Source organism: Citrus clementina, unplaced genomic scaffold (genome assembly GCF_000493195.1).
Source record: "Citrus clementina cultivar Clemenules unplaced genomic scaffold, Citrus_clementina_v1.0 scaffold_8, whole genome shotgun sequence".
Taxonomy (NCBI): Eukaryota; Viridiplantae; Streptophyta; class Magnoliopsida; order Sapindales; family Rutaceae; genus Citrus; species Citrus x clementina.
Window position 1 is genome coordinate 1802605 of NW_006262022.1, and position 72089 is coordinate 1874693.

Sequence of the window (72089 nt, forward strand, 5' to 3'; positions counted from 1 at the left end):
TTACTTTCTCAGCCCTGGAGAGAAGATGCTTGTCATTTTGTATTGATCAATGTTAAGGAACTAAGAATCAAAACAAAATATTATTGTAAATTCATTTGAAACTTATGAATTTATTGTCAACTTGATGATTGAGACATTATTTGACATAAAATTTTAAGATACAATTTGAGATATTTAATATTATTCATAATAATAAAAATAAATTAAAAATTAAAACATCTAATATGATTTTATTATTAGATGTTTTAATTTTTCTTATTTTAGGAGAAGTTAGCCTGTGAAGCCAAGATTAGTTATAATCTGTTATGAACATGCTGAGGTGTCATATGTGCTGGCATAAGTGGGATTCAAGTCAAGAGTTGGTTAGTTAGTTAAATAACAGACTGACTCATTGCAAGTGAAAACACACGTGAGAAGCTTACTTATATAAGCTGTCTCTAAGCTAGAAAACATAGGGATTTTTACAGAGAGAAAAGATTCGATAGGTTTTAATCTGTAATCGGTGACTCATTTGTAAACGTTCTTCTTGTTGTTCAATAAAGCTTCTGCCCTTGCTGGTTTTACAGCCGTGGATGTAGGTTCCTTTGTGGAGCTGAACCACGTTAGATTCTTGGTGTGTTGAGTATCTTTGATTGCTTGTTACTTTGTTTGTTCATTTCTTAATCTTGTTTCTGTAAACTCTGGCTTAGTGGGTTGCTTAATTCTTGTCCAAGAAAGTGAATTAAACACGTTTGCCATAACAAACTGGTATCAGAGCCTGGTATCGATTGTGATCAGACTCAAAGATGGCAAGCACCAGAGTGGATCTTGAAAAATTCAATGGAGACAATGATTTCTATCTCTGAAGTTTGAAGATGAGAGCAATACTTATTCAACAAGGGCTTGACAGTGCCCTCGACGATGGAGAAGATCCGATGGCCAAGAAAGAGAAGGGAGAAGGCTCTTCAAGCTTTAGTGCAGATCAGAGGATCATAAACAATAAGGCCCATAGCACCATTATCTTGCACCTCTCTGATGAAGTCTTGAGAGAAGTATCAAAAGAAAGATCTGCAGCTGGTTTGTGGGCCAAGTTAGAAGAAATGTTTCTAAAGAAATCATTGGCAAAGAGACTGTATATGAAGAGGAGGTTATATGTTGAGTGTTAGAAAATGCATATTTATAAAGGAGAAAACCGTCATTTTACATTTCAAGTCTTACTAACAACCCTTACTTTTATGTATTTAACATTCTTATGATTTAATTACGTGTGTTTTATTTTAATTAAGTAATTTATGTATTTTAGGGGCATTATAGTCATTTCACAATAAAGGAGAGATCAGACGGCAAAACGGACATCACTTTTGAACTCAGGACAGTCGAAAACCTTAGGAGGAGCATAAAAGGAAAAATGGCACTATTCACATGTACGGTACTATTCACGTGTACGATACTGTATACGTTACTGTTCACGACACTGTTCACATAGACGGATGATGACGTGGCATTGACCGATGATGTGGCATTGACTGATGAGGTGTCACGATCCTGTTGGACTAAAATTCTTATGTACTGTTGATGGTGACGTGGCAGCATATCAGTGGACGAAAAATCTCGCGTACGGTGCATGCATCACACAGGATTATTTTCAACCAAACCGCGTTACTGTTCATCCGGGTCAAACCGCGTTACTGTTCAAAGTCGGGTCAAACCGTGTTACTGTTCATCCGCGTGGTCAAACCGTGGACTGTTGACTGATGACGTGGCGCAATCCTGAGCGTCCAAACTATTTTTAATCCGATGGCCATGATTTACTCCATGTATCTATAAAAAGGGGGCCTCCCCCCCTAATTTGGGATCTCTGAATCCATTTTTGGGATCCATTTTCTGTAATTCCTTCTCCATCTTGTATTTTCTTCGTATTTTAATAAATTCCCATTTTGCCCCTAGTTCAATTATGAGTGGCTAATTTTCTTTCAAGCTTGGGTTGAAGGTGAAGTCTCAACATGTGTCATGAGCTTAATTTGGTAAATTTACTTTCTCTTCCCCTCTAATTTTTGTGGATGTTTTGACTTCTCGTCGACAAATAATACTAATCTTGTCTAGTACCGCCTTGGTTACACCGGCTCTCTAGTATAAGGTTATTATTATTTGGCACGATAAGCCCTTAGCACCATATTGATTAGAGCGTGGTTCATGAGGTGTGGATTCCCCCCTCATGACTTAATTGGCATTAATACGGACTATTTAGCCCATGATGCATGTTGATACGGATCCAGATACCCAAGTACGTCATTTCAATAGAATTATCTTCAATTTATTCTCGCCATTTTAATTTAAGTTTTAGCATATACCAAATTATTTCCACCATAAATCCAACAACCCATTTACAACATTAATTCTACACAATTAAAATCCACCTCCTCGTGGGATCGACACTCGTCACCATAGATCTATACTACAATAGATTCGTGCGCTTGCGAGTACATTAAAATTTGCACAACATTATACACATTCTCGATGAAAGATGGAGTAACCATGAAAGATCATGTGGATGAGTTCAACAAACTCATTCTTGATCTCGAGAATGTCAACATAATTCTTGAAGATGAAGACAGGGCACTCATCCTCTTAAGTTCTCTTCCAGAATCTTATGAACATTTTGTAGATACCCTCCTCTATGGCAGACAAACCATCTCTTTGAAAGATGTCAAAGATGCTCTGGAATCCAAGGATTTGAAGAAAAGATCAGACATGAAAGATCAAAACAATGCAGAAGGTTTGGTTGTCAAAGGAAAGCCAGAAAAGAAACACAATAAGCAAACAAAGAACAACAGCAAGAAAGATAAAACTGAAAAGAAAAAGAAGAAGAGGAAGTGTTACTTCTGTTAGAAAGAGGGGCATTACATTAAAGATTGCTTCGAGAAAAGGAAATTAGAAGAACTGCAAAATAAATCAAATGGGAAGGCTGTTGTTGCCTCTGAAGATGAATGTGACTATGATGAAGCAGATGTCTTGGTGGCTGCAGAGAGGCACCCAACTGGTGAGTGGATTCTGGACTCTGGTTGCTCATTCCACATGTGTCCAAATAAAAAGTTCTTTAAGACCTTTGAAAGTATAAATGGTGGAAAGGTGTTGTTGGGAAATAACCTAGCTTGCAAGGTGGCTGGGATAGGAACCGTTAGCTTAAAATTGCATAATGGTATCACTAGAGACTTACACCAAGTGAGATTTGTCCCTGAACTGAAAAGAAACTTGATATCTCTAGGAATGGTTGACTAATCAGGGTGTACTATTAAAGCTGAAAAAGGAGAGATACAGGTCTTGGATCAGGGTAAAATTGTTATGAAAGGGGTTAGGAAAAATGGGCTGTACATACTAGTTGGATCCTCACCTGTGCAAGGGATCTCAGCAAGTGTGACCAGAGACAAAACCAAGCTCTGGCATATGAGACTAGCTCATATCAGTGAGAGAGGCCTCAAGGAGCTAAGCAATCAAGGTTTGCTTGGTGATGATAAAGTTACTTCCTTAGAATTCTGTGAGAAATGTGTGTTTGGGAAGGCCACAAGACTGAAATTCAGTTCAGGGAGAAAAGAAACCAAACAGACACTAGATTACATCCACTCAGACCTTTGGGGGCCATCACAAGTTCCATCTTTAGGTGGAGCTAGGTACTTTGTGTCCTTCATAGATGACTACTCTAGGAAGGTTTGGATCTATGTGTTGAAACACAAAAGTGAAGCACTAGGGAAGTTCAAAGAGTGGGATACTCTCATTGAAAACCAAACTGGTAAGAAAATAAAAAGGCTCAGAACAGACAATGGGCTAGAGTACTGCAGCAAAGAATTTGAAGATTTCTGCAAATATAAGGGCATTGCAAGGCATAGAACTGTCACCTACACTCCACAGCAAAATGGGCTGGCAGAAAGGATGAACAGAACCATAATAGAGAGGGTAAGATGCATGCTGCTGAATGCAAACCTATCCAAAGGTTTTTGGGCAGAAGTAGTCACCACAGCTGCTTACCTGATAAACAGAAGCCCATCCTCAGCTTTAGGTTTCAAGACACCTCAGGAGCTTTGGTCTGGAAAGCCACCAGACTTGAGAAATCTGAGGATCTTTGGGTGTCCAGCTTATACACACTTAAAGCAAGGTAAACTTGAACCAAGGGCTGTTAAAGGGTATTTCTTGGGCTATCCTGAGGGCATTAAGGGATACAAGATATGGACCCTTAATGGTAAACCATCTAGGATATTAATCAGCAGGGATGTCACCTTTGATGAAGAGCAAATGCTCCAGTCAAAGGTAGAAACTGAGATTGAAGCTGCTGAAACAAAGGAAGAAGAAAGTGCTGGACAGATGGTAAAGCATTCTGATAGTTATAAGCCTCCTGAACAACCATCAGACCAGACCAAGGAAAGAAAACAACCATCAGAACTGGAAACATATCAGCTTGCTAGGGACAGAGAGAGGAGAGCCATCAAAATGCCAAAGAAGTATGGCATAGCTGACCTCATTTTCTATGCAATGACAGTAGGTGATGAAGTAACTGGTGGAGAACCTTTGAGCTATAAAGAAGCTATGAGATGTGAGGATAAGCTGAAATGGTATGCTGCAATGCAGGATGAAATAGTCTCTTTAAAGAAAAATAATACTTGGATCTTAGTGGACAGACCATCTAACAAGAAACTAGTTGGTAGCAAGTGGATTTTCAAGTTGAAGGCTGGAGCTTCAGAAAATGAACCACCAAGACATAAAGCCAGACTTGTGGCAAAGGGATTCACACAGAGAGAGGGAGTTAACTTCAATGAAGTGTTCTCACCTGTAGTCAAATATAACTCAATTAGGTTGCTGTTGGCACTCTCAGCATATCATGATCTGGAGCTGGAACAGATGGATGTTAAAACTGCATTCCTACATGGCAGCCTTGATGAAGAAATTTTCATGGCACAGCCAGAAGGGTTCATTGAGAGAGGATCAGAAGACAAGGTGTGCTTATTGAAGAAGAGCTTGTATGGCCTCAAGCAATCTCCAAGGCAATGGTATTTAAAGTTTGATGAATTCATGCTAAGCCATGGATACTGTAGGAGCAGATTTGATAATTGTGTGTATTTTAAATTCCTGACAAATGGTAGTGGCATCTACTTACTTCTGTATGTGGATGACATGCTTATTGCATGTAAACAAAAGGAAGAAGTAAAGAAGCTTAAGGTGGAGCTCAGCACTGAATTTGAAATGAAGGATTTGGGTGCAGCTACAAAGATTCTGGGAATGCAAATAAAGAGAGATAGGGAGTCCAAAGTTTTGTATCTATCTCAGGAGGATTATGTGAAGATGGTGTTAACCAGGTTCAATATGGAAGATTCAAAGCCTGTTTCAACACCTCTGTCAGCTCACTTCCAGTTATCCAAGTCACTGGAATCTACCACTGATGATGATTTCAACTACATGAGGGAGATTCCTTACTTCAGTGCAGTTGGCAGCATCATGTATGCCATGGTGTGCACCAGACCTGACTTGGCTCATGGAGTTGGAGTCATCAGTAAGTTTATGGGGAATCCAGGGAAGGGTCACTGGAATGCAGTGAAATGGGTACTAAGGTATCTCAAAGGGTCTGCTGTCACTGCCATTATGTTTGGGAAATTAAGTGGAGCATCACCTGAAGTAGCTGGATTTGTGGACTCAAACTATGCAGCAGACAAAGATAGAAGAAGATCCATCACAGGTTTTGTGTTTACTATGTGTGGAGGTGCTATAAGTTGGAAGTCTTCCCTGCAATCAGTGGTTGCCCTCTCAACAACAGAAGCTGAATATATTGCACTTACAAAAGCTGTCAAAGAGGCAATATGGCTGAGAGGACTGGTCTCTGAGTTGGGGTTTAAACAAGAAGTTGTTGTAGTTGGCTGTGATAGCTTAAGTGCTATTCAACTAAGTAAAAATCCTAAGTATCATGAGAGAACTAAACATATTGATGTTAGAATGCACTTCATAAGGGATGAAATCAGCAAAGGAGTAGTAAATGTAGTTAAGGTGCCATCTGAGGTAAATCCAGCTAACATGTTAACCAAGCCTTTGCCATCAGTCAGGTTCAAGGGCTTACTGAGTCTGATTGGAAATGTTAGCTTGTGAAACAAGCTTTCTGATGCTGTGTTGCAGTGAAGGGAGAAGCATAATCAGATTAGAACTAAGGTGGAGATTTGTGAAGCCAAGATTAGTTATAATCTGTTATGAACATGCTGAGGTGTCATATGTGCTGGCATAAGTGGGATTCAAGTCAAGAGTTGGTTAGTTAGTTAAATAACAGACTGACTCATTGCAAGTGAAAACACACGTGAGAAGCTTACTTATATAAGCTGTCTCTAAGCTAGAAAACATAGGGATTTTTACAGAGAGAAAAGATTCGATAGGTTTTAATCTGTAATCGGTGACTCATTTGTAAACGTTCTTCTTGTTGTTCAATAAAGCTTCTGCCCTTGCTGGTTTTACAGCCGTGGATGTAGGTTCCTTTGTGGAGCTGAACCACGTTAGATTCTTGGTGTGTTGAGTATCTTTGATTGCTTGTTACTTTGTTTGTTCATTTCTTAATCTTGTTTCTGTAAACTCTGGCTTAGTGGGTTGCTTAATTCTTGTCCAAGAAAGTGAATTAAACACGTTTGCCATAACATAGCCAGTGATCATTAACTTTTTCAAGTCGAGGTTAAGTTAAGAAATTTAGTTCTCAAATAAAATTTCCTTAAATTAGTAAAAATTAGGCTACTTATCCTGTAGATGTGAACCCTCCTTATATTATAATATGGCTCTATAATTTTCAAATACAAGACAAGCATTTGGTCATCGGTCATCCCTGATCACGAAGAAACTCAACACACTATAAGCTCCAAAATTTCCTTTAGACTCCATTTTTTTTTTTTTTTTAGGTACAACTTTAGACTCCATTTTTAACACTTCATACTTCTTCTTTATATTAGTTATATATAAATACACCGTTCATCTCTCTTCAAATCAAAATTCAATTTGGAAGTTCTTGCATTCCCTATCTTTCCAACTAATTTGTGGTCTCTTTGGCAAAACAAAATAAATTTATAGGTGAAACCATGAGAAGCAAAGCAAACATGCAAAGCAAGTTCAAGCACTACATGGAAAAACCCGGAAAGATTTTACACAAGGCCAGAGACTTCTATGTGAAGAGCATGGAGGATTGTGCAAATATGATCAGTTACGGCGGCGTGATGGCCGGCCCCGGGATACAAGTATCGAATTTACAGAGGAGTTTTAGCGTCAATTACTCGAACTCAAGGAACAAGGAAACATTTAGAGAAGCTTCAGCTGCAGTGAATAATAAAATAAGAAATGATAAGGACTTGAATTATGTGAAGGAAAAAGAATTGGAACGGCAAAAGTTGGAGAATAGGTCAATGAAGAGAAGCTACACTAGTGCCGGATTGGGAAAAATTCGAACTATTGATGAGGACAAGCCTTGTTATTTTGAAGACGATATGATTTATGCTAGAAGCAGAAGTTGGGCTCTCAGGAGAAATTTTTAGTATTGCTGTCATACATTGGAAAATTGAGATTGATTGTGATTTTGAACAATATTTGAATGGATTCTCTAAATAAGAATTCATTAATTGGTTTAGTTACGTGTACAAGGTGTACGAGTGAATTTTAATTTTGAAGTCGAAGCCGAATTACGCAGTCCGATGAATTTTAATTCGCTTGTTATAGTGTAGCATTTGAGACCAAATTCTTAAGGCAAGGACCCAATAAGCCTCGACATATTTTGCCCCTGCTTCACATTTTGCTTTTGCTAACTACGAAAGGGAATATTGATAGCTACATTTCTAATGTATTAAAACATGGTTTTATTTGTCCCTATGATCAAACAAGTTAGCCCCCCTCTTCCCTATTAAATTGACCAACTTACCAATAGAGTATTGAATTTAAATTTTGATCATCACAATATATAGTAGAAAAATAGTATTTTGGTAATTTTTTTTTCAGTGTATTAAATAATTTGGTATCTGAAGACTACATTGGGTCTCAACTAATCCAGATTCGAGCCAAGTAGGACCACTAGGGCGGCAAAACTCTCCCAATAAATATTTAACGCAACTGCATTCCTAAGCCTCGAACCAAAGATCTTAATTAAGATAGAACAAACTCATGTCAGTTGATCTATGTGCTTGTTGGTAGTATTTCGGTAATTTAATATAGCAGTTGGAAGTCTATTTGATCAATCAAAAAATATATTCTTATATAATTACTTGAGAAATCATTATATATAAAAAAAAAACCCTCAATTAATTACAGTTCCAATGGACTAGTTGTTATGACAAAATATCCACCTCATTATCTATTATATCAAAAGCTCCTAAAAGTTAGTTAGATCGGTAGGAGTCGGGAACTGGCAATGAGACGGGATGAGGCAAACAGAGAATATCAAACAAAGATGAAAGATGAAGTCCAAAACACGAAGCTCCAAAGTTTCACTCATCGTAGCTTGAAAAAAATAAGTTAATAGTAATCCTCTCGTCGTCTCCTTGTTACCATCATAAGACCTGTTCAATGCTAACCATATGAAAACTAATAACTCTCATTTTCCTGGTGTCAGTTCTTTTGTTCTCGTGTTGTTTTTCATTTCTTAATTCAATTTTATAATGCTTTTAGACTTGTGTTCTTATAAGTTACTATAGCCTTCTTGCCGTCCAAAATTCCAGTCCAAATTTGCATTAGATGATACCGTTGCCCAAAATAAAATCAAAATAGAAGCCAGCGTATTATAAATTTACATAATCATTGATCTCGTAGGCCATGTATTGCTTCATACTTTTTAGAATCTAATTTCTTCAATCGTAAAATGTCCCAATTAATTAATTATTGACCATGAAAAGCAAGGAAGAAAAAAACCAAATTCATGCAAATCATGTCATCTCCTGTCATGCTTCTAAGCAATGCTAGGGATTCTTACGTCAACAGCTTCAATGGCGGTGCGGTGGTCTGTCCGCTTCGACATGTTACCCATGTGCCTAAGAATTTCAGTTATGGCAGCTCCAAGTCAAGGGATGATGAAAACTTAAAGAGATGTTAAAGTGTAAGCCTATTATTGGCCGAGAGGGGTGGCTGAATGTACGGCGCAGCCGGAGGTGATTGAGGCTGCTACTATGGGAAAGAGTTACAGTGTTGGCGCTGGGAAGATAAGGAGAATTGATGAAGATAAGCCTTGTTCCTTCGAGGAAAATTTGTTGTATCCAAGGAGCAAAAGCCATGCTGTTGGGAATATTTTGCGTCGTTATTAGTTAGTGAAACATCAGCTAGTACTACATTTAATATGCTAGTTAATACAATTGAGATTAAGGGTGAAATTGCTTCGTTGTTTGTGTATTAATAAATTATATATAAAAAGGTCACTCATTCGGTGATGCTCATAATGAATCTTTGACCTTTTCAATGTGAAAATAAGTTCCAAAATTCAGTGCGCTAACCTTATAAATCAACACAATTAGATCAATTGCCTCAATTGATTGTTGCAAATTTTATCAATCAATCGAGATTGGCAAATTTATGCTGATTGGACCATTTCTGTTTTATTTTCGATCACTTGATTAAATTAAGCCTTTCGATCATGGTGATCATCAACACTAGAAAACATAATATGTTATAGAATTCAAATATTTTCAACCCATAAGAACACTTGTGGAAGTTTATCAACTATTAATATTACTAACATTTAAATCAATTATTATTTAAAATTATTATCACTTATTATCGATGTTGATATATTATATAATAACTAATAGCACTCCCACAAATTAGTTTAGTCTCCCTTGTTATCATTTCTCGCAAACGTAGCATACTTTTCAATCATTTTAATGTACGTGGTAGATTTGGAGGCATGGATCACTCTTGTATGGCTCCATTCAAAAGGGTCCTGAAGTTAATTTTATTTCTTAAATTGTCACATACATACAATCTGAAATTTATTAGAAGCCTAAATATATATAATTTATAGTACAATTTAGAGGTTTGTCATAGTATTAGTTCAAAAATCTACTCCCGCAGATATAGTTGGAAATATGTACCCCAAATTTTAGAAAAATTAAGAGAAGTTCGAATCATATCCCTCAATAGTCAATATTGACTGATATGAGTTAACACCGGTCGCAAAAGCCTATTGGCCAAAAACAATTCGGGGGTTAATATATATTCTTTTTATCCAATCAATGTTATTAACGTGTGGGTTTTATTGTTGGAGAGAATCCTACTTAAGTGACTATTAAGCCTTCATGTAGTAGCATCTTTAAAAATGTTAAAATAAAATAAAAAAATCTCATTTAGGACTACTGCGTTGTACCTTGTTTGGCTGCCATAGCAGCAGTCCTAAACGGGCCAAAGAGGCTTGCATACAACTTGCCCATTTTGATCCTTGGATTCAGACAATCACGCTTTCATTATGAAATAGGTAAATTATCATTACACTACTTTTGTTTTACTTTATGTTCGTCAAATCACCACAAAATTCTAATATGTTCTCTACATTATATTTTTTTTTAAAATTTGTATCAATTAGTCACTTTTATACTAACACCGTTAAATAATTAAAACGAAATCATAATTTTACCACTAAATAAATTAAAAGCCTATTTTATTTTATAAAAACTTTAAAAAATAAAAAAAATAATTATAAAAATACCTCTAAATTTAATAAAAATAAATCCCAAAATTAGACTTTTTATTTTTTAATAAAAAATTATAATTATAAGAATAATTGCAAATTTTTGGGATTTATTTTTTTAATAAATAAATTCAGTTATTTTAATAAAATTTTGTAAAATTATAAATTTTTAATAAAAATAATTATTAAAATTTTGCAAAATCTAAATTTAATAAAAATCATCTAAGCACATCTATTTGTGATTTATTTTTTATTAAATTGAGGGGTATTTTTATAATTATAATTTTTTTAATTTTCAAAGCTTTTATAAGATAAAATAGTTTTTTAAATTTATTTATGGGTAAAATTGTCATTTTATTTAAATTATTTAACGATGTTAGTGCAAAAGTGGTTAATTGATACAAATTTAAAAAGAAATGTGTTGTAGAGAATATGTTAAAATTTTGTAGTGGTTGGATGAATATTATATAAAATAGAGATGGTGCAGTGATAATTTTCTTATGAAATATAATTACAAATCCAAACTTTCTTCGTTTATGGCTGTATACAGCCTATATTTAGCACTTTTTATTTTTATTTTCCTTCTTCAGCCTTCAACGACTACTTAATGGAGTGTACATATTAGCTCATCTCTAACTTTTTGAGATAATAAAATAATGGCTGATCGATGTTAACTCATCTCTTATCGTTCATGTTTCAAAACGCATCAAAATTTTTTACCTTAAAAGAAAATTATGTCGATTCCTGGCAACTACTTGCACAAGATCAGCAATAAATAATAAAAGAAAAAATGTTGAAAGTTAATAGTTTGGAACATTAGGGAAAATGATTAACACAAAGGGGTGAAATCATAGCCATTATAATAAATATAGCAAGAGATCAAGGTGTTAATTAATAACCCCCGAACATGTTACAAACAAACTCATATCATCGCTGATTAATCTTCGTTTGTAGAAAAGACATAGCAGATCTATCAATATTTCAAACTTCAAAGCAAGAATAAATGAAGAAAATTTATTAAGTGGACGTCATGGTTGGATTGGTAATATCTCTTATGTCAAAAATAAGAAGTATGCAGTTCGAAATCTACTCACATGAATGAGATAAGAGAATTGAGTTATTATTAGGCTAAACAAAAAATATATAACTGACTAATCTTACATATAACCTATCTTTTTAAATAGTTTAATTTTCACGTACTTCGAGATACGAAGATAATATGATTGCTATTTATTATTCATTAATTACATAGAATTCCTCTTAAGAAATCGGCTTCTTATTCCTGGATACAGGCAAATTAGCCTTCAGAGCAACTTCTGAAAGAACAAGGCTTGTCCTCCTCAATTCTCCCAATCTTTCCAACACTAAGACTGTAATTTGTAGCCATTCCATTCAGCTGCTCTTCGCCCTTCATAATTCTTGTTGATGCTGCACATAAGAGCTGCCTCAAATCCTCATTATCACATGCTCTGATAGAATTGACACTACAACTCTTCGGCAAGCAGAAAGCTGGTGCAGCCAAATTCTCCATGCCCTTTAAGTAAACCTCTCTAGCTTTCCTTAGAACTTTAATGGGGGCTTTGAAAATTTTCGTTAACATGGTTTGCATTTCAGATTTGCATCTCATTTTTGTATCTACATATGTATGTCGCTGAAAGAGAGATGTAGCGGTTTGGAAGAGAAACGGAACCAAACGATAAAAGACGTAATTGGATGATGAAATGAAGAAGGGAGTATACACACACATATACATATAAGAATGTTTCTCCAAAGTTAGCTTCGGATGTGTTTATAAAAATCACAGCCTCTACTTCTTACATGATGCATACATATAATATGGATAATGACGTCCGTTTGTTCTAAGAAATTATGTAATGAAATTTGTTTGTTATCTATATAGTTGAAAATTTACATCACCATAATTTAACAATTTTGCCGCTTATATACTTCTTTTTAAATTAATCAATGATAATAAAACAATAATGCTAGACATTCCAAATTCTATCCCAAAATTTCTTCTCAAATAATGTTGTATGCAACGTGTCATTCATCCAATTTCTTTTTTTATTAAATTTTTTTTTTTACTTACACATTCATTGAAACTCGAAGACGTGAGTCTTAGAAAGACGTATTTCTTACCACTAGAGCTAGACTTTCTTTTAGTCATTATCCTCTTGATGTTGATCACATATCATTTTGAGATATAGTTTTAGATATCTAACATTACTGTTGAAGTGCTCGATAAGGATGCAATGGTGTTTGTTAAAATGTCTAAGAGAACCTTATAACACTGATAAAGTGGCAGTGAACTAGAGTTACCAAACTGACATGGAGCATGAATCAGCATTGTCTCAAGAACAATCTAGAGTTAGCTAGAGATAAGGTAAAAGCAGAGGAAAAAGACCATAATCATGTGATATATGTACGGTACAATAGCACTAGCCGTTAGGTCAGTTGATTTACAACAATTAGATTAAGGTTCTATTTGTAATTGAGGTGCTTTACCTTTTAAATTATAATTATTATAGAAAAAAATCTATAACTATGAATTAAAAATTAATAATATATAGTAAATATAAATTTTAAATAATAATTTTGACAAAATTATTAAATATATAATAAATTTTCTATTATACAAATAAAAAATTATATTAACATATCTTTTAATGTACAACAGTTAGTGTTTACTAAACAATTTAAAATTGTAACTTTTAAACTATATCTGTTCAACCTCAATCTCAAATGCACTATAAATAACAGCTGTAACTAGGGCAACATAGGCTTGCTATCCAGGTATGCACTGACGTATAAATAAAAAAGAAAGTGAATGAAAACAACTTCTTGTGTTCAGTCAATTATTCTCCTTGCGTCTGCCATCTGTCATCACAACTTAAGCTAGTTAAAAATTTGACTATTACTCGTAGAAACAATAAAAATGATAAATTGATAATAATAGGGAAAATTTGAAACATGTGGTGTGATTTTATTGGATGATCTTGTTGGGACCATTCTATCGAAGCTTTTGACATTTTGAAAATTTTCATAATCAAGTTGTTGATTTTGAAAGAAATTCAAATGGAATGGCAAGCGGCTTGGGGATGGACACATGTCAACACAGTAGAACTTTTAATTAAAAAAAAAACGTTTTTTAACAAATAAATTAAAATGAGAAAAACTTCAAAATTGAGAGCATTGGTACTTAATTTCTTAGCCCAAGAGAGAAGATGCTTGTCATTTTGAGTTGGTCAAGGTTAGGGAACGGAGAATCAAAACAAAATACAATTGTAAATTCATCTGAAACTTGTGAATTTATTGTGAACTTGATGAGTTAGATATTAGTTTTAACTTTATTTGAGATAAAATTTAAAGATATTTAACATCACTCATAATGATAAAAATAAATTAATTAATTAAAACATCTAATATGATTTTATTGAATAATATAATTACAACCATTCTATCGAAAACTTTTCCATTTTGAAATTTTGAAAAAAAAAATAACACATTGAGTTAGCTACGAATCATTCGTAGCCAAAAGAATATTTGGTGCTTTTAGAAAGGTACCCCAAATAAATGGAGGTGTTGGCGTGTACCTCCAACCTAATAAAACATCAATTACTATATGGTAACGCCAAGAATGAGGTTTGACAAAATAGTACGGGTCAACCTAGCTGATCTAAGATCTAGCCCAGCCCCATGGACCTAGAATTTGAGTCTAAATTTTGTAGGTCAATCACAGACTGAGCGTAGGTTGGACTTAACCAATGAAGCCCAGGCTTAGGCCCAACCCACATATTATTATTTTTTAAATTTAAAATTAGATTAACATATTAAAACTTAAAAAATAAAAAATAAAAAAAATCTTAGCATTTGCGCATTGGTACTTGTGCATTGTGGTTTATCAGAACTTATGACGTTAGTATTTGCTAGTGTGTTATTGGAATATGATGTTAATTATATTGTTTCGGTAGCTTTTAGGAGCAGTGCTATGTTGAACATTAGAAATTGTATATTACACATGTAAGGTTTTCACATTTAATTTTTAAGGGAGGTTATATAATTTTTCTTCTAAAATAAATATTGAAATAATAAAACAATAAAAAATTTGAAAGCCCAACCCCTTCCAAGGTCTGACCCATTGGACAAGCCTATAGAGGATTAGACCTATACCATAAAACATGGGCTTGGCCGAGGCCCTTACCAAGCCTACCCATTTGCCAGTCTTACAAAGTAAAAAAACTGCATAGGACAAAATTTTTTTTTGGGTTGACGAAAAGGACCGCAGAGAAGATAGAAAATAGTATTATGAGCTCGTTTGGAATTATTTTTTAGAGGATTAAAAGTGATTTTAAAAAGATAAAAGTTAATTTTTGGTATTTGATAAATTTTTTTAGAAATTATTTTTTTGCAAAATCACCCCATCTTACAACAGATTTTAAAAGAATAAAAGGAGTAACTTTTCAAAATCCGTTTTTGAGAATTAATTTTATACTTAATACAATTTAATATATATCCTCTTACATATTATAAAATAAAAAATTATTCATATTAATTAGTAAATAAAATCATTAACTTTAAAGATAATATTTTTATTACCAATTATATTAAGATAACAAAATAAAAAATTAAATGAATAATATAAAAAATTATTTTTATTATCAATTATTATATATACACAATAAAAAAATATTTTATGTACATGTGTTATAAATGTGTAAATAAATTTTATTCAATTCTAATTAAGTCATTTATATTCATATAGCGGTTTAATAATAATATTTACCAAATACATGCTACTGCTTTTAAAACTTAACATTTTTAAGGACAAATTTTACCAAACATATAACTAAAGATGGCCAACTGGCCGTGCCGGCAAAACACGACCCATCAAGTTGGTGGGCCGTGCCGCGCCCAAATTTTTTTTATAAGGGTCTGGCACAACCAACGACACAAGCCCACTCGTGTGTGTGCTCGGGCCGTGTCCAAAAAAGGCCTATCAACATTTTCTTTTTTCCCCTCAAGCTCACATGCTCAACATGCTTAAAAAAGTCCACGTGCTTGTCTTGCGTTTTTAAGCTCGACTTTTTTAAGCTTATTAGCATAATAATAATAACAACAGCAACAATAATTTTTATTCAGAGAGCAATTAACATTTTATTATTAGTTTATCATAATTTCACAACTATATATTCAATTTCACTTTAATTTATCATAAAAATATATTTCGTTCATAAATTTATTTTTTTGTGTTCAAATATGAAAAATATTTTATTCACAAATGAAATATATCTTTATTAACTAAGTTATGATTTCACAAATGAAATATTAATGTCGTAAAATTTTTTTATTTATTATTTATAAAATCATGATATTTATAATTTTATTTATTAATATCATGATATTTATTTATTTAATAAATTATAAATATAAAACAATTAGAATATTTATTTAAACTAAGACTTAAATTAATTTTTAAAAGCTTGTGCTAAAAAAATTAAAAATTTTAATTTCAAGATATTTGTAAAATCAAAACATTTTATATTTATTTTTCACTAAAAAAAATTATTTTGATATATTTTGGCTCACATGCTATTGATGGCTCACGGGTCGCACTAGCCCACCAATGAAGTGTGTTTATTACGTGTGTGTTGTGCTTTGCCCCATCTTTAATCGTGTTGTGCTTTTAAGGCTCGCATGCCTAAAATTCTAAGCTCGGGCCACATGCGTGCCGCGTGCCCTACTGAAACGTGCTCGTGCCGTGCAGCATGCTGCCTGGCCCATTGGCTATTTTTATATCTAACTGGTTCTCTTCATAGTCAATTATCTCTATAGAACAGCTAACAATAATTGTTTTAAAAGGTACAACATTACTAAACTGGCCCTATACCTTAAGGTAAATATGTGATATTAATTAGAAGGAGCTCCTCATTAAATAATGTCAACTTTGTTTTTTGTTGTTTTTTTAATCTATATATGTTGCCAAAATTTGATAGGAAAAATATCTCACATAAGTTGAAATTAGTCAATGAACTAAGAATGTAAATGAGAGGTAGCCCTAATCAACTCTTGAGTTAGCTTTTAAATTAAGTAAACAAATAATAAAAATCTCTAAAAAGAATATTAAAAACTCTTTAAAAAAAGCAAAATAATAAAAGGAATTGGCAATTTGAATCATAATATTAATTATGTTTTGAGGATTTCTATTAGCTTTGCATCTAATGTTGTGTGTCTACACTCATATTAATAAAGAAAAACCTCTTTATTGCATTCTAATTTTATAATTTTTTTTAGTTTAATCTAGTTTAATATTTTTTTTTTCATTGGCTTGCTTAATAGTATTTTTCTTGTTTTAGGAGAAGCTGATCGGTGGTCATTAACTTTTGAACTCGAGATTAAGTTAAGCTACTTGTCCTCAAATAAAAATTCTCTAGAACAAGTAAAAATTAGGCTACTTATTCCTTAAATATAAATACTCCTTATATTAACCTTTATAATTTTGAAATATTTGCCAAGCAGCAGGTCACCGGCCATCTATGATCATCAAAAAAACTCAACACACTATCAGCTCCCAAATTTCCTTTAGACTCCATTTTTAACACTTCATACTTCTTCTTTCTATTTTTTTTTTTATTACATGAAACTATTGCTCAAGAGTACAATTCATATTACATGATATTACAACTGATATTTACTTCTTCTTTCTATTAGTTATATAAAAATACACCGTTCACCTCTCTTCTTCAACTCAAAATTCGAATTGCAAGTTCTTGCATTCCCTCTCTTCCGTTAATTTATAGTCTATTTGACAAAAAAAAATTAATTATAGGTGAAAATATGAGAAACAAAGCAAACATGCAAAGCAAGTTCAAGCACTACATGGAAAAACCCAGAAAGATTTTACACAAGGCCAGAGACTTCTTTGTGAAGAGCATGGAGGCTTCACATGGAGGATTGTGCAAATATAATCAGTTATAGTGGCGTGATGACCTGCCCCGGGGTACAAGTATCGAATTTACTGAGGAGTTTTATCGTCAATTAATCGAATTCAAGGAGCGAGGAAAAATTTAGAGAAGCTTCAGCCGCAGTCAATAATAAAATAAGAAATGAGGAGGACTTGAATTATGTGACGGAAAAAGAGTTGGAACGACAAAAGTTGGAGAATAGGTCAATGAAGAGAAGCTACAGCAGTGTTGAATTGGGAGAAATTGGAACTATTGATGAGGACAAGCCTTGTTATTTTGAAGACGATATGATTTATGCTGGAAGCAGAAGTTGTGCTCTCGGGAGAAATTTTTAGTATTGCTGTCATACATTGGTGAATTGAGATTGATTGTGATTTTGAGGAATATTTGAATTGATTCTCTAAATAAGAATCCATTAATTGGTTTAGTTACGTTTCTGATTGGAAATGAAATATAAGGTGTACGAATGAATTTTAATTTTGAATTGTAGAAGCCGAAATATGCAGTCCATGAATTTTAATTTGCTTTGTTAACGTGTAGCATTTGAGACCAAATTTTTTAGCAGAACTTTAATTCTTAGGGACCCAATAAGCCTCAACATATACTGCCCCCATGCTTCACTTGTTGCTTTTGGTAACTACGAAAGGGAATATTGATAGCTACATAATTTCTAATACATTAAGACATGGTTTTATTTGTCCTTGACCAAACAAGTTAGTCCCTGTCCCCTATTAAATTGACCAACCTACCAATAGAGTACTGAATCTAAATTTTGATCATCACAATATATAGTGAAAAAAGAATATTTCGGTAATTTACTATAGGAGTTGGGAGTCTATTTGATCAATCAAAAAACATTTTCTTAAATACTTGAGAAATCATTAGAAAAAAAAAGGCCCTAGTTATTTACAGTTTTCATGGACTAGTTGTTATGCCGAAATATCCACTCCATTATCTATTATATGAGAAGATTAACTTATAAAATGTATGTATTAGAAGCTCCCAAAACTTAATTAGCTCGGTCTCAGGAGTCGGGAACCGGCAATAAGACAGGCATGAGGCAAATAGCGAAGATCAAACAAAGATGAAGCCCAAAACACTAAGCTCCAAAGTTTCACTCATCGTAGCTTTAAAAAACAATGTTAATAATAATAATCCTCTCATCGTCTTCTTGTTACCATCATAAGACCTGTTCAATGCTAACCATATGAAAACTAATAACTCTCCTTTTCCTGGTGTCAGTTCTTTTATTCTCTTGTTCGTATTCATTTCTTAATTCAATTTTATAATGCTTTTAGACTTGTCTTCATGTAAGTTACCATAGCCTTCTTGCCGTCCAAAATTGCAGCCCAAATTTGCCTTAGATGCTACCGTTACCCAAAATGAAATCAAAATAGGAGCCAGCGCAGTATAAATTTACAGAATCATTGATTTCTTAAGCCATGTATTGCTTCACACTTTTTAGAATCCAATTTCTTCAATCTCAAATTGTCCCAGTTAATTAATTATTGACCATGAAAAGCAAGGAAAAAAAGAAAACCACATTCATGTAAATTATGTCATCACCTGTCTTGCTTCTAAGGAATGCTAGGGATTCTTACATCAACAGCTTCAATGGCTGTGCCAATGACGTTGGACGAGGCGGCGCGGTGGTCTGTCCGGTTCCACATGTTTCCCATGTGCCCAAGAATTTCAGTTATGGCAGCTCCAAGTCAAGGGATGACGAAAAGCTTAGAGAGATGTTAAGACAGGCGACGTGTAAGCGGATTATTGGCCGGGAGGTGGGGCTGAATCTACAGCGGCAAACGGAGGTGATTGAGGCTACTACTATGCGAAAGAGTTACAGTGTTGGCGTTGGAAAGATAGGGAGAATTGATGAAGATAAGCCTTGTTCCTTTGAGGAGAATTTGTTGTACCCAAGGAGCAAAAGCCATGCCATTGGAAATGTTCTGCATCGTTAATTAGTTAGTGAAATACTACTACATTTAATATGCTAGTTACAGTTGAGATTAAGGGTAAAATTGCTTCATTGTTTGTGTATTAATACATTAGATATAAAAATGTCACTCATTTGGTGATGTTCGTTATGAATCTTTGAACTTTTCAAAGTGAAACAAGTTCCAAAATTTAGGCCAATTCCCTTAATTGGTTATTGCAATTTTTACAATCAATCAAAATTATTAAATTTATGCTGATTGGATCATTTCTGTTTCATTTTCAATCACTTGTTTAAATTAAACCTTTCGATCGTGGTGGCCATCAAGGGTATAAAACGTAATATGTTGCAGAATCCAAATGTTTTCAATCCATAGAAACACTTGTGGAAGTTTATCAGACATTACTATTATTAACATTTAAATCACTTATTAGTTAAAACTATTAACAATTACGATCGATGTTGATATATTGTATAATAACTAATAGTAATCCCTCGAATTAGTTTAGTCTTCCTTGTTACCCTGCCTCTCAAACGTTGCATACTTGTTCAGTTATCTTAATGTACGTGGTAGATTTGGAGGCATGCATGGATCGCTTTTGGATGGCTCAATTCAAAAGAATCTTGAAGTTAATTTTATTTTTCAAAATTGTCACATACATACAATTTGAAACTTATTAAAAGCCTAAATACATATAATTTATGGTACAATTTAGAGGTTTGTCAAAGTATTAATTCAGTAATCTATACTCCCACAAAAATATAGTTGGAGATATATTTTGATAAAATCAATAGAAATTGGAATCCAAACTCTTATGGTGTGTTTACTTGAGGGTTTAGGGAATGAGAATGAAACTTATGTTTACTTGACAAAATGTAATTTGGGAATGAGAATAAAATATGTGGGTCCCACACAATTTGAGAATAATGAATGAGAATTTCATTCCTATGGGGGGTTGTGAATAAAAATGAGGGAATGAGAATGAAATTCATTTTTACTTTTGTATCTCTCTAATTTTTTCATATTTCCTGAATTATCCTCGTTCAAATCACAATTAATTTTATTATTTTAAATGTCATTATTATTATTAACTATATTATTTTAGTTATTATTATTATTTTTATTATTTTAGTTATTATTAATTATTGTTATTAAATTTATTAATATTATCATTATTAACATTTATTATTATTATTTTTATTAATATTATCATTATTAACATTTATTATTTTAATTAATATTATCATTATTAACATTTATTATTTTGATTAATATATTTTTTATAATAATATTTATACATGTATCTAGTTAATGAAAATTATATTATTTAATACTATAGATATTTTGGTAAATTAATTCTCATTTACATTCTTCATTCCCATTTATTTTGTAGGTAAATATATTAGTGACATTTCAGCATATTTCCATTCTCATTTATTTTTACCAAATAAATATTAAAATCTCATTTTCATTTTAATACATTTCCATTCTCGACTCATTCTATGAATTAAACGCCCCATTAATATTGAAGGACGTGTGTTACCGCCGGTCCAAAAGGCCTAATGGCCAATGATAGTTCGGGGGTATTTTGTGGTAAATAAAAACTAATAGAGGTCAAAATAAAAATTCGTTATCATTGAGTCTTGATGTGTGGTAAAAAAAAAGAAGTACAGCTTTGGGGCAGGGGGTAGGTAGCGTGTGTGATCCAAATCTTAGCAGGCACACTGGCACAGCCTTTCCATATTTTAAATGTATGTCTGAATAATGCCGTACCTTCCTGGTTCCTTTATCTATCGTCAAGACATTGTGTTATGGATCGCAATTCCATTAACACTGTTCTCCTCTCAATTATTGAGCGTAGCTAAACCTGAAAGTGGATCTTCAAATCATTGAGCATGGCAGCATTGCAATTATTTATTCTCTTTGTGGCCCTTAATGTGGTCCTCAGTTCATCACGGCAAATCATCACGACCCTGCCGGGCTTTGATGGTGATCTTCCCTTCAAACTCGAAACTGGGTATGTTCTATTTTGTTTTATTTTTCCTTTCTTGACATACTTATTAGCTGAATTAATTTCCCCAGAAAGAAAAAAAAACAAGTTATTAATTACTTTTAGGTATATTGGGGTGGGAGAGAATGATAATGTGCAGCTGTTTTACTACTTCATTGAATCCGAGCGGAGTCCTGAAGATGACCCTCTTGTGCTTTGGCTCTCCGGAGGCCCTGGTTGCTCTGGATTTTGGGCCCTTGCGTATCAACTTGGTATATTTTTTTATTCCTGAAATGAAATATATATATATATATATATATATATATATATATGCTTTTATTTTTTTGGTTTCCAATCTCCTTTTTTTCGTAGAGAGTGGGGTCCAAATCTTACGTTATATGCAACACCTCACGAGATTTAAGAGTAAAACCAAATAGCACCCACATCATATATATTTGTTGAAGTATGCATCGACGGCTCTTCCTCTAGACAACTTAGGCGATTGTTTAGAGCTCTACTATAGAGAATTGGCTGACGATTTAAAAAATATGGAGAGAGAGAGAGCCCAAATATGGTGATTAAAACGTCTACACAGTAGAGGCTAGTGGTAAAAATAGTGCATGAAAGTTATAACTAGATGTCATTCTTAGGTTAAAAAGAAGAAATATTTTTAAGGTTATGTATCATATTTAAGGAAAAAAGACAAAAATATTCCTTTTGTACTAGATTTATTATTTCTCATAAACACTTGATGTGTCCAACTTGACACTTGATTTCTAAACTCTTCTAATTTAGTAGATTATTCCAAATGGTGTCTTTATATTACATATGGCAAAAAAGCTCGGGCCGACCCTTCCCATTCCCATAAGCTTTGGCTTGGGCCTCTACATGAAGGGTCTAGACAAGGGCTTAAGGGAAAAATGCCTAAGCTAGGCCCAAACCCTCTATTTTTATAAAAAATAAATAAATAAGTTATATATTAGAATAATAAATTAAAAATTAAAAAATAATGAAAAAAAGCTTAAATCCCTAATTTATATATCAATAATGAATCAAAAAACCCAAATTATAAATTATACTATCTTTTGCGCTTAATTAATTAAAAGAGTGCTTAAATTAGAGAATCCAGTATTAAAAAAATTAAATCTCTAAATTTTTATTTGTTTTTTTCTTTATTTATTATTTTATTTTAAAATATTCATTTTCTATAATTCATTGTTGATTATAATAACTTGTTCATTATTAACTCATTTTCAAATTTACAACAGTTTAAAAAAAGTAAAAAAATAAGTGAAAGTCCAAGCCTAGCCCGAGCCTGGCCCTTAAACTTCCCCTCTAATAGGCTTAGGCCGGACTTTTTCGCCATCCATAGTTTATATTGCTCTTAAGTATTATACCAATTTTATTCTTTTAATTATCTACGTGTCCTTCATTTTTTGGTTCAAAAATATCGTATTAAATTTACCTTCAAACAGGAATCAATGGTTGTGGCACAAGGCATTAGTTATAGTAAATGATAGAGTTGGGCTACCGGAAGAAACAATGAATTAAAAAACAATAGCTATTGGTTGCAGATACTTAGTATAATAAGTTATAATAACACGTCAGTATTTTAATTTTTTTAATTAATAGAACAATATGTGAGTTGGTTGAAAACATTGATTATAAGTCTTACATCCAGGTTAAAATAGAAAAAAAGAAGTATTTAAGCACGTTGACATTTTTAATGAGACATTATTAGCGGGATATTAGGAACGTCATCGGGATTTTAATGGATTTTAAAATAGTAAATTACATGAGGAGTTTTATCATTATCCTTTCTTAATATTCTTGATGGTATGTCCTTTGTAGGTCCATTGTCATTTGACTACGAAAATTCTAGAGAAAATTCCCCAAAGTTGTTGTTGAATCCATACTCATGGACAAAGGTGAGACATTAATTAGAAAATTCTTTTACAAACTTTGTGTTTTAATAATAACAATAATAAATTTGGAATTGTATTAGAGATCTCATTGGGAGTTGCATGTAAATTATTATCCAGGTTGCCAGTATTATATTCATAGATGCACCAGCTGGCACCGGATTCTCATATGTCAAAAATTGGCAAGGATTCGTTATGAATGATACACTTTCAGCAGTGCAAACGTATTTTTTTCTAAGAAAGGTGAGTAAAAATTGAGGCAGTGTGCGTCTTACTGCATAATAAAATCACTAACAATTAATTTATTATAAGTTGATGACCATTTGTAAGAATATTAGCTTTAAACTAAAAGTTAATATTTTAGCTGTTGTGCTTTATTAATTAAGTGGAAGTCCAAGTAGTGCAAACATATATACCTTAAATCATGCATCAATTGAGTCTATTGGTTTTCAAAATTAATGCATTATGCATGCTAACCAATCTTTTTAATTTGTATATGAATGATGGATTAGTGGCTTATAGCTCATCCCAGTTTCCTCGCGAATCCACTCTATATTTTTGGCGAGTCCTATTCTGGCAAAGTCCTTCCAATCGTTGTTCAAAAAATTTCTGACGGTAATTTTTTTTTTCCCCTTCTTCCATCTTAGAATTTAGTTACTCTGCATGCAGTGAAACAGAATCAAACATTTGCCAAATTCACTTGCAGAATATAATGGCATTGATTATTACCATATTTATCACAATTATCATTATTTAGTGGCTGATACTTTGTTGCAGGTATTGATCTCGGAGATGAGCCTAGAATGAATCTCAAAGTAGGTCACCTAGAATCGGATATCACATAAATTTTGATTTATTTCATTCTCAGTTTTTTACATGACTATTGAATCTTAACAATTTTGATAATGGACACAGGGATATGTGCTTGGCAACCCAGTAACAGATGAGGCTTCAGACATGAATTTTAGACCACAATTCGCATATATGAAGGGACTCATCACCCATGAAATCTACGAGGTGACTTCTTTAATCGTATATATTTTTCAAATTAATATTTTGTGTCTAGATATAAAATCCTTTCTCTAATGTAGGTGTCTTCATTTTTTCCCATGCGGATATACTATTAAGTCATATACTTTAATAGAGTACTATTAATTTTTAAGTTAATAAGATAAATTTTTTTAAAGTTTATTATCTAATAAATTTATTAAATTATTAATTTTTCATTTGACCCAAGCCAAGACTAACAAAAACTATCTTTTAATTGAAATTATCAATTTATCAAGTATTAATTTAACCAGGTTCCATTGTATATGTAAAACATAGATTTAGCTAGTTACTAGTAACCAATTAGTGGCGAAGCCATGTTAGGACCTAGGGTTGGCAGAATTCCCTAAATCTATTTTGAGATTCGGGATCCAGGCCCATTTGAGACGAGATTCGAAATAAAATTTATCTTAGTTTACTATTCGGATCAGGATTGGGACTCAAATTTTTCCTAAATTATTGCTTGGTACGGGATTCAAGATGTTTGAAGATCCTGATCAGGATCTTAAACGTCTCGAAATCTCAGTTTCCACAGGTGCATGACAAATCAATTTGATGAATCACATATATATATAGAACATAACGGTCATATGTTTATAACAAATCATTTTAATAAATAAAATATATATGATATGTCGGTCATAATCGTATGACATGTCGTTTATGATAAAAACTGCAATGTGTGGTAGAAAACTCATGTTATTTGGAACAATTCAGGATTCCAATTGAGACGGATCAGGATCCATTTTTGTCCCAATTTACTACTTGATAAGGGATTTAGAACACATTTTTTGCCCGATTATCTATCAGGACAGGATCAGTATTGACAAATCCTAGCCCGTTCGGGATAAATTTTTAACCTTACCAGGGTTGAAGTTATGTAAAATCCTCAATATTTTAGGTTCAAATTATAAGGAGAAAAAAAATGGTGGGCCCTGTAGGTCTTATTCATCGATAAGTAGTTGACATCCACATTTATATAAAAATCAGACACCAAAATTAAAAGAAGGATATAAATATAACGTATGATATATGAATATGAACTGCCATGTATTAATTGCTTAAAATGTGTGAGATGCTTCTTTTATTTTCTGTTTACAGTCAGCCAAAAGAAATTGCAGGGGCGAGTACACGAATGCAGATCCAAGCAATGGCTTATGTAAAGCTGATCTTCAAAATATAACAGCGGTATATAGAACAAAACTCGTTGTCATTTTGTTCAATTAACTAGTATTATAAGTACAGGTAGCAAAATTAACTCACCCAATTGAATTTGTAGTGCATTGGAAAATTATCTATCCAGAACATATATGAACCTCAATGTAGTTTAGATATACTCAGAAGACCAGTGCAATTCATATGGGATCGCGCCATCATCGAAGAAGATTCTTTTGATTTTCTCTATTCGCCAGTTCAATCAGCTCCAAGCCATTGGTGTCGGGTAAAATTCTATACACACCTCCAAGGCATTGGTGTCGGGTAAAATTCTATACACACACACACAATAAATGTGCAATAACCCATCAATGTATATAGAATCAATCAATCAACTTTGATCAAGGTAACGTATTTCATATCCAATTTTGAACGTTAATGTCTCTTTCAGTCCTAGGGTCTGAGTTAATTACCCTATTAGTCCTTGAATCTATAAGTTATTTGTTTTTGTAAAATCAACTTAATTATACTTAACCTTTCATATGTTGCATGTCAAACCAAAAAAAAAAAAAAAAAAACCTTCGCTCGTAAAAAGTTAGATCTAACAGTTGTGGAAATAACACTAGAAACCAACTAATAACCAAAACTGAAAACTCAGTGGAATATATAAAGGGGAAATTACTCAATTTTAAACGTAAGCATATATAAGCAGCACTGCAGCGCACATCTGTTTCTAAGGTTTCTTTACTTTTATTATTATTGTTGTTATTATTGCTTTACTATGTACTCAACAATTATAGTATGAATTGCTGATGTTCCACTTTCATAGAAAGATAACTATTTCTACTCGTACAATTGGGCAAATAATAAAGCTGTGCAAAAGGCTCTGAGAGTTCGGGAGGTATGTTATGGTTGGTTAGAGCATAGTCGCAACCCAAATCATTAAATATTATTTTTACTAATACATTCCCATATGAGCAGGGGACAGTAGAATATTGGACGAGATGCAATAAAAGTTTGTCTTACACATCTGATGTCTCAAGTGGTGTTGATTATCACCGAAAGCTCACCAAGAAAGGCTATCAAGTTTTGGTTTACAGGTAATAATATATAGACAAGTTATTAGGAGCGTATGTTCCAATATTTTAGAATGCCAACATTTTGAAGGATGAATAAATTCATCAATGATCGGGAATGTTCAATGATCCGGAATATTTAACTAATGAAATGATAGTTTGGAATATGCCTGATTGCTTTTTATACATGAGACTTCTTCTCCTTCCTCGAATTTTTCCACAAACGTAATTCAAGCCTGTATCTAAAAAGACACTTTAATAACGCTCTGGTTAGCTCATATTTTATGACTTTTTGGTAAATCAAATTTAGTTTTGTCTTCTTCTAGTGCAGTCAATAGTCCCTTCTTGATTTTTTTGACCCATATTTGAGTCTTAAATTGAGTCTCAATATTATGTGTCACTCATTTACTAGATGATGGACGTGAAGGCTTTTAAAGTCACTTAACTAGCATCCAATAAATGAATGCTACAATAATTGAAACTTAAATTTTGAGATACCTAGTATTGCTCTTAAAAATTTATCACGGAGGTGCTATGATGGACTAAGTTTCTAGCTATCTCGTAGTCTACACATTGGACTAATTTTCTTTCACGAATACAGCGGAGATGTCGACATGGTAGTTCCATATATGGCTACTGAAGCATGGATAAAGTCATTAAATTTGACGATTGAAACTGGCTGGCAGCCGTGGTTGGTGGAAAGTCAAGTTGCAGGGTTGGTTTATTTTCATCTCAGCTTGTTTATCATATTTGGAATATTAACTTTAACATTATATGATATCTCACAGTTGTTTTAATTTCTACTATTGATTTCTGTAGATATTGGTACCGTTACAAGGGAAAGAACAATTATCATTTGACATTTGCCACAGTAAAGGCAAGAATAAATCATTTTCCCTGAAAACTATCTACCGTGATTAATTAGCTAATTAAGCAGCTAAATTATATAATTAATGACTACTAATTGTGTAATTAATATGGGTTGTGCAGGGAGCAGGTCATAATGGTCCAGAGTACAGGCCTAAGGAATGTCTTGCAATGATCGACAGGTGGTTCGCATCCTATCCTCTCTAGAGCCACGTTCATATAATTATTAAGTTTTGGAGATTGAAAAATAAATGTGGAGCTTAAGTGGCTGATGGCGTTGTAAACACCCATAAAATTATTTATGTTTGGCTTTACCAAACTTATGATCTGAAAAACTAGTATTGCAAGAGCCTTGATGCTCCTATTTGCTTTTTTAAAAACATCGCTCCAAACTCATTTGTGTACGGTTTTTTTTCATCTCAACTTGGTAATCATATTTGTCTTATGAAATAATTATAATTTATGAATCCTGTCACACGTCTGCCATATATAAAGCCTCGGGATCAAAAACTGTGACATGAGTAATCGTCAGAGCCGCTTTGCATTCAATAAAAGTGACACAAAAATTTAATGGGAATTCTATTGAAATTGATTGATTGGACAAAATGAGAGGAGGAAATACCTCCACGTCTACCCATTAATTATAATACAACACTGGTAGGTACTTTTTTTTTTTTTTTTTTTTTTTTGAGAATGGTAGGTACTAATTTCTGGTGTTCAATACCACCAAAAAAAAAATCGAAAAATTTACATCAATAGCCATAAAAATTTTGGCTTTTTTCATCTTAACTCCCCAAACAAACTTCTATCAACATTAGTCATAAAAGAGTCTTTGAGACCAAAATACCCTTCTCTCTCATCTCCATAATGTTGGTGAGCTTGCCTTGGCGCAACAACTCGCCGATTCTGTCAAGCCTTTAAATCAGCCATGTCGGCAGTAGAAACACGCTCCATTTCGGAAATGGCGTCGTCAGAGATTTTGGACTCGGTTTCACTGACCTCGTAATCTTCAAGACCAGAGAAGCTCGCTCTGTCTCGGACTTCCCTACGTGGGCTGCCGGAAGAGATGAAGGCGTTGGTGAATCTGAGATATTTGAATTTGGAGGAAACATCTAAAATGTCTAGGATTCCAAAGCAGTTGATATCCAGCATTTCGAAGTTACAGGTACTCAGGATGCTCAAATGCAGTGGAAGCGTTCTATCTGACGATGCAGAACCTTTGATGAAGGAACTGCTCTGTTTGGAACATTTGGATGTTATCAGCTTGACATTAGATTGTTCACGTGCCAATGTCATCCCAATTCTTTTCAAGTATCGAAAGCTGGTGAGCGTTACTCAATCTCTGGAGATTAGTTCCTTCTGGTTTAGTCCAAGGCTCAATGCCTCAGATCTAGCAAATCTGGCTAGCATGGAAAAGCTTGGGGAGTTGAATTTTATGTTGTGTAATTTTGAAGAGTTTAAGAGCACAGGAGATGTAGAGAAAGTTCTTCAAAGTCGTTTCCGCAGTCTTCGCAAAATTGTAATAAATGGGTGCGAAGTGAAGGACTTGACGTGGCTTGTTTTTGTTCCAAACCTCTAGCAGCTACATATAAGTTTGGTTTAGAAGAATTGAAGAGCATCTGTTGGAGCCCGTTGCCTGGAAGTGTTGGTGCGACAGGCGCCTGTCGCACCAAGGCCATTTGGTGACCACTTGGTGCGACATGCCGTTTCTTCTTCTTGCTTTCACCTTCTTGATTTCTCACCCTCGGAACAAAAGACACTAACGATATACTTTTAGTTAACACATTATTCTTGCGACTGCCAAACAACAAAGTTGACAAAGAATGCTTTCCCTGATGATCCGTAGTAGTAACGCGATACTTATTATACACTGGAGAAGAACAAGAAGAAGCCTCAGAAGAAAAATAGTAAGACGATAACGATGAGGAAGAAGAATAAGCAATTCTAAGAAAAAAAATTGGGGTGTAATCGTATGAGATATAAGCAGTGTGAAAACTATAATATGGACATTTAACGGCTTACATCACCTTTTACAATTTGTTAAAAAGATTGAATTCAGAACGCAAAAGCAACCCTGGTAAAAGCAATAATAATGACGATGATGGGAGTTTGTTCGATTTGGGAGAGATGTGAGAAAGAGAGTGTTGGGGGAGAGATGAGAAAGAGGGGTATTTTGGTCTCAAATGTTCTTTTATGGCTAATGTTGATAGAAATTTGTTTGGGGGGTTAAGATAGAAAAAGCTAAAATTTTTATGGCTATTGGTGTAAATTTCCCAAAAAAACCTCGGTTTCTAGGTGGAATAATTAATAACATAAGACTCTTTCACAAGATTATATAAGATATGAATTACCAAAAAGACAAATTCATATTTCACTTGTGATAAGTGTAATGAATGCCGTACCTTTCTCAGTCTTCATCAGTTCATTGAGCATTATGGCAGCATTGCAATTATTTTACCTTTTCGTTGTCTCTAGCGTTGTTGCATCACGCCAAATAATCAGAACCCTACCGGGCTTTGATGGTGATCTCGCATTCAAACTAGAAACTGGGTAAGAATTCCAGCTAGAGCATGTTGTTTAGCTCTAGCTAATTAATTTAACGCTGTATTAATTATTTGCAGGTATATTGGTGTGGGAGATAATGATGATGTGCAGCTGTTTTACTACTTTATTAAATCCGAGAGGAGTCCTGAAGATGACCCTCTTGTGCTTTGGCTCACCGGCGGCCCTGGCTGTTCTGGATTTTCTGGCCTTGTCTTTGACATTGGTATGAGAATAATATCCATTTATTCCGCTAATTATCGTTGTCTTTACTCTTTTAATAACATTTTTGAAGAGAATCTAATTTTATAAGTTTCCATTACCATTAAAAGATCATGGACGAAATGTTTCCTTTTTCATTTTTAAATCATACTATTCAATTAATGTAGGTCCATTGTCATTTGACTATGAAAATTCCAAGGTAAACTCACCCAAGTTTTTGTTGAACCCATACTCGTGGACAAAGGTACGACATAGTTTCTCTTTGTTCTTCTATTTTGTAAATGGTAAGTTTAATTAATAATTAGAACAGGGTTTGCATCAGAGATCTTTCTTAAAGCTGAAGTGAGCTTTGTTAGTGCCTCAGGGCTCCGGCTCGACATCATTCTATTCAAAGTATTTATATTTTGGCCCCTTACGATATATTATTTTATGTTTTGGCGATTTCAGTTTTACTTATTTGCAATGTGCCTCCCAATTTTAGATGTAAATTCTATTAGTTTGGCTACAATTATGTCTCTTTTTGTCACGGCTCCTCTCCCGACTGAGACTTGAGAGAGTTGTCAATTATTTTACAGGTTGCCAACGTTATATTCTTAGATGCACCTGTAGGTACAAGATTCTCATACGCCAATACTTAGGCAAGGATACATCATGAATGATGCACTTTCAGCAGCACAAAACTATTATTTTTTAAGAAAAGTGAGGACAAAAAATTGCTATTCGTACGGATTAACAAATATATATAATAACAAACGAACAAAGATTAAAAAATTAATAGATTTTAAATTTTTTTTTGAATTTTTATGATTTGTTGTGATTTTGTATTTGTGGTTTTGTTTGTTGCTTAAATGCTGTTGGAAACTTGGAATATTACCTAGTTCTAGATGACATTTTCAAAAAATTTAAGGCTTCATGAAACTCTTGGCACTCTATAATAAAACTTCTCTATAATTATACTCTATATAAAAATAATTCTCTATAGTTTGAAGAGGGATATTGCTAATTTTTTTTACTAAAATTAACTATACCATTTATCTCTTATTGCTTTCATAATAGCTAATAACCTTCCTAACAACATAATTTTATAGTATTATCATTATTTTCAAATACATTTTTAATTATATTTATTATAAGAAAGTGTTTATAAAATAACAAAAAGTACAAGAATCTTATTATTAATTTTTATTCACATCGAGACATATATTTGTTGTTTTTAGTACTTAAATAATTTTATTTTAATTTTTATTTATATGATTTATTTAATTTATAATAAATATAGATAAAAAGTGTATTTAAAAATAAGAGTTGGAAAATTGATAAGCCTTGTTATTTTGAAGGCCATATGATTTATGCCGGAAGCAGAAGAAGTGCTCTCGGGAGATATTTTTAGTATTGCTATCAGACATTGGAAAATTGATATTGATTGCGATTTTGAAGAATATTTGTATTGATTCTCTAAATAAGAATCCATTAATTGGTTTAGTTACGTTTCTGATTGGAAATGAAATATAAGGTGTACGAATGAATTTTAATTTTGAATTGTAGAAGCCGAAATATGCAGTCCATGAATTTTAATTTGCTTTGTTAAAGTGTAGCATTTGAGACCAAATTTTTTAGCAGAACTTTAATTCTTAGGGCCAAGGACCCAATAAGCCTCAACATATACTGCCCCCATGCTTCCCGTGTTGCTTTTGGTAACTACGAAAGGGAGTATTGATAGCTACATAATTTCTAATACATTAAGACATGGTTTTATTTGTCCTTGACCATACAAGTTAGTCCCTGTCCCCTATTAAATTGACCAACCTACCAATAGAGTACTGAATCTAAATTTTGATCATCACAATATATAGTGAAAAAAGAATATTTCGGTAATTTACTATAGGAGTTGGGAGTCTATTTGATCAATCAAAAAACATTTTCTTAAATACTTGATGCTACCGTCCAAAATTGCAGCCCAAATTTGCCTTAGATGCTACCGTTACCCAAAATAAAATCAAAATAGGAGCCAGCGCAGTATAAATTTACAGAATCATTGATTTCTTAAGCCATGTATTGCTTCACACTTTTTAGAATCCAATTTCTTCAATCTCAAATTGTCCCAGTTAATTAATTATTGACCATGAAAAGCAAGGAAAAAAAGAAAACCACATTCATGCAAATTATGTCATCACCTGTCTTGCTTCTAAGGAATGCTAGGGATTCTTACATCAACAGCTTCAATGGCTGTGCCAATGACGTTGGACGAGGCGGCGCGGTGGTCTGTCCGGTTCCACATGTGTTGAGTACATAAAAGCACCAGGTCGGCCATGCTACTATTTCCGCCCCGGCACGGATCGCTTCAGCCAAAGTGATATGAGCAGAACACGTGGGCTAACATGAGCCGACCAGAGATGAATACAACCAGGGAAAAATACCGACCAGAGGTATATACCGAGCGGGCACTCATCCCCAGAGAAGCGAGAACACGATCCCACAGAATCGTGGTAGTTGCGCTTTTCCCAAAACCGTTGAAGGACACGCGAGATCCACGTTTGCCCACAATGTAACAATTAGAGTCCCATGAGGGGCTGCCACTACCTGAAAAAGGTGGGATGAATGGCAAACGGAAACGTGGGGATAACGGCTATAAAAGAAGAAGAAATCGATGAAGAAAAGGAAGAAAAACTGAGAGAGGGAAAACGCTGCCAAATTGCAACCAGGCCATTTCCTTACAAATTTCTAACAAACTTCTTGAATCCAAATTACATTGTTTTCCCGTAAATACCTTGTGCTAACTTAGGCATCGGAGGGTTTACGCCGGCAAAACCACCGGCGTCTTTGACCCATTTTTGTGAACGCAGGTCTAGTGAGAGAAATGAGGGTGATACCAGCCTTAGTGGTTCGAACAAACAGTCGATAATACAAACGTTGGTGAAAGAATCTGGTCGGTCCAAGGGCGAGCAGATTTCAGCATCAACATTTTGGCGCCGTCTATGGGGAGCTGGATAAAAAGCTACCACCGAATCAGTAATTACCGGAGAAACAGCGAACGATTGTTATGGATGTGCCGAGAAAGGATGCTTTGAGGGAGGATAACGAAACTGTGGAGACAATTACTCTCCGGAAAATTACAAACGAAGCCCGGGAGAGGATGATGCAAGACCGATTGGAACGGATGGAGAAACAAATGGAGACTCTCGCGACCATACTGTATGAGCTGAGGGATGAGCGGAGAAAGGATTGTGAAACCCCCGTGGGGAGAGATGATGTTGGAGCAGAGCCCAGCTTCCGGAGGCGTAGAGTTGAGGAAATCCCTCCGCCGGTAGACCAACTTGATGGGGTGCATCCCCACAGAAGCACTAGTCGGGTTTTAGGAGAACGAGTAGATGAAAGAAGGGACCAACCTCGCCCCGGATGGGTACCGGAGATTGATGGCCGAGGGGCCAGTATTGATGAAGGAGAGCTCAGACAGCGGTTGCAAAACCCCGAGCAGGAACGAGCTCAGATAGCTGCGCGTGATCCTGACCGTGCTATAGAATTGGAGGAAGAAGTGTGCAAATTAGCGCAAGTGATAGAGGAGATACAGGGCAAGAAAAAGCCCCTGAGCTGGAGGATAATGCTAGATGAAGAATCTCCATTATCAGCTGTGATCATGGGTACCATAATCCCAAGAGATTTCCGCTTCCCCGACCTCAAATACTCCGGGCGAAGTGATCCACTGGTGCATATTGAACGTTTCAACGACGTGACGGGCGTGCAAGGGTTAACACCAGCCCAGAGATGTAGGGTGTTACCATTGACACTGGAAGGACGAGACCGAGAATGGTACCGCAAGCTGACACGAGGAAGTATCAGAGGGTACGAGTAGATGTGCCAAGAGTTGGCCGAACAGTTCCGAGGAGCAGTGGCCCCAGAGGATGATATGATGGAGCTAATAGGAATGAAGCAGGAGGAACAAGAATCCCTTCGGGATTTTGTAAAACGATATCACCGAGCCGTGCTTGATTTGGGAGCTTTCAATCACCCGCAGGCGTTGAGGGGATTAAAGGAGGGAGTGAGGATAGGCCGGCTATGGTATAACCTGAGAAGTCCCTTGGTACAGAATTACTCAGCGGGGTATGAGCAGGCAAAGAGAGACATTGAAATCGAAGAGGAAAAGTCGGCGATGATAAAAAGTGAACAGCTGAAGGAGCTGAGAAGAAAGGAAAGGAGAACCCCGAGTGGGAGCGGATCGGGAAAGCGAGTTGGGGAATCTTCAGCTAAGGGCGGAATATCAGCTCGGTCCCGCCCTTACCCTGTAGCTTTGAGACCGCAATAGTTCCAACACAGCCGAGCCCAACCTCCTCGTACTTCATTCCCGGAGCGGCAACGAGAATTCAGGCAAATGGCTGCCCGCCCTTATCACAACGCTCCCAGACCGTTACATACAAGTGGTTCCAGGGTAGGAAGACCAGACCAGCTAGCGACTATACCAGCCTGAGATGACATTCAGGATAGCCGAGCAGTTCAACTGATAGACCAGAGCTTGGCATATAGACAGTACACTCCATTGAAGATCTCCATGGAGGAATTGTATGAGAGGATCGAAGGACGAGGCCTGCTGTACCCTCCAGCCCCTATAACAAAACCGGCTCACCGACGGGATAATAACAGATTCTGCAAGTTCCACGACACTCATGGTCACACAATCGACCAATGTCGTGACCTGAAGATTCAGGTGGAGGACTTAGTACGGAACCGGTACTTGGATGAGTATGTAGAGGGGGTGTCCCTGATCATCGAATCACAGTATACACGGGATGAAGAAGTTCAGAGGGGTCTGGGAGGTGAACAGCCGACCATCCATGTGATAGCTGGGGGGCCAACATTGGCCGGGGATTCGAACAGGGCACGGAAGAACTATGAGAGATATGCCCTGACTAGCAAAGAAGTGCTTTTCAATTTGCCGGCAACCAAGAAGGCAAAAGTGCGGCAAGTTCCCATTATGTGGACAGATGACGATGAAGAGGGTATCTTATATCCGCATAAAGATGCACTGGTGATCAAGGCAATGGTGGCTGGTGCAGAATTGTGACGAGTACTAGTAGACACAGGCAGCTCGGTTGACATCCTGTTTAAGTCGGCTCTAGATGATATGGGGATTGCAGACTTGAAATTAGAGCGGACAAATACATCCTTAAAGGGATTTGGAGTGGGACGGTTAACTCCCATGGGGATCATCGAACTCCCAATTACTATGGGGACGAAGCCATTTGAAAGAACAATGATGTTGGATTTTGTCGTGGTAGAAGAAAGAAGCCCTTACCAGATGATACTGGGGAGACCATTCATGAGGATAAGTCAATGCGTTGTATCCACGCATTACTTGGCACTGAAATACAGAGTAAATAGGGTGGTTGGCGTTGTAAAAGGCGACCAGAGGATGACAATGAGTTGTTATGCTACAGCGGCCAAGGAGACACTGCAGGTTACTTCTCTAGATAATCGAGGAGAGTCCAAAAAGGGCCGCCAAGAGCCTGTTGAGAAACTGAAAGAAGTTGCGGTAAGCAAAAGCAACCCGAGCAGAATAGTGAAGATCGGGTCAGGATTGGTTGGGGCAGTAAAAAGCGAGCTGATAAATTGCCTACAGTCTCATGCGGATATATTCGCCTGGTCTCATGAAGATATGCCCGGAATTGATCGCGGGGTAGCTTGCCACAAGTTGGCAATCAAGAAGGGGGCAAGGCCGGTGAGACAGAAGATGAGATGCTTCAACTAGGAAAGGTACGAGGCCATAAATGCCGAGGTGGAAAAGCTGTTGAAAGTAGGGGTGGGCAAAAAAAGCTGATTAATTAAAAATCGAACCGAACCGATCGGTTCGGTTCAGTTTTTTTGCGGTTTTTTTATAACCAAAAAACCGAAATAGTAATATTAAAAAAATAGTAAAACCAATCGGTTCGGTTTTCGGTTTTAAAAGAAAAACCGCAAAACCGAACTGAAATCTCAAATAAACCGATTGTTTTGAAAGCTAAAGCTAAAACCCAAAAGCCTAAAATCTAAATCTAAACTTTTGACTTCTGTCTTCTTCGGTTCCCGACTTCCCGCTGGCCGCTGCTCGTCGTGACTTCTTCTGTTCCCGCTGGCCGTGCGGCATCCTTCGCTGTAATTTTTGTGATCGTGCGGCATCCCTCGCTGTAATTTTTGCTTCTGCTAACCTTGTTACTGTCTCAACTGCACTCTTTTCAACAGAGTTGAAATCATTCTGCTTTTTGGCCTCCGTTGTCTGCACCCAGACCTTTACAAATTGACCTTGTTGATTGATTGCTTTTGCTTGGGAAATCACAGAGAAGATGCAACACATCAGGTGGGATGCACTTTCCTTCTTGGGCATATTAAAAAATTAATTTTAACTTTTTTCTTTAAACCAAAAAAGAAAAAGAAAAATTATTATCCATATGTCATCATCATCAATTGGAATTGGTCATAATTTGGGACCACCATGTTTGTGCTGCCATGTCAAATTTTTCTGCAGTTCTCTTTTTCATTTTTTTATAATATATAATCTCGATTTTTGTAGATAGTTTATGTAATAATTAATATATATATTCTTGGTTGGCCAAAATGAATACAAATGCAATTAATGAATGAAGAAGTTATTCATAAAGCATCATTTATTTATTTGTTCATTGCGGTTAAGTTGTATGCGATCTATTTGGTTGTTGGTTACAACCAGTTAAATATTTATTTAAAAATAAAATATAACCTGTTAATTAAGATGAATGTTGTAATATGAAGTCTCTTAATTTTGTAAAATGTGCGTGGTTATTCAATAATTTTGTAAAATGGTAGATTTATTAATTTAAAGTTTTAAATTTAAAAAAGCCCAAAATAGGCCCAATAGGCCCATAATCGAAATAATCGAACCGAATCGAATCGAATTATTTCAATTAATCGAGTATTTGATTATTTCGGTAATTTGATTAATCGCGATTATGATTTTAAAATAATCGTAATCGAACGATTATGAAAAATTTAGTAAAAAACCGAACCGAACCGAACCGCGCCCACCTCTAGTTGAAAGCAGGATTTATAAGGGAAGCCAAGTACCCAGAATGGATTTCAAATGTAGTCCTGGTAAAAAAGGCCAACGGGAAGTGGAGAATGTGTGTGAACTTCACGGACCTCAATAAGGCATGCTCAAAGGACAACTTTCCCCTACCCAAAATAGATCAGCTGGTGGACTCAACAGCATGTCACAGTCTGCTCAGTTTCATGGATGCCTTTTCTGGATACAACCAGATACCCATGGACGAGCATGATGAGGAAAGCACTGCCTTTATAACTAACATGGGTTTGTTTTGCTACATGGTAATGCCTTTTGGCCTAAAAAATGCAGGAGCCACCTATCAAATGTTGGTAACCAATATCTTCAAACCGCTGATTGGACACACTATGGAGGTATATGTGGATGATATGATTACAAAGTCCAAAGAGCCGAGGGATCATGTGAAGCATCTAGAAGAGACCTTTGAATTACTGAGGAAGTATGAGATGAAACTAAACCCGGAGAAATGTGCATTTGGGGTTAGCTCGGGCAAATTTCTGGGATTCCTGGTAAGCCACCGAGGGATTGAGGCCAACCCCGAAAAAATACGAGCGGTTACAGATATGAGATCTCCACGGACAGTTAAAGAGGTGCAGAGCCTTACAGGGAAGTTGGCAGCATTGAACCGATTCATCTCGCGGGCCACAGATAAATGCCACACTTTCTTCCAAATCATAAAGAAAAGGAGAAAGATGGAATGGACATCAGAGTGCGAGGAAGCATTTGGGCAGCTGAAGGAATATCTGGCCCGTGCACCGTTACTATCAACTCCGAGAGAGGGTGACCAGCTGCTTTTGTACTTGGCAATCTCCAAGCGGGCTACCAGCTCGGTCTTAGTCAGGGAAGAAGAAGGGAAGCAACACCTGGTATACTACACGAGCAAGGCCCTGGTGAACGCAGAAATCAGATATCCACTAATGGAGAAGTGGGCGCTGGCTCTGATAACGGCAGCACGCAAACTCCGACCATATTTCCAAGCCCACCAGATCGTTGTGATGACTGACCAGCCCCTTCGGCAAGTGCTTCAAAAATCAGATGCGTCTGGTCGGTTAGTAAAATGGTCTGTGGAGCTGAGCGAATTTGACCTGTCCTACAGGCCCCAAGGAGCAATCAAGGCCCAAGCCCTAGTAGAATTTATGGTAGACCGAGCTGAACCAGTGGAAGGAGATCGGGAGGAGTAACAGTTAGAGCATGAGAAAACAAAGGGGATGTGGTTGGTAATGGTTGACGGATCATGTAGTGAGCAAGGATCCAGAGCAGGGGTTGTAATACGGAGCCCAGAAGGATCCGAAATAACGTATGCAGTGAAGTTCGAATTTCAGCTCACAAACAACCAAGCTGAATATGAAGCCTTTATCACCGGGCTCGGACTCGCACACGCCTTAAAAGCAGAGATGGTAGAAATCCGAACAGATTCCCAATTGGTATGTAATCAGCTCAATGATCAGTTCCAAGCAAGGGGAGAGAAGATGGGCCTTTATTTGAAGAAGGCGAAGTAGATGGTCGGACTTTTTCAAGAGGTGGAGGTAAAGTAGATATCCCGGAATGAGAATTACCGAGCGGATATGCTGGCTAGGATGGCTGCAATTGCAGACCCGAAATTACCTAAGTCGGTCCCACTAGAGGTAAGGAACTCGCCGAGCATAGGGGAGGAAGTGGAGGTGATGAGAGTAAGCACTGAAGAATCCTGAATGGACCCGATTCGCGCGTATGTCCGCGACGGAGTTTTGCCTGAGGACAAAAGGCAAGCGAGAAAGTTAAAATACCGAGCAACGAGGTACACGTTATTAGATGAAGTGCTGTATCGCCGAGGGTTCACCTTGCCCCTTTTGCGATGTGTGGATGATGAGGAGGCAGATTATATACTAAGGGAGATTCATGAAGGAATTTGCGGCAATCACTCGGGAGCAAGAACTTTAGCCTTTAAGGTACTCCGTCAAGGGTACTTCTGGCCAACCATGCACCAGGATGCAAAAAAGATGGCAAAAAACTGTAAAATGTGCCAAAGCTTCTCTGAGGTCCCCACACAACCCCCAGAAAAGCTAACCATTATGACATCCCCATGGCCTTTTGCACAATGGGGAATCGACCTGATTGGTCCGTTACCGAAAGGGCGAGGAGCGGCAACCCATGCAATTGTAGCAGTAGACTACTTCACCAAGTGGATAGAGATGGGGGTCCTTAGCCAAATCACAGAGAGAAAGACAACGGATTTTATCTGGAAGAATATCATCTGCAGATACAGAATTCCTTATACCATCATTACCGATAATGGGAAGCAGTTTGACAACAACAACTTCAGAGAGTTTTGCCGAAACCTAGGGGTGGATTTGAAGTTCTGCACCCCCGCACACCCCTAGGCAAACGGACAAGTGGAAGCAGCCAATAAAATGGTAAAGAAACTCCTGAAGACTAGACTGGGAGAGAAGAAAGGAGCTTGGGTTGACGAGCTACCAGGGGTATTGTGGGCTTACCGGACGACTCACAAAACCGCTACAGGGGAAACCCCGTTTGCCTTAGCTTTTGGTCATGAGGCGGTAGTCCCAGCAGAAATTGGAGTAGGAACACATCGGACGAAATACTTCAATGAGGAGCAAAATGGCGAGCAGATCTGCTTGAGCTTGGACCTGCTGGAGGAGAAAAGGGAAGGGGCTTCGCAGAAAATGGCCTAGTGTCAGCAAAGGGTCACGCGTTATTACAACAAGAACGTACGCGTGAGGCAGTTCCGAACAGAAGATTGGGTGCTCAGGAAGGTGAGCCAAAACACCAGGGATCCCAACCATGGAGCTCTTGGTCCGAAATGGGAAGGCCCGTACAGGGTGATACGAGCAACTGGACCAGGAGCCTACAAGCTGGCGTATCCAGACGGACGAAAGGTGAAGAGGTCGTGGAACGTGGAGCACTTGAAAAAGTACTTCCAGTAAGCAAAGTGCTCTACTAGTTTTCATTTTGATAAGTTATTTCTGTTATGAGCAATGTGATTTGTGACACACACATATATCCCATACTTCTGTAACGCATTCGAAATTCAATAAAGATGAATTCAGTATGGAACCCTTCTGCTAGTAAGCCCATTAAATGCTTACTAATGCAAGAAAGTGCATGTTTCTGCTCGGTCAACGAAAGACCAACAGCTAAAGCTTCGAAAAATCTATTAAGGCAACAAAGTGCCTGTTTCTGCTCGGTCAACGAAAGACCAGCAGCTAAGCTTTGAAAAATCTACTAAGGCAACAAAGTGCCTGTTTCTGCTCGGTCAACGAAAGACCAGCAGCTAAAGCTTCGAAAAGTCTACTAAGGCAACAAAGTGCCTGTTTCTGCTCGGTCAACGAAAGACCAGCAGCTAAAGCTTCGAAAAATCTACTAAGGCAACAAAGTGCCTACTTCTGCTCGGTCAACGAAAAACCAGCAGCTAAATTTACGAACTTTTACTAAGGCAAGTAAGTGTCTGCTCCTGCTCGGTCACCGAAGACCAGCAAGCGATTTTGCGAAAATTTTACTAAGGCAAACGGATGCCTATTCCTGTTCGATGCACTAAAGAACCAACAGGCAAAACCAGAAAAGAAAGCCAATAGAGAGCATTCAAATAATTTTTTATAAGCGTTCAAATGTTTACAAAGCAAGTGAAAAACTAGAGTCTTTACAAAAATAGACCTAAGGATTAGGAGGATCAACGACCTCAGCAGGTGAAGGGTCAGCTATTTCGGGAGGTGGAAGGTCAGCAATATCGGAGGGAGGAGGCACGGACCCCTGTCCCACTTCAAAAACACGCTGCCCAGCTTCTCCCTCATACACCCCATCCAAAGGAGCCTCTACCTGGTCCTGCTCACCCTGCTCCTTATCTGCTTGGTCGACATCTGCCATATACCGCTGCACTCCGGCCTCCAGCTTGCTCATGTCCAGCTCGGGATATTCTGTCTTAAGCACAGACATGATGCACTTGTAGGAGAAGGCAACCCCAGAATCATACTCGGCATCCAGCCGATCATCCACATCAGCAGATTTGCCTTTCTCCTCAGCCAGCTGCTCACCCAAGGATTTTATTTCCCCCTCAACGGCGGTCCTCAAAGTATCCCTTTCAGTTTGAGTAGCCTGAAGATCAGATCTCAGGTCACCCAACTCGCCCTCAAGTTTGGAGGAAGTGGATTCAGCAACCGCAACTTTCTCCTCTAGCTCCGTGATCTGCTTATTCAGCTCAGCCAGCTTCTCCTTGGAGCGATCAGCAGAGTCAGCTTTCTTCTTCAATTCCTGGTTGTCAGCCTGGAGCTTCCTCTCATGGCGCGCGGACCCAATCTTGTAGCACGAAACTATGGTTGCCAGCCTGAAGGACACTCTCTGAACAGAAGCAGCTAGCTCGGAGAGGTTCATACTCTCGATGTCCTTCACCATCTTGGGCCCCACCGATCTCTTGTAATCCTTTTGATACGAGCTCAGGTAGTCCGCTTGATCCCGAGATGGTAGAGGAGAAGATCGGTCCCCAGATGGGTAGCTGACCTCAGGACTTTTGTCAGAAGTTTTCTCCCCGCCACTCTTACGGGGTGGAGGAGGGGGCAGAGCAGGGACAGGAGCCTTGGAAGGGCCGACACTGGTTTTCTTTGGAGGAGGAGGGGGGTTGCTGGAGCTGCTTGGAGCCCGACCACGCTTCCTGCTCATCGCGCTGAGGATCGTGTTATCCATTCCAGCGGCTAGGTCTTCTAGGCCCGAACCGACCAGGCTTGTTGGTGACAGGAGGTCCTGGCAGGTAGACGCGTTCAACAGAGCAGTTTCCACCTGAAGCAAAGGTCGATCTTCAAGCCCCCCGATTAAACCCCACGACTCTGAAATAGCAAAAGAGGTTAAAGAACTCGATAAGTGACAATTTGAGTAAGAGCATAGGCAAAAATGAACGACCTGGGGTGACAAAATGTGTGGGAAGATAAATGTCCCCACCAAGCGATCGAACCGCTGGACACCAGTTCCCCCCGGCAAAGAAGAATTTGTTCTTCTAATTTTTACATGAAGAGGGAAACCCAGTGATCGGTTTCCTCTTTGCAGAACTGGACATAAAGTAGTACCAGCCCGCTTCCCTCGGGCTACTCCGTAGCTGGTACAGATGTTTCACTTCAACAAGGGAAGGCTCCTCCGACCCGCACCTCTCCCATAACACAAACATTGCCGAGAGAACCCTCCAGCCATTTGGGTGTAGTTGACTTGGGGCCAGGTGCATACCGCCCAGTATCTTGGCAAAATAACGTTGAAGGGGCAGCCGAACTCTTAGTCTGAAACTCTCCAAATGCATCGTCACATGCCCTTTCGGAGGCCGACTAGGGATATCACCTTTTCCAGGAACTACAAGAAGAACATCGTTGGGGATGTTGTAGAGGTTCCTAAGCTTAAATAGATCAGTGGGGGTGGTGGCACAAGCTATGAAATCAATAGGGTAGGAATCAGCCTCCACCCTATGGCCAAGATGCCTTTTCTTAGCAGGTCCGCTCGGTCCGGAACTGCTCCCCTCACCATCACCAGCTCCCTCAGGGATCCCAACCCCACTAAAGCTGTGGTTCTCACCAGAGCCCGACGCAGGTCCACCTCTATTCCCTACAAGCTCTAGTTCGGGGGAAGGAGAGACAACCAAGGGTCGTGGGTACTCGAGGGTACCCCTGCCATGGGAAGGACCTACGCTACTGGAGGGGCCTAAGAAATTTGTGGGTATTGACACGTTGAGGCCTGAATCCCCTGATTCTTCATCACTTTCATCAACAATTAACTTTCTTTTCCGGTTTGACATATCGGAATCCCAAAAGAAAACAAGGAAAACTCGAATATACGGATACAAAATGGGGCAACACGAAACCCAATCAACAACAACCAGAGAAGGGATTAAAAGCAGTACCTGAAATGAATTGGCCCTGATAGCGCTGCCGTGACAGAGAAAAAACCAGCAAGTAGAGACTCCGGACGCAGGGAATGTGAGTAAAGTTCAGAAAGGGGGGAGGTTAACGACGGAGAGACGAATAACACGGAGAGACGAATAACAAAACAATGACAATGTAAGTCTAGGGATTTGAAACGAAAAAGGGGAAATGAAAGCATTTAAGTGATGGGGATGCCAGCTCACTCACCAAATATCGAGGACAGATAGCCCGTCGTTTCAAATTTCAAATATAAAGAATCTGGAGGTGCCACATCACCAACCGTTACAAGGGGCCAAGATAGACGTAAGCCCAGATATGCAATAAACATGCTCATTTAGGCCCATACTCAGGTCGGAATCTCCCCAAAAGAAAAATGGTACCTCAGGTCCGCCCCAGCAAACAAAAGACCAGATTAGAAGCTCCCCGGGTTGGTGAGATTTGACCATTAGTTTCTACTCTTCACTCATTTCACTCGCCAGACCAGAAACTGGGGGACTGGTGTTGAGTACATAAAAGCACCAGGTCGGCCATGCTATTATTTCCGCCCCGGCACGGATCGCTTCAGCCAAAGTGATATGAGCAGAACACGTGGGCTAACATGAGCCGACCAGAGATGAATACAACCAGGGAAAAATACCGACCAGAGGTATATACCGAGCGGACACTCATCCCTAGAGAAGCGGGAACACGATCCCACAGAATTGCAGTAGTTGCGCTTTTCCCAGAACCGTTGAAGGACACGCGAGATCCACGTTTGCCCACAATGTAACAGTTAGAGTCCCATGAGAGGCTGCCACTACCCGAAAAAGGTGGGATGAATGGCAAACGGAAACGTGGGGACAGCGGCTATAAAAGAAGAAGAAATCGATGAAGAAAATGGGGAAAAACTTAGAGAGGGAAAACGCTGCCAAATTGCAACCAGGCCATTTCCTTACAAATTTCTAACAAACTTCTTGAATCCAAATTACATTGTTTTCCCGTAAATACCTTGTGCTAACTTAGGCATCGGAGGGTTTACGCCGGCAAAACCACCGGCGTCTTTGACCCATTTTTTTGAACGCAGGTCTAGTGAGAGAAAGGAGGGTGATACCAGCCTTAGTGGTTCGAACAAACAGTCGATAATACAAACGTTGGTGAAAGAATCTGGTCGGTCCAAGGGCGAGCAGATTTCAGCATCAACAATATGTTTCCCATGTGCCCAAGAATTTCAGTTATGGCAGCTCCAAGTCAAGGGATGACGAAAAGCTTAGAGATATGTTAAGACAGGCGACGTGTAAGCGGATTATTGGCCGGGAGGTGGGGCTGAATCTACAGCGCCAAACGGAGGTGATTGAGGCTACTACTATGCGAAAGAGTTACAGTGTTGGCGTTGGAAAGATAGGGAGAATTGATGAAGATAAGGCTTGTTCCTTTGAGGAGAATTTGTTGTACCCAAGGAGCAAAAGCCATGCCATTGGAAATGTTTGCATCGTTAATTAGTTAGTGAAATACTACTACATTTAATATGCTAGTTACAGTTGAGATTAAGGGTAAAATTGCTTCATTGTTTGTGTATTAATACATTATATATAAAATGGTCACTCATTTGGTGATGTTCGTTATGAATCTTTGAACTTTTCAAAGTGAAACAAGTTCCGAAATTTAGGCCAATTCCCTTAATTGGTTATTGCAATTTTTACAATCAATCAAAATTATTAAATTTATGCTGATTGGACCATTTCTGTTTCATTTTCAATCACTTGTTTAAATTAAATCTTTCGATCGTGGTGGCCATCAAGGGTATAAAACGTAATATGTTGCAGAATCCAAATGTTTTCAACCCATAGAAACACTTGTGGAAGTTTATCAGACATTACTATTATTAACATTTAAATCACTTATTAGTTAAAACTATTAACAATTACGATCGATGTTGATATATTGTATAATAACTAATAGTAATCCCTCGAATTAGTTTAGTCTTCCTTGTTACCCTGCCTCTCAAACATTGCATACTTGTTCAGTTATCTTAATGTACGTGGTAGATTTGGAGGCATGCATGGATCGCTTTTGGATGGCTCAATTCAAAAGAATCTTGAAGTTAATTTTATTTTTCAAAATTGTCACATACATACAATTTGAAACTTATTAAAAGCCTAAATACATATAATTTATGGTACAATTTAGAGGTTTGTCAAAGTATTAATTCAGTAATCTATACTCCCACAAAAATATAGTTGGAGATATATTTTGATAAAATCAATAGAAATTGGAATCCAAACTCTTATGGTGTGTTTACTTGAGGGTTTAGGGAATGAGAATGAAACCTATGTTTAATTGACAAAATGTAATTTGGGAATGAGAATAAAATATGTGGGTCCCACACAATTTGGGAATAATGAATGAGAATTTCATTCCTATGGGGGGTTGTGAATAAAAATGAGGGAATGAGAATGAAATTCATTTTTACTTTTGTATCCCTCTAATTTTTTCATATTTTCCGAATTATCCTCGTTCAAATCACAATTAATTTTATTATTTTAAATGTCATTATTATTATTTTTATTAAATTTTATTAACTTTATTATTTTAGTTATTATTAATTATTGTTATTAAATTTTATTAACTTTATTAATATTATCATTATTAACATTTCTTATGATTTTTATTAATATTAGCATTATTAACATTTATTATTTTAATTAATATTATCATTATTAACATTTATTATTTTAATTAATATATTTTTTATAATAATATTTATACATGTATCTAGTTAATGAAAATTATATTATTTAATACTATAGATATTTTGATAAATTAATTCTCATTTACATTCCTCATTCTCATTTGTTTTGTAGATAAATATATCAATGACATTTCAGCATATTTTCATTCTCATTTATTTTTACCAAATAAATATTGAAATCTCATTCTCATTTTAATACATTTTTATTCTCAACTCATTTTATGAATTAAACGCACCATTAATATTGAAGGACGTGTGTTACCGCCGGTCCAAAAGGCCAAATGGCCAATGATAGTTTGGGGGTATTTTGTGGTAAATAAAAACTAATAGAGGTCAAAATAAAAATTCGTTATCATTGAGTCTTGATGTGTGGTAAAAAAAAAGAAGTACAGCTTTGGGGCAGGGGGTTGGTAGCGTGTGTGATCCAAATCTTAGCAGGCACACTGGCACAACTTTTCCATATTTTAAAGGTCCGCCTAGTCTAATTTCATATAGTCCCCCTATATTCTATATTATTTATATTTTATTTATAAATATTATAAATTTTTTGAAATATAAAATTTCGTTTAAACCCCTTATACTCAATTTTATTTTATTAAAATCATAGAGTATGAATTCGCCCCCATAATTTTAAATTCTCAAAATAACCTCCATTTAATTAAAAATATAATTATTGTTAAATGAATTATAATTATAATTATAATTTTATTATAATCATAAATATTTTTTAATAGATTATTGTTATTATTAATAACGATAATAAAAAATATTATAATTAATTAATCTATTAACAATAATTAATAATATTTTTATTAAATTGTTAGTAATAATAATAATAATTAATGATAATCAACATATTTATGATTATAATAAAATGGAATAAACACTGAGTCTATATTTCTATAAGAGACTCTTTTATATTTCTATACATTTTAATTTCAAGTACTTTTAGGATTTTTTTGTTACCTTCATAAATAATGATTTTGTAGGCATCTCATTATTAAACGGTCATTTTTAAGTGCTTTTTGCTAAGTTGTTACACATTCGAGGATGTAAACACATTTTTCTTGCTTCTATTTTTTAAATATAAAATTATTTTTATTGGGTCAAGCTTAAAATTCTGACAGAAATTATCATTTATTGGTCTCTTGAAACCCGATAATGAGTATTTAAAGTCGAAGGTAGCATTAGCAATATATTTACTATTAGTTAGATAATCATTAATTATTATTATTATTATTAACAATTTATAATGCTTAACAAAATTTTATTTTAATAACAATAATCTATTAAAAAAATATTTATGATTATAATAAAATTATAATTATAATTATAATTCATTTAATAATAATTATATTTTTAATTAAATGGAGGTTATTTTGAGAATTTAAAATTATGGGGGCGAATTCATACTCTATGGTTTTAATAAAATAAAATTGAGTATAAGGGAGTTAAACAAAATTTTATATTTAAAAAATTTATAATATTTATAAATAAAATATAAATATTATAGAGTATAAATAAAAATAAAAAGTGCTAAATATAGGCTGTATACAGCCATAAACGAAGAAAGTTTGGATTTGTAATTATATTTCATAAGAAAATTATCGCCGTACCTTCCTGGTTCCTTTATCTATCGTCAAGACATTGTGTTATGGATCGCAATTCCATTAACACTGTTCTCCTCTCAATTATTCAGCGTAGCTAAACCTGAAAGTGGATCTTCAAATCATTGAGCATGGCAGCATTGCAATTATTTTTTCTCTTTGTGGCCCTTAATGTGGTCCTTGGTTCATCACGGCAAATCATCACGACCCTGCCGGGCTTTGATGGTGATCTTCCCTTCAAACTCGAAACTGGGTATGTTCTATTTTGTTTTATTTTTCCTTTCTTGACATACTTATTAGCTGAATTAATTTCCCCAGAAAGAAAAAAAAACAATTTATTAATTACTTTTAGGTATATTGGGGTGGGAGAGAATGATAATGCGCAGCTGTTTTACTACTTCATTGAATCCGAGCGGAGTCCTGAAGATGACCCTCTTCTGCTTTGGCTCTCCGGAGGCCCTGGTTGCTCTGGATTTTCGGCCCTTGCGTATCAACTTGGTATATTTTTTTATTCCTGAAATGAAATATATATATATATATATATATATGCTTTTATTTTTTTGGTTTCCAATCTCCTTTTTTTCGTAGAGAGTGGGGTCCAAATCTTACGTTATATGCAACACCTCACGAGATTTAAGAGTAAAACCAAATAGCACCCACATCATATATATTTGATCATATATATATTTGTTGAAGTATGCATCGACGACTCTTTCTCTAGACAACTTAGGCGATTGTTTAGAGCCCTACTATAGATGAAGGTTCCTAAATTTATTCTTAAATTATAATTATTAATTATTGATTTATGTTTATTATTATTTTATAATTATATTTTCCATAAACAAACTAGTAAATCCTTACAAAATCCCCTTTTAACATTATAATTAACAATTTTAATCTCATTTATTTCCTCCATATATTTAATCTAAAACTCTATAAAGGCCACATATTTTTTAAAATTATTGTCCATTAATATCTTTTTCCAATAAAAAAAAAATGTATGAAACCTTCATTGCTTTGGTGAAAAAACTACTTTCTCTATCCTACTTTTCACTTAAGAAAAAAAAATTCAATTGTTTTACTATTTATTGATCACTGCTGCTCAAAGGCTCTATACATCAAAGTTAAAGTTCTCAAATTTTTCAGGTTCTATTTTTCCATTCTCTTATTAATTAATTATGTTATTCAGTTGCTTTTGTTTCTTTTAAAAAATATTATTGTGTTCATAGATTGTTTTCTTGCAATTATCTAGCATAATTTTTTACTTAATTACTCTTGCTTCAATAGGAAAAAAATGTCTACTACAAAAATATGCATTAGGATACAAAAAACTTCAAAAATAAGAGAAGAATAGAAAAGTTAGTTTAATCTAAAAAAGGAGCCATTAGTAAAAACTTATTTAAGATCAACTATATCATAGGAATATTAAATAGGTTAACTATATTGTCTATTGAGAAAGATATATTAAGAAAATTAGAATATAAAAAATTGATTAATAATTATGCATCTCAAAAGCTAGAGAAACTGATTTTAAATAAATAAACTTTTAATCAAATTAATACCTACATTTTACCTTAAAGTTTTTAAAATGCCTAATTAAAACAATTTGCCTAAGGCCTAAAATATGATTGAGCCGCCCCTAGAAGTATGAATCAGAATTAGAATTCGAGAACAAACAACAACATCTGATCAGTCAGTGAGCGTTGGCCAACTGGCCGATTTGGGGTTGGATGACACGTCGGTTTAAAGCTTTGATCACACGTTTGAAATCTACTCATGTCATATGAGTGCAGTTAGTAAAAGATGTGCATTGCATGTGATTCGCTTGAACATTATAGGCTTTAAATGACAGTCTTGGATGTCATTTAGCTCACTTATGGATTCCACATGTCCTGGACATGGGAGAGGCAGTCAAAGGCAGTCAAAAGAAGCTAAAAAATTCTTGCTTTGTTGAAACAAACCCAGAATGCAAGTTGGCTTCTTAACCAACTTCCTTGATGCTTCTATAGTGATATATAAAGCTATTTAGGTTGTGCTTTGGTTCTTAGATTCATTGAAACTTTCCCTATAAACTTGTAATTTGATTTGCAACAGCGAAAGAAACCATAGCTTTGTTTCTCAAGAGGATGTAGGCCACCGGCCAAACCTCTATGGATCTTGTTTGTCTTGTTTCCTTTATCTTCTTCTGTGTTATTTGAGTTTAAATACAATTGATAAGCATTCTTGATGTAATATTCAATGTGTGGTGTATCATCTTGGGCTCAAGATTGGATTAACTTCTTATCTTTATTCCAACAATAATAAACTTAAGTCTTGATTGGTATTAAGGCATAATTGTAAAATAAAAGTTGACAGCATACGTTATAATTGTAATTTTTAAATTAATCTATCTTCCAAACCACAGCAATAAATGTTTACCAAACATTTTTTTTTTTACTATTATAGATGGGGATATGAACTCTCCAGAACTCCTTTTTATAGCTAGAAGCCTAGATTAGAGAATAATATTTTTAAAAAAATTAAAGTGATAATTCATATAAGGCCACAACTATTATAATAAGGTAGAATAAATTTATATTTGAGGGGAGTTTATGCTAAGTTTAGCTTAGGGTGTGTTTTTATGATGTTTGGGGTATCTAGTATCGCTGAGATACACCAACTAGGTGGTGAGCTATAATGATCTACATAGTGATCTAAGGTAGTCATATGGAAAACAATAAGGAGCTTAATAGTGCATGTAAGAATTAATCTGGGGAGTTGATACTTGATATTGAGAGCTGATGTGTGCTGAGGAGAGCAGCTCAGGTGAGCTTCAAAGATAGCTTAGGTGATCTCTCAAAATACTTAGTGTAATTAGAGTAGATCCAATAAGTTCATATGTGAAACAAAATCTCGATCTCATATTGAAAATATAGTAAAAAAGAATATAAATATAAAAAAATATACAATGCTTATATCAAGTATGTAAAATCACAAGATCAAGCAGCTGATATCTTCACTAAGCCACTCAAGCAAGAAGACTTTGTAAGATTCAGAAGTTTGCTTGGTGTCACAGGATCAAGTTTAAGGGGAGGTGTTGGATCATAAACTTGATCCAAGATGAATAAATCAAGCCCAACTCATGGAAGATTCCATGAGTAGGTATGGTTGGTGAGGTTTGAATTATTTGTGTTAGGTGTGTTAGTTGTGGTTGGTGAAGTAGGTGAGTGGTAGATTTTAATGGATGGTGAGGATTTGTTTATTAGTTGAATAAATGAATGGTTGTAATTAGTTTGTTTCATGTATAAATACCCCCTCTCCCATTTGGTTTAAACATCAAGTGAAGTAGCAAAATCTCTAAGGTGTAGAGTGAAAAAATAAGAGTTGTAATTGGTGAGGAGTGTTGTTGAAGAAATAAAATAGTGTTTTTGTGTGTTTTATTTATTAATTCTCCAACAAAGTGGTATCAGAGCTAGTGCTTGATGCTATATATAGTCACATAGCATATCAAATCGAAGATCTCGATGAGAGGAACGTGACGCCGCAAAAATCATCCCGATCCGAGATGGGACGCGCCCACACTTGCCGCCGGAAGTTTTCTGTCCTGAAGTTGAGCCGAACTGAACCAAGCCGAGCCGAGCTGAACCGAATCAAGTCGAACCGAGCCAACTCGAGCTGAACCAATCCGGACCGAACCAAGACTACCAAGCTGGTGTTGACCGTTGACCGACGTTGACCGTTGACTAGCGTTGACCATTGACCGTTGACCGAAAGTTGACTCGAATCCTTCCCAAGGTTTTTCGACGTGCCGGATCCATCTGTGCTTTCAGAATCTCCAAATTCTCACTCAATTTGTGAGTTATGGCAAACAGTGGTATGATGTCATTTCAAGTTCCACAATTAAAGGGAAGTAAGTTTGACAATTGGAGTATTAAAATGAAGGCTCTATTGGGCGCACATGATGTATGGGATGTTGTGGAGAAAGGCTTTATTGTGCCGGAAAATGAAGCCACTTTAACTGCGGCGCAGAAAGAGAATTTAAAAGACTTGAAAAAGAAAGAGAATAAAGCAAAGTATCTCATCTTTCAATCATTAGATTAAGATACTTTTGAAAAGATTGCTGATACAACCTCCTCAAAAGAAGCATGGGAGAAACTAGAGACTTCTTACAAAGGAGCGGAGCAAGTTAAGAAGGTTCGTCTCCAAACATTACGAGGAGAATTTGAGTCCTTACACATGAAGGCGTCGGAGTCAATTTCTGACTACTTTACTCGGGTTGTGACCGTTTCCAATGAATTAAAAAAAAATGGCGAGGAGTTAAAAGAGGTAAGGATCATTGAAAAGATACTTCGATCAGTAAACTTGAAGTTTGACCATATTATTGTGACAATTGAAGAAACAAGAGATCTGGAGGATATGACGATCGAGCAACTTCAAGGAAGGTTGCAAGCCTATGAAGAAAAACAAAAAAAGAAGCAAGGAATCAAAGAACAACTTCTTAAGATGGAAGTCAATTCAAAGAAAAGAGAAGAAAGCTCCGACAACGAGAGAATGCACTATGTCGGAGGTAGAGGTCTTGGTCATGGATGAGGTTGGAATTTCAACAACAACAACTCCAATTATGTCAAAGGAGAAAGTTCAACTAGAGGACGAGGCAGAGGCAATCCAAGATCGAGGTATGTCAAATCCCAAGTACAATGCTATAATTCTCAAAAGTTTGGGCATTATGCTTCAGAATGCAGAGCTCCAAGCACCAGAATTGAAGAGAGAGTGAACTATGTTGAAGAGAAAAATGGTGAAGATGGCACACTTTTACTAGCACACAATGACACAAGTGGAGGTCAAGAAAATACATAGTATCTTGACACAGGTGCTAGCAATCATATAAGTGGAAACGGAAGCATGTTCGTGCAACTAAGTGAATCTGTGAATGGCAGTGTCGCTTTTGGAGATGATTCAAAAGTACCAGTGAAGGGTAGAAGTAACATTTTTTTTTGGTGCAAAAGATGGTAGCCACCAAATAATTTCAAATGTTTACTATGTGCCCAATATGAAAAGCAACATTCTTAGTTTAGGTCAACTTTTAGAAAAAAGCTATGATATTCACTTAAAAGATTATAATATTTTCCTAAGAGATGACAAAGGAAATCTAATTACAAAGCTGGAAATGTCGAAGAATAGAATGTTTCCATTAAATATTCAAAATGATGTTGCAAAATGTCTCAAAGCCTGTCACAAAGATCAATCCTGGACTTGACATCTTCGATATGGGCATCTCAACTTTGGAGGACTGGAGCTACTATCTAAGAAGAACATGGTGAAAGGCTTACCATACATCAATCACCCTGATCAATTTTGTGAAGGATGTTTACTTGGCAAGCAGTTCAGAAAGAGCTTTCCAAAGGAGTCAAACTCAAGAGCTCAGAAGCCACTCGAGCTCATTCAGACTGATGTGTGCGGTCCATTCAAGCCAAACTCTCTTGGTAAAAGTAACTATTTCCTTCTCTTCATAGACGATTTTTTAAGAAAATTGGGTGTATTTTTTGAAGCAAAAATTAGAAGTCTTTGAAGCTTTCAAGAAGTTTAAAGCTGCAGTTGAAAAAGAAAGTGGATACCAGATTAAATCCATGAGATCTGATCGAGGTGGAGAGTTCACTTCCAAAGAATTTTTTGAGTTTTGTGAAGCAAATGGAATTCGACGCCCTTTGACAGTTCCAAGATCCCCCCAACAAAATGGTGTTGCAGAAAGGAAGAACAGAACCATCCTCGACATGGCAAGAAGCATGCTTAAGAGTAAGAGGCTACCTAAAAAATTTTGGGCTGAAGTTGTTGCATGTGCAGTCTACTTATCCAATCGATCTCCATCAAGAAGCGTGTGGGGCAGGACGCCACAAGAAGCTTGGAGTGGAAGAAAACCTGGCATCACCCATCTAAGAGTTTTCGGAAGCATTGCCCATGTACATGTACCAGACGAAAGTAGAGCCAAGCTGGATGACAAAAGTGAGAAGTTCATCTTCATCGGCTACGACAACAACTCCAAATGATACAAGCTTTACAATCCAAACAACGGGAAGATCGTGATCAGTCGAGATGTAATTTTTGATGAAGAAGGAGAATGGGATTTTGGCTCTGGTGTGGATGACTTCAACTTCTTTCCCATTAAAGAAGATGATCATACACAGATAAAACAAGTAGACGAACAACAAGAGCCTGTCACTCCACCTATCTCACCAGCATCAACCACATGCGGAGATTCACCGTCGTCTTTCTTAAATGAAAGAACCGAAGAACGTACAAGGAGTCTTCAAGATCTCTATGAGGTAACTGAGAGACATAATAATCTCACTCTCTTTTGCCTCTTTGCTGATTGTGAGCCAGTCAACTTCCAAGAAGCTGCACTAGATGAGAAGTGGAGAATTGCAATGGATGAAGAAATCAAAGCCATTGTGAAGAATGATACTTGGGAGCTTACTACTCTTCCAAAAGGTCACAAGGCGATCGGTGTCAAATGGGTGTATAAAACAAAAAGAAATGCGAATGGAGAAATTGAAAGGCACAAGGCGAGGCTAGTTGCAAAAGGCTATAGTCAAAAGGCTGGCATAGACTATGACGAGGTATTTGCTCCTGTAGCTCGACTTGAAACTATTAGACTTATTATTTCTTTGGCTGCTCAGAACAAATGGAAGATTTTTCAAATGGATGTGAAGTCTGTTTTCTTGAATAGATTCCTTGAAGAAGAAGTTTACATTGAACAACCATTAGGCTATGTGGTGAAAGGACACGAGGACAAAGTTTTGAGATTGAAGAAAGCTCTTTACGGGTTAAAGCAAGCACCAAGGGCATGGAATAGCAGAATTGACAAGTATTTTCAAGAGAAAGGCTTCACCAAATGCCCATATGAACATGCTCTCTACATCAAAGAAAAAGATGAAGATATTTTGATTGTGTGCCTGTATGTGGATGATCTCATCTTCACTGGAAGTAATCCAAGCTTGTTTGAAGAGTTTAAGAGAGTGATGATCAAAGAGTTCGAAAGGGCTAACATCGGACTGATGGCATATTACCTCGGCATTGAAGTCAAGCAAAAGGAAGAAGGCATATTTATCTCCCAAGAAAGCTATGCAAAGGAGATTCTCAAGAAGTTCAAGATGAATGATTGTAAGCCTATAAGCACGCCAGTGGAATGCGAAGTCAAGTTATCCAAATATGATGAAGGCGAAGATATAGATCCAACATTCTTTAAAAGTTTGGTTGGAAGCCTACGTTATTTGACATGCACAAGACCAGATATCCTTTATGCTGTTGGACTTGTGAGTCGATACATGGAGAATCCAAAGATCACCCATTTTAAAGCTACAAAAAGAATCATTCGCTACATTAAAGGTACAATTAATTTCGGCTTGTTATACTCATTTTCTAATGACTACAAGCTTATTAGATATAGCGATAGCGATTGGGGTGGAGATGTAGATGATCGAAAGAGCACAACAGGATTTGTGTTCTTCATGGGAGATACTGCTTTCACATGGATGTCAAAGAAGCAACCAATTGTCACGCTATCCACCTGTGAAGCTGAATATGTAGCCGCCACATCAAGTGTTTGTCATGCAATTTGGCTCAGAAATTTGCTGAAGGAGTTGAGTTTGGCACAAGAAGAGCCAACCGAGATTTGTGTTGATAACAAATCAGCAATTGCCCTATCCAAGAATCCAGTCTTTCATGATCGAAGTAAACACATAGACACTCGCTATCATTTCATAAGAGAGTGTATTGCGAGAAAAGAAGTGCAAATCAAGTATGTAAAATCATAAGATCAAGCAGCTGATATCTTCACTAAGCCACTCAAGCAAGAAGACTTTGTAAGATTCAGAAGTTTGCTTGGTGTCACAGGATCAAGTTTAAGGGAAGGTGTTGGATCATAAACTTGATCCAAGATAAATAAATCAAGCCCAACTCATGGAAGGTTCCATGAATAGGTATGGTTGGTGAGGTTTGAATTAGTTGTGTTAGGTGTGTTAGGTGTGGTTGGTGAAGTAGGTGAGTGGTAGGTTTTAATGGATGGTGAGGATTTGTTTATTAGTTGAATAAATGAATGGTTGTAATTAGTTTGTTTCATGTATAAATACCCCCTCTCCCCTTTGGTTTAAATATCAAGTGAAGTAGCAAAATCTCTAAGGTGTAGAGAGTGAAAAAATAAGAGTTGTAATTGGTGAGGAGTATTGTTGAAGAAATAAAATAGTGTGTTTTATTTATTAATTCTCCAACACAAACCCTCTATTTTTATAAAAAATAAATAAATAAGTTATATATTAGAATAATAAATTAAAAATTAAAAAATAATGAAAAAAAGCTTAAATCCCTAATTTATATATCAATAATGAATCAAAAAACCCAAATTATAAATTATACTATCTTTTACGTTTAATTAATTAAAAGAGTGCTTGAATTAGAGAATCCAGTATTAAAAAAATTAAATCTCTAAATTTTTATTTGTTTTTTTCTTTCTTTATTATTTTATTTTAAAATATTCATTTTCTATAATTCATTGTTGATTATAATAACTTGTTCATTATTAACTCATTTTCAAATTTACAACAATTTAAAAAAAGTAAAAAAATAAGTGAAAGTCCAAGCTTAGCCCGAGCCTGGCCCTTAAACTTCCCCTCTAATAGGCTTAAGCCGGACTTTTTCACCATCCATAATTTATATTGCTCTTAAGTATTATACCAATTTTATTCTTTTAATTATCTACGTGTCCTTCATTTTTTAGTTCAAAAATATCTTATTAAATTTACCTTCAAACAGGAATCAATGGTTGTGGCACAAGGCATTAGTTATAGTAAATGATAGAGTTGGGCTACCGGAAGAAACAATGAATTAAAAAACAATAGCTATTGGTTGCAGATACGTAGTATAATAAGTTATAATAACACGTCAGTATTTTAATTTTTTTAATTAATAGAACAATATGTGAGTTGGTTGAAAACATTTATTATAAGTCTTACATCCGGGTTAAAATAGAAAAAAAGAAGTATTTAAGCACGTTGACATTTTTAATAAGACATTATTAGCGGGATATTAGGAACGTCATCGGAATTTTAATGGATTTTAAAATAGTAAATTACATGAGGAGTTTTATCATTATCCTTTCTTAATATATCTTGATGGTATGTCCTTTGTAGGTCCATTGTCATTTGACTACGAAAATTCTAGAGAAAACTCCTCAAAGTTGTTGTTGAATCCATACTCATGGACAAAGGTGAGACATTAATTAGAAAATTCTTTTACAAACTTTGTGTTTTAATAATAATAATAATAAATTTGGAATTGTATTAGAGATCTCATTGGGAGTTGCATGTAAATTATTATTCAGGTTGCCAGTATTATATTCATAGATGCACCAGCTGGCACCGGATTCTCATATGTCAAAAATTGGCAAGGATTCGTTATGAATGATACACTTTCAGCAGTGCAAACGTATTTTTTTCTAAGAAAGGTGAGTAAAAATTGAGGTGGTGTGCGTCTTACTGCATAATAAAATCACTAACAATTAATTTATTATAAGTTGATGACCATTTGTAAGAATATTAGCTTAGCTTTAAACTAAAAGTTAATATTTTAGCTGTTGTGCTTTATTAATTAAGTGGAAGTCCAAGTAGTGCAAACATATATACCTTAAATCATGCATCAATTGAGTCTATTGGTTTTCAAAATTAATGCATTATGCATGCTAACCAATCTTTTTAATTTGTATATGAATGATGGATTAGTGGCTTATAGCTCATCCCAGTTTCCTCGCGAATCCACTCTATATTTTTGGCGATTCCTATTCTGGCAAAGTTCTTCCAATCGTTGTTCAAAAAATTTCTGACGGTAATTTTTTTTTTCCCCTTCTTCCATCTTAGAATTTAGTTACTCTGCATGCTGTGAAACAGAATCAAACATTTGCCAAATTCACTTGCAGAATATAATGGCATTGATTATTACCGTATTTATCACAATTATCATTATTTAGTTGCTGATACTTTGTTGCAGGTATTGATCTCGGAGATGAGCCCAGAATGAATCTCAAAGTAGGTCACCTAGAATCGGATATCACATAAATTTTGATTTATTTCATTCTCAGTTTTTTACAGGACTATTGAATCTTAACAATTTTGATAATGGACACAGGGATATTTGCTTGGCAACCCAGTAACAGATGAGGCTTTAGACACCAATTTTAGACCACAATTCGCATATATGAAGGGACTCATCACCCATGAAATCTACGAGGTGACTTCTTTAATCGTATATAATTTTCAAATTAATATTTTTTGTGTCTAAATATAAAATCCTTTCTCTAATGTAAGTGTCTTCATTTTTTTCCCATGCAGATATTTTATTAAGTCATATAGTTTAATAGAGTACTATTAATTTTTAAGTTAATAAGATAAGATTTTTTTAAAGTTTATTATCTAATAAATTTATTGAATTATTAATTTGTCATTTGACCCAAGCCAAGACTAACAAAAACTATCTTTTAATTGAAATTATCAAATTTATCAAGTATTAATTTAACCAGGTTCCGTTGTATATGTAAAACATAGATTTAGCTAGTTACTGGTAACCAATTAGTGGCGAAGCCATGTTAGGACCTAGGGTTGGCAGAATTCCCTAAATCTCTTTTGAGATTCGGGATCCAGGCCCATTTGAGACGAGATTCGAAATCAAATTTATCTTAGTTTACTATTCGGATCAGGATTGGGACTCAAATTTTTCCTAAATTATTGCTTGGTACAGGATTCAAGATGTTTGAAGATCCTGATCAGGATCTTAAACGTCTCGAAATCTCAGTTTCCACAGGTGCATGACAAATTAATTTGATGAATCAGTATCACATATATATATATAGAATATATCAGTCATATGTTTATAACACATCATTTTAATAAATAAAATATATATGATATGTCGGTCATAATCGTATGACATGTCGTTTATGATAAAAACTGCAATGTGTGATAGAAAACTCATGTTATTCGGAACAATTCAAGATCCCAATTGAGACGGATCAGGATCCATTTTTGTCCCAATTTACTACTTGATAAGGGATTTAGAACACATTTTTTGCCCGATTATCTATCAGGACAGGATCAGTATTGACAAATCCTAGCCCGTTCGGGATAAATTTTTAACCTTACCAGGGTTGAAGTTATGTAAAATCCTCAATATTTTAGGTTCAAATTATAAGGAGAAAAAAAATGGTGGGTCCTGTAGGTCTTATTCATCGATAAGTAGTTGACATCCACATTTATATAAAAATCAGACACCAAAATTAAAAGAAGGATATAAATACAAGGTATGATATATGAATATGAACTGCCATGTATTAATTGCTTAAAATGTGTGAGATGCTTCTTTTATTTTCTGTTTACAGTCAGCCAAAAGAAATTGCAGGGGCGAGTACACGAATGCAGATCCAAGCAATGGCTTATGTAAAGCTGATCTTCAAAATATAACAGCGGTATATAGAACAAAACTCGTTGTCATTTTGTTCAATTAACTAGTATTATAAGTACAGGTAGCAAAATTAACTCACCCAATTGCATTTGTAGTGCATTGGAAAATTATGTATCCAGAACATATATGAACCTCAATGTAGTTTAGATATACTCAGAAGACCAGTGCAATTCATGTGGGATCGCGCCATCATCGAAGAAGATTCTTTTGATTTTCTCTATTCGCCAGTTCAATCAGCCCCAAGGCATTGGTGTCGGGTAAAATTCTATACACACACACAATAAATGTGCAATAACCCATCAATGTGTATAGAATCAATCAATCAACTTTGATCAAGGTAACGTATTTCATATCCAATTAATTTTGAACGTTAATGTCTCTTTCAGTCCTAGGGTCTGATTTAATTACCCTATTAGTCCTTGAATCTATAAGTTATTTGTTTTTGTAAAATCAACTTAATTATACTTAACTTTTCATATGTTGCATGTCAGACCAAAAAAAAAAAAAAAAACCTTCGCTCGTAAAAAGTTAGATCTAACAGTTGTGGAAATAACACTAGAAACCAACTAATAACCAAAACTGAAAACTCAATGGAATATATATAGGGGAATTTACTCAATTTTAAACGTAAACATATATAAGCAGCACTGCAGCGCACATCTGTTTCTAAGGTTTCTTTACTTTTATTATTATTGTTGTTATTATTGCATATTTGCTATGTAATCAACAATTATAGTATGAGCTGCTGATGTTCCACTTTCATAGAAAGATAACTATTTCTACTCGTACAATTGGGCAAATAATAAAGCTGTGCAAAAGGCTCTGAGAGTTCGGGAGGTATGTTATGGTTGGTTAGAGCATAGTCGCAACCCAAATCATTAAATATTATTTTTACTAATGCATTCCCATATGAGCAGGGGACAGTAGAATATTGGACGAGATGCAATAAAAGTTTGTCTTACACATATGATGTCTCAAGTGGTGTTGATTATCACCGAAAGCTCACCAAGAAAGGCTATCAAGTTTTGGTTTACAGGTAATAATATATAGAAAAGTTATTAGGAGCGTATGTTCCAATATTTTAGAATGCCAACATTTTGAAGGATGAATAAATTCATCAATGATCGGGAATGTTCAATGATCCTGAATATGTAACTAATGAAATGATAGTTTGGAATATGCCTGATTGCTTTTTATACATGAGACTTCTTCTCCTTCTTCGAATTTTTTCACAAACGTAATTCAAGCTTGTATCTAAAAAGACACTATAACGCTCTTGTTAGCTCATATTTTATGAATTTTCAGTAAATCAAATTTAGTTTTGTCTTCTTCTAGTGCGGTTAATAGTCCCTTCTCGATTTTTTTGACCCATATTTGAGTCTTAAATTGAGTCTCAATATTATGTGTCACTCATTTACTAGATGATAGATTTCATGGCTTTTAAAGTCACTTAACCAGCATCCAATAGACGAATGCTACAATAATTGAAACTTAAATTTTGGGATACCTAGTATTGCTCTTAAAACTTTATCATGGACTTGCTATGATGGACTAGGTTTCTAGCTATCTCGTAGTCTACACATTGGACTAATTTTCTTTCACGAATACAGCGGAGATGTCGACATGGTAGTTCCATATATGGCTACTGAAGCATGGATAAAGTCATTAAATTTGACGATTGAAACTGGCTGGCAGCCGTGGTTGGTGGAAAGTCAAGTTGCAGGGTTGGTTTATTTTCATCTCAGCTTGTTTATCATATTTGGAATATTAACTTTAACATTATATGATATCTCACAGTTGTTTCAATTTCTACTATTGATTTCTGTAGATATTGGTACCGTTACAAGGGAAAGAACAATTATCATTTGACATTTGCCACAGTAAAGGCAAGAATAAATCATTTTCCCTGAAAACTATCTACCGTGATTAATTAGCTAATTAAGCAGCTATATTATATAATTAATGACTACTAATTGTGTAATTAATATGGGTTGTGCAGGGAGCAGGTCATACAGGTCCAGAGTACAAGCCTAAGGAATGTCTTGCAATGATCGACAGGTGGTTCGCATCCTATCCTCTCTAGAGCCACGTTCATATAATTATTAAGTTTTCGAGATTGAAAAATAAATGTGGAAGTTAAGTGGCTGATGGCGTTGTAAACACCGATGAAATTATTTATGTTTGGCTTTACCAAACTTATGATCTGAAAAACTAGTATTGCAAGAGCCTTGATGCTCCTATTTGCTTTTTTAAAAATGTCGCTCCAAACTCATTTGTGTACGGTTTTTTTTTCATCTTAACTTGGTTATCATATTTGTCTTATGAAATAATTATAATTGTCACACGTCTGCCATATATAAGCCTCGGGATCAAAAACTGTGACATGAGTAATCGTCAGAGCCGCTTTGCATTCAATAAGGGACTTAAGTGACACAAAAATTTAATGGGAATTCTATTGAAATTGATTGATTGGACAAAATGAGAGGAGGAAACACCTCCACGTCTACCCATTAATTATAAGACAACACTGGTAGGTACTAATTTCTGGTGTTCAATACTAACTTTCTGAGCTTAATTCCCTCAACCACCAAACAAAAACCTCGGCTTCTAGGTGGACTAACTGATAATATAAGACTCTTTTACAAGATTATATAAGACATGAATTACCTAAAAAACAAATTCATATTTCACTTGTGATAAGTATAATAAATGCCGTACCTTTCTCGGTCTTCATCAGTTCATTGAGCACTAGAAGATTAACGTATAAAATGTATGTATTAGAAGCTCCCGAAACTTAATTAGATCGGTCTCAGGAGTCGGAAACCGGCAATAAGACGGCATGAGGCAAATAGCGAAGATCAAACAAAGATGAAGCCCAAAACACTAAGCTCCAAAGTTTCACTCATCGTAGCTTTAAAAAACAATGTTAATAATAATAATCCTCTCATCGTCTTCTTGTTTCCATCATAAGACCTGTTCAATGCTAACCATATGAAAACTAATAACTCTCCTTTTCCTGGTGTCAGTTCTTTTATTCTCTTGTTCGTATTCATTTCTTAATTCAATTTTATAATGCTTTTAGACTTGCCTTCTTATAAGTTACCATAGCCTTCTTGCCGTCCAAAATTGCAGTCCAAATTTGCATTAGATGCTACCGTTACCCAAAATAAAATCAAAATAGGAGCCAGCGCAGTATAAATTTACATAATCATTGATTTCTTAAGCCATGTATTGCTTCACACTTTTTAGAATCCAATTTCTTCAATCTCAAATTGTCCCAGTTAATCAATTATTGACCATGAAAAGCAAGGAAAAAAAGAAAACCAAATTCATGCAAATTATGTCATCACCTGTCTTGCTTCTAAGGAATGCTAGGGATTCTTACATCAACAGCTTCAATGGCTGTGCCAATGACGTTGGACGAGGCGGCGCGGTGGTCTGTCCGGTTCCACATGTTTCCCATGTGCCCAAGAATTTCAGTTATGGCAGCTCCAAGTCAAGGGATGACGAAAAGCTTAGAGAGATGTTAAGACAGGCGACGTGTAAGCGGATTATTGGCCGGGAGGTGGGGCTGAATCTACAGCGGCAAACGGAGGTGATTGAGGCTACTACTATGCGAAAGAGTTACAGTGTTGGCGTTGGAAAGATAGGGAGAATTGATGAAGATAAGGCTTGTTCCTTTGAGGAGAATTTGTTGTACCCAAGGAGCAAAAGCCATGCCATTGGAAATGTTTTGCATCGTTAATTAGTTAGTGAAATACTACTACATTTAATATGCTAGTTACAGTTGAGATTAAGGGTAAAATTGCTTCATTGTTTGTGTATTAATACATTATATATAAAAAGGTCACTCATTTGGTGATGTTCGTTATGAATCTTTGAACTTCTCAAAGTGAAACAAGTTCCGAAATTTAGGTCAATTCCCTTAATTGGTTATTTCAATTTTTACAATCAATCAAAATTATTAAATTTATGCTGATTGGACCATTTCTGTTTCATTTTCAATCACTTGTTTAAATTAAACCTTTCGATCGTGGTGGCCATCAATGGTATAAAACATAATATGTTGCAGAATCCAAATGTTTTCAACCCATAGAAATACTTGTGGAAGTTTATCAAATATTAATATTATTAACATTTAAATCACTTATTTGTTAAAACTATTATCACTTATGATCGATGTTGATATATCGTATAATAACCAATAGTAATCCCACAAATTTGTTTAGTCTCCCTTGTTATCATTTCTCTCAAACATAGCATACTTTTTCAATCATTTTAATGTATGTGGTAGATTTGCAGGCGTGGATCACTTTTGTATGGCTCCATTCAAAAGGGTCTTAAAGTTAATTTTATTTTTTAAATTATCAGGTATGTACAATCCCAAATTTATTAGAAGCCTAAATATATATAATTTATAGTACAATTTAGAGGTTTGTCAAAGTATTAGTTCATAAATCTACTTCCACAAATATAGTTGGAGATATTTACCCTAAATTTTAGGAAAATCAAGAGAAGTTTGGATCCTATCCCTCAATAGTCAATATTGACTGACGTGTGTTACCAGTCAAAAAGGCCTACTGGCCAGTGGCTGAAGACAATTCGGGGGTATTTTGTAATAAATAAAAACTAAAAGAGGTCAAAATACAAAACTCATTATTATTAAGCTTTGTTTTGTGAAAAAAAAAAGTACAGCATTGGTGTCGGGGGTAGGTAGCATGTGTGTTCCAAATCTTAGCAGGCACGGCCTTCCAAATTTCAAAATGTATGTCTAAATAATGCCGTACCTTCCTGGTTCCTTATCTATCGTGAAGACATTGTGTTGTGGATAACAATTCAATAAACACTGTTCTCCTCTCAACTACTGAGCGTAGCTAAAACTGAAAGTGGATCTTCAGATCGTTGAGCATGGCAGCATTGCAATTATTTATTCTCTGCGTGGTCCTTAATATGGTCCTCAGTTCATCACAGCAAATCATCACAACCCTGCCGGGCTTTGATGGTGATCTTCCCTTCAAACTCGAAACTGGGTATGTTCTATTTTGTTTTATTTTTCCTTTCTTGACATACTTATTAGCTGAATTAATTTCCCCAGAAAAAAATAATACTGTGTTAATTATTTGCAGGTACATTGGGGTGGGACAGAATGATGATGTGCAGCTGTTTTACTACTTCATTGAATCCGAGCGGAGTCCTGAAGATGACCCTCTTGTGCTTTGGCTCTCCGGAGGCCCTGGCTGTTCTGGGTTTTCTGGCCTTGTCTTTGAAATTGGTATGAGAATATTATCCATTTATTCCGCTTATTATCTTTGTCTTTATTCATTTTAATAACATTTTTGAAGAGAATCTAATTTTATAAGGTTCCATTACTATTAAAAGATCATGGACGAAATGTTTCCCTTCTTTGTTTATATTTAAATCATGCTTTTCACTAATTCAATTATTGTAGGTCCATTGTCATTTGACTATGAAAAGTCCAAGGTAAACTTACCTAAGTTTTTGTTGAACCCATACTCGTGGACAAAGGTACGACATCGTTTCTCTTCGTTCTTCGATTTTATAAATTGTAAATTTAATTAATAATTACAACCAGATTTTTATCAGATATTTTCTTAAAGCAGGGCGCGGCGCAGAGATGAGCTCTGCTAGTGCCCTAGGGGCTCAGGCTACGCATAATTCTATTCAAAGACGTGAATAACTATTTATATTTTGGCCCCTTATGATATATATTATTTTACGTTTTGGCACCTTTAGTTTTACTTATTTATAATGTGGCTCCAAATTTTAGGGACCATTATCTTCTTCTGATCTGTGCACTCCTGATCTTTTACAGATCTTGTACCACTTGTATTTTAATATTGATGGATGATTATAATTTAATTATTTTTTTTAATTTATTAACCACTAATCATATTAACAGAATTTACTCAGACGAAGATCATATAAAGAGAGGATTCTGATTTAAATTTTAGATGTAAATTCTATTAGTTGGCTTCAATTATGTCTCTTTTTGTCATGGCTACCCTCCTGACCAAGACCTGAGAGAGTTGTCAATTATTTTACAGGTTGCCAACATTATATTCTTAGATGCACCTGTAGGTACAGGATTCTCATACGCCAATACTTGGCAAGGATACATCATGAATGATACCCTTTCAGCGGCACAAAACTATTATTTTTTAAGAAAGGTGAGGACAAAAAATTGCTATAGGTACGGATTAGCAAATATATATAATAACAAACGAACAAAGATTAAAAAATTAATAGATTTTAATTTTTTTTAAATTTTTTAAATTTTTATGATTTGTTATGATTTTGTATTTGTGGTTTTGTTTGTTGCTTAAATGTTGTTGGAATATTACCTAGTTCTAGATGACGTTTTCAAAAAATTTTAGGCTTCATAAAAATATAAAAATAATTCTTTATAGTTAGAAGAGGGATATTGCTAATTTTTTGCTACTGAAATTAATATATGTTATTTATCCCTTACTCCTTTTATAATAGCTAATAACCTTCTTGATAACATATTTATAATAGTATTACCATTATTTTCAAATATATTTTTAATCATATTTATTATAAGAAAACATTTATAAAATAACAAAAAGTACAAAAATCTTATTATTAATTTTTATTCACATCGGACATATATTTGTTATTTTTAGTACTTAAATCATTTTATTTTAATTTTTATTTATATGATTTATTTAATTTATAATGAATATGGATAAAAAGTGTATTTGAAAATAAGATTAATACTGTAAAATTATATTGTTAGGGGAATTATTGACTGTTATGAAAATAATGAGAGAGTAAGTGCTATATATTAATTTCAGTAGAGGAAAATTGATAATCTCCCAAGAAAATAGTCCTAATATAGTTTAATTATTAATAAGAATAAGCTCCACATTATAATAAGTTATATTTTTTTAGATCTCATTCTAAGGAACTTATCTGCATTTAATAATAGTTATTTATGTTTTACAAAAAATATATGTTATATTATGTTAAAGTAACATGCCTTTACATAATAATGAAAAAAAAAAACATTAAAGGGAATGCAAACGTTTAGAGACTTTTAAGAAGACTTTGTATATTCCTAACAATATATGAATATATATAATAGTTTTTTTAAAACTATATTTATTTCTTTTATCAATGTCTATGAATTGAATTTAATATACTCTATTAATTAATTATTGATGTGACGGATACCTTACCTCAATATTATTTACACTAAGGATAATAAAGTCAAAAACAACAAATTCTAAAATTGTACTTCTATTAAGTTATAACATCCTCATAATAATAAAATTAGTTTGGTCCCAACATTATAACTATAGATAAATTTTATTGTATATATTATTAATCAATAAAAAATTTTAAGGGTAAAATAGTAAAAAAAATTGAAAGGTCACTATTTTTTAATAGCTAAACGTATTTCGATAGTCTTTAAAAAATGAAAGGAGAAATAATATTTTCAACAAAAAATTTCATTTAATTTTGTCCAAAAATTAGTAAATTACAGCAAACTGATGCTTTTTTTTTCCCGTCAATTTGTATATGAATCGTAATATCTTTCAGTGGCTTATAGCTCATCCCAGCTTCCTCGCAAATCCACTCTACATTGGTGGTGATTCTTACTCAGGAATAATTGTTCCAATGATCGTTCAGCATATATCTGACGGTAATTAACTCAATAACTATATATGAGCTAAAGGCCTCTATTAAACAAACATTTATTATGATCGTTGGGGAAAAATTGTTGATTTATTGCAGGTATTGATGTCGGACACCGGCCAAGAATGAATCTCAAAGTAAGTCACATAATTAACATATGGGAAATTCAAAAGAAAATTTGGTTTCATTTATTTGATTTACTTATTTTTCAGTAACAGTTCATAGCTTCAGGCACCGAGTTTTGTTGTTTCTATTGAATCTTGATGATATTGATAACAATGGACGCAGGGATATTTGCTTGGGAACCCTCTAACAGATTCCACTGAAAATCAAAACTCAGTGCCACACTTTGCTTACCTGAATGCACTTATCAGCCATGAAATCTACGAGGTGAATTCTCTTTTCATATCTACTTTTCAAAGTAATCGTATGTGTTTATAAAGTCATATCCAATTGTGGATGTCTGCAACTTGTAAAATTAAAATAGCTCCTGGTAACTAGCTACAAGAAATGAAGATGCGAAAGTATGAATCTCAATGTAGTGTTCGCGTCTTTATAGTGCATTAAGGTTCATAAACTTTTTTTTTAATCTTTTTATGGCTAATTAATTAGATATACCTACGTCCCTGTGTTGAATTGTGTCTTCAGTTTGACTAGTAAATAGGAGTCAAGTAGGCTTATAAGTAAAATAAATCTTATCACCTCCAATAATCTTTTTTATTTTTTGACTGGATACTTAGATATCATGGATATAGTACTCTTGTTGAGGATATCATCCCACATTTATTGAGAATCATTAACAAATTTCAACTCTTGAGTTGACTTTTGAATATGAATTAAGCCCAAGAGTTATTATAAGTGCTCTCAGCAAGCTTAAATGGAATGATTTAGTTAACAAATTTGTCCACAAAAAATGGTAATCGGTGAGTGATACATTAAATTCTTTTAACAGATTTCATTTCATTTTATTCTTTCCAGTCAGCCAAAAGAAATTGCCAGGGCGAGTATGTGAATGTAGATCCAAGCAATGGCTTATGTATAGCCGATCTTGAAAATATTACGGAGGTGAGTAGATAATAACGCTTACCCGTCAATTAGTATTAATTACAAGCAGCAACAAAATTAACACATTAATTGAATTTACAGTGCATTAGCAGAGTAAACCACGCGCAGATATATGAACCTTCTTGTAGAGGTCCGTTTATATCCCCTAGACGCAAGCTTTTCAACTGGAATCGCAGCATCATCGAAGAAGATTCTTTAGATTTTCTCTCTTCGCCAACTCAACCGGCAGCTTCAGGAACTTGGTGTCGGGTAAACTCTACAAATGCACATACAATTAGAATAAGCTTAAAATAAATAAATTATGAGTTGAAACCCATAAATCCATATCAAATCCATCAACTTTGATAAATTTCGAATAAAGAGTACACCCCATCTTATCCTATTCAACATTCCATTGATTAAGGATTCAATTTCGGCTGTATTTTTCAGATACGAAAATTCATATGTAATTGGCTGTAGCCACTAGTTAGTTGGTTGGCTCTTGCAGTGAAAGCAAGAGGAAAATGGTTTAAATTCAGGCATACATTTAATTCAATAGGTCGAATTGGATTAGATTAAAACTTTTACAAACCGAACGATTCTTGATTAAACACTAACTTGAATGTTTTCTTTTTTCCTTTTTCCATAAACTCATCAAAGTTTAAATCATAGGCAGCATACAAATATTTCTAACATCTGTGTGTGTGTATACATATTAGGTATTTATGTTATTATCCGATCAATAAATTATATAAGCTAATGATCTTTCCTCCTTGTACAGTTCCACAACTATGTCTACTCATACATTTGGGCAAACGACAAAACCGTTCAAAGGGCTATTGGAGTCCAAGAGGTATGTTAAGCTTAATCCTAAGAATTGTAGCACCCAAATTATTAATTAATTTTGCTCAAACATTTGCACTGACAAGCAGGGGACAGTAAAATATTGGGTGAGATGCAATCAAAGTTTATCGTACACAAAAGATGTCTCAAGTAGTCTTGCTTACCACCGAAACCTCATCAAGAAAGGCTATCAAGTTTTGATTTACAGGTAGCAACTTAGGAAAGAAAAAAATTATTAGACGTGGATGTTCACGTATTTTAGAATACAGATGTCTTAAATCTTTATACGAAAAATTAATACAAGGCATATCAATATATATAAATTGATTGTATATTTAATTTTTAATTAGTCTTTCAATTTTCATATTTCAAGCTGCTGATGCATGCTTTTTCCAAAACATGATAAAAAATTTTGGGATGTCTGCATTTTAAGAAAGTAAGACCCAGGAGTTACATCAAAAAATTCCTTCATCATTAAAATAATTTTAAGATTTTAAATTTTTCAAAACCACCTATTGTTTTATAACTGATAAAAACCTGGCAATGTTTTGAACTGGCTTCGGTCTAAATTTCCAGGGCTTACGGATAATTTTGTTCTGTAAATTCAGTGGTGATGTCGACATGAAGGTTCCATACGTAGCCACTGAAGCATGGATAAAGTCATTAAATTTGACGATTGAAACTGGCTGGCAGCCGTGGTTCGTGGAAGGTCAAGTTGCCGGGTTGGTTTATTTTCATCTCAACTTGTTTATCATATGTGGTATATTAACTGAACATTATATTTCACAGTTGTTTTGATTTATACTATTGATTTCCGTAGATATTGGTACCGGTACAAGGAAAAGAACAATTATCATTTGACATTTGCCACAGTAAAGGCAAGAATAAATCATTTTCCCTGAAAATTATCTACCATGATTTATTAGCTAATTGGTAACTAAGCAGGTATATTATATAGTTAATGACCACTAATTGCGTAATTAATTATGGGTTGTACAGGGAGCAGGTCATACAGCTCCAGAGTACAAACCTAAGGAGTGTCTTGGAATGATTGACAGGTGGTTCGCATGCCACCCTCTCTAGAGCCATGTTCATATAATTAATAAGCTTTCGAGATAGAAAAATAAATGTGGAAATTAAGTGGCTGATGAAGCTGTAAACGTCGATAAAATTACTTATGTTTAGCCAGAGTCCGAGGGCCGGGAGTGTCTTGCAATGACCTACAGGTGGCTTGCCTGTCAATTGTCATTGGCTGAAAAAAAAAAAGTAATTGACGTATTAATTTATTAAGATATTACGATATATATATATATTTTTTTTTTATATTAGTCTCATATTATCTTTTGAATAAAGTAATGCAAACAAAGGCACAAACACTTGCATAACCCCAAGATAATACAAATTAATGAAGGCTTCAAAGCCTATGTTCGGATAAAAGGAGATGCTTCTACATATATACTTATAGAGAGACCTTCAAGTACATAAATTTTTCCTGAGGTTCTTTTAGATTTCCTTTATTATAATTTTGAATCATTTGAAATTCTGATTGGTTTTGTTGGGAAATTCTCCAACCTTTTTTTCTTTTTATTTTTTTTATATAAACCTTGACGGAACGATGAGAAATGATTAACGAAAAAAATTACACCTACATGATCAAGAGAAAAGTATAAGCCTCACTAACACGTAACCATGTTACGTGAAGAATTAAGAAGATTAATAATTCACATGGAAAGAGACAAATACCCAACGCATCCATAACATTAGTAATCTCTTTAAAGACAAAAGGCAATGTCGTTCTTATCCCCTTAGAAGTCAAAAAAAAATTAACGAATAAACGTGCCGATGAAAGTTGGGCTGCCACGTATTCAATCATTGACTCTGAGAGGACGCTGTCGGTGAGACGAGATCCAACCTACGGTACGCTACAATTAGGTGCGTCACTGTACTCGTGTCGACTTTCTATTAGAAAGAGCCACAGCAAAGCTCTCGAGCTTCACACGTAACTGTCGAATCAGATCTCCCATCACCATAATCTTTGATGATGAAAGAATTCATTTATGAAGTAATTAATCTCAATCTCACCATATATATGTGTGTGTTTAAATTCAAGATTTTAGATTTGTTAAAGATCAAATTTAAAATCTGAAAAATTTATTAAATTACATAAAATAGTTTATACTCCTATAACTAAAAGAAAAAACAATTTAAAAATCTGTCGAAAAACGCCGTCTGTGGGGATCGAACCCACGACCACGTGGTTAAAAGCCACGCGCTCTACCACTGAGCTAAGACGGCGGTGCATGCTTTTTGGCAACATAATATTTTATTCAACAAAATTGAAAATAAGCCCGGTCTAAAATTCAGGTACGTACCACGTGCAATTTCGATGGGTATATAAAAACTAATAAAAATGGCAGAGTTTTTACACCCATACAGCGATTTTAACCGACGTTAGTGACGATCTTTAACCGTAAATTTTGGCCGCTTCATAAGTTACTATTGGGGTAATTTAGCGTCAGCGCCCACTACAATGTGCATCAGGCGCCTTAGGGATGGCAAAAATTTTCACGGGAACAGATATTTTTGGAGATTTTTTCTATTCGGAGAGGGTATGGGGATAATTTTATACCCAATTTCTTATTCGGGGAGAGGACGGAGAAATTTTTTTATCCAATTTCTTATTCGGGGAGGGGACGAGGATGAGGTGGAATCCCCATCCCCTATCCATTTCCCCATTTTAATTTTTAATTTTATTTTAATTTTTTAAAATTACTAGTAAATAAATAATAAAATTTAAATTATAAAATTATAAATATTGGTAAAAATAAAAAATATCAAAATATTTATATTATTAAACTTTTAGGCCTAATTAACTAATTAAAGTCCTAAATTTTTATATAAGACATTAAAAAGACCGAGTATATTCTATTAGCCAAATATTTTTTTTTAATTTTAATATTCTTTAAATATTTTAAACTTAAATCTATTTTTTATTTATTTTTAGATGTTATAATTGCCCACAGCGAATCACAATTTTAATATATAATCTAATCTAATATTTACTTTTGATTTGCTCCGATTTAACTATTGTGTTGTAAAGGGAATAATCCACATTTATAAAGAGCCCACGCCATCATTGAAAAAGTTAATTTTGAATCTAAATTCAATTTTATTTGTAACAATTTTGTATTAAACTATTAATTTGTTCATGATAGTTTGTAAAAGAAGTTTGTATTCATTTCATGTTGCGTTACTTACTAATTTAATGTATGTGACTTTTGTAATAGATATTAATGTAAGATATATTTCGAACTTTACTTTTATTTGAATTTTTTATTTTAATATGATTAACTCAAAATTGAAAAAAAAATGTATTAGTTAT

General features: G+C 35.1%; 6 protein-coding genes, 1 non-coding gene and 1 pseudogene across 8 annotated transcripts; 6 read left to right on the forward strand and 2 right to left on the reverse strand.

The window, feature by feature from the left end:
• Positions 1–21307: 21307 nt before the first annotated feature.
• Positions 21308–28008, forward strand: LOC18034302 (serine carboxypeptidase-like 17). Its single transcript, XM_006422707.2, has 14 exons — positions 21308–21564; positions 21664–21809; positions 23389–23465; positions 23580–23702; positions 23972–24074; positions 24237–24274; positions 24375–24476; positions 25608–25694; positions 25786–25947; positions 26491–26562; positions 26643–26761; positions 27339–27452; positions 27557–27614; positions 27728–28008. The coding sequence occupies exons 1-14, from the start codon at positions 21443–21445 to the stop codon at positions 27809–27811; spliced, it is 1407 nt and encodes a 468-aa protein (XP_006422770.1). The 5' UTR covers positions 21308–21442; the 3' UTR covers positions 27812–28008.
• A 662-nt stretch (positions 28009–28670) lies between these two features.
• On the forward strand, positions 28671–29183 carry LOC112096125 (probable disease resistance protein At1g61300). The gene has a single exon (XM_024179045.1). The coding sequence runs from the start codon at positions 28671–28673 to the stop codon at positions 29181–29183; it is 513 nt and encodes a 170-aa protein (XP_024034813.1).
• Positions 29184–29996: 813 nt separating this feature from the next.
• LOC112096162 (serine carboxypeptidase-like 12) lies at positions 29997–30782 on the forward strand. Its single transcript, XM_024179122.1, has 3 exons — positions 29997–30154; positions 30226–30371; positions 30535–30782. Exons 1-3 carry the CDS (start codon positions 30039–30041, stop codon positions 30663–30665), a joined length of 393 nt encoding a protein of 130 aa, XP_024034890.1. The 5' UTR covers positions 29997–30038; the 3' UTR covers positions 30666–30782.
• A 4128-nt stretch (positions 30783–34910) lies between these two features.
• LOC112096126 lies at positions 34911–35423 on the forward strand. Its single transcript, XM_024179047.1, has one exon. The coding sequence runs from the start codon at positions 34911–34913 to the stop codon at positions 35421–35423; it is 513 nt and encodes a 170-aa protein (XP_024034815.1).
• A 5661-nt stretch (positions 35424–41084) lies between these two features.
• Positions 41085–43361, reverse strand: LOC112096127 (annotated as a pseudogene).
• A 4306-nt stretch (positions 43362–47667) lies between these two features.
• Positions 47668–61408, forward strand: LOC18034357 (serine carboxypeptidase-like 17). The gene is made up of 14 exons (XM_006422710.2): positions 47668–47912; positions 48012–48157; positions 56821–56897; positions 57012–57134; positions 57409–57511; positions 57674–57711; positions 57812–57913; positions 59058–59144; positions 59236–59397; positions 59906–59977; positions 60058–60176; positions 60751–60864; positions 60969–61026; positions 61140–61408. The coding sequence occupies exons 1-14, from the start codon at positions 47791–47793 to the stop codon at positions 61221–61223; spliced, it is 1407 nt and encodes a 468-aa protein (XP_006422773.2). The 5' UTR covers positions 47668–47790; the 3' UTR covers positions 61224–61408.
• Positions 61409–63900: 2492 nt separating this feature from the next.
• LOC18033620 (serine carboxypeptidase-like 18) lies at positions 63901–70012 on the forward strand. 2 transcript variants are annotated; one of them, XM_006422714.2, is made up of 14 exons: positions 63901–64170; positions 64267–64412; positions 64590–64666; positions 65206–65328; positions 66725–66827; positions 66920–66957; positions 67109–67210; positions 67799–67885; positions 67967–68134; positions 68646–68717; positions 68797–68915; positions 69316–69429; positions 69528–69585; positions 69707–70012. In XM_006422714.2, the coding sequence occupies exons 1-14, from the start codon at positions 64049–64051 to the stop codon at positions 69788–69790; spliced, it is 1413 nt and encodes a 470-aa protein (XP_006422777.1). In that variant the 5' UTR covers positions 63901–64048; the 3' UTR covers positions 69791–70012. The 2 variants fall into 2 exon arrangements, with proteins under 2 accessions (XP_006422777.1, XP_024034889.1); XM_024179121.1 differs by lacking the exon at positions 65206–65328.
• Positions 70013–70930: 918 nt separating this feature from the next.
• TRNAK-UUU lies at positions 70931–71002 on the reverse strand. Its single transcript has one exon. It is a non-coding gene; the product is annotated as a tRNA-Lys (tRNA).
• Positions 71003–72089: the final 1087 nt, after the last annotated feature.

Bases quoted from the DNA above. Each gene is read 5' to 3' on its own strand.
- LOC18034357 (XM_006422710.2), top strand. From the start codon at position 47,791: ATGGCAGCATTGCAATTATTTTTTCTCTTTGTGGCCCTTAATGTGGTC. The intron at 47,913-48,011 runs GTATGTTCTATT...AATTACTTTTAG, and splicing joins CCCTTCAAACTCGAAACTGG to GTATATTGGGGTGGGAGAGA. The intron at 57,712-57,811 runs GTAGGTCACCTA...TAATGGACACAG, and splicing joins AGCCCAGAATGAATCTCAAA to GGATATTTGCTTGGCAACCC.
- LOC18033620 (XM_006422714.2), top strand. From the start codon at position 64,049: ATGGCAGCATTGCAATTATTTATTCTCTGCGTGGTCCTTAATATGGTC. The intron at 67,211-67,798 runs GTGAATTCTCTT...TATTCTTTCCAG, and splicing joins TCAGCCATGAAATCTACGAG to TCAGCCAAAAGAAATTGCCA. The intron at 68,718-68,796 runs GTATGTTAAGCT...ACTGACAAGCAG, and splicing joins GGGCTATTGGAGTCCAAGAG to GGGACAGTAAAATATTGGGT.
- LOC112096125 (XM_024179045.1), top strand. From the start codon at position 28,671: ATGAAGGCGTTGGTGAATCTGAGATATTTGAATTTGGAGGAAACATCT.
- LOC112096126 (XM_024179047.1), top strand. From the start codon at position 34,911: ATGGAGGAATTGTATGAGAGGATCGAAGGACGAGGCCTGCTGTACCCT.
- LOC112096162 (XM_024179122.1), top strand. From the start codon at position 30,039: ATGGCAGCATTGCAATTATTTTACCTTTTCGTTGTCTCTAGCGTTGTT. The intron at 30,155-30,225 runs GTAAGAATTCCA...AATTATTTGCAG, and splicing joins GCATTCAAACTAGAAACTGG to GTATATTGGTGTGGGAGATA. The intron at 30,372-30,534 runs GTATGAGAATAA...CAATTAATGTAG, and splicing joins TGGCCTTGTCTTTGACATTG to GTCCATTGTCATTTGACTAT.
- LOC18034302 (XM_006422707.2), top strand. From the start codon at position 21,443: ATGGCAGCATTGCAATTATTTATTCTCTTTGTGGCCCTTAATGTGGTC. The intron at 25,948-26,490 runs GTAAAATTCTAT...CCACTTTCATAG, and splicing joins CTCCAAGCCATTGGTGTCGG to AAAGATAACTATTTCTACTC. The intron at 27,453-27,556 runs GTTGGTTTATTT...TGATTTCTGTAG, and splicing joins GTGGAAAGTCAAGTTGCAGG to ATATTGGTACCGTTACAAGG.